The sequence below is a fragment of the Mercenaria mercenaria genome, chromosome 7 (genome assembly GCF_021730395.1).
Source record: "Mercenaria mercenaria strain notata chromosome 7, MADL_Memer_1, whole genome shotgun sequence".
Classification (NCBI taxonomy): domain Eukaryota; kingdom Metazoa; phylum Mollusca; class Bivalvia; order Venerida; family Veneridae; genus Mercenaria; species Mercenaria mercenaria.
Genome location: NC_069367.1, coordinates 28,055,227 through 28,127,315, shown reverse-complemented (window position 1 = coordinate 28,127,315; position 72,089 = coordinate 28,055,227). Strand labels below are relative to the sequence as shown.

Sequence of the window (72,089 nt, the reverse complement as noted above, 5' to 3'; positions counted from 1 at the left end):
AGTTATGAAAATTGCTTTTAATTTAATATAATGAATAAAATTAGTTAGAACAGTTGGGACCTTTAATAAGGATTAATAAGAGGTAATCGCGATGAGACTATATAAAAAATTAACTTCTTTGGAGAAAGCATCATTCGTTCAAAATGTCAGAAATGCTATCAATTCTTCGGAGAGAAAATACAAAATGTACTTTAGATTATAATCATTTTGTGTTGCGTTTTAAAAGACTTATTGCAAGATATACTATATTTATAGTGTGTCCAATAGCTGGATATTAAAAAAAAGTGATGGAACTAACTTTTTTCATCATTTGTCAATATACGTCCCTTCTCATAACTCGAATTTCGGTTATCTCGAAATAAAAAGCATGGTCCCTTGAAATACGAGATACCGAGTTTCGACTGTACATATCCGCGTTAAATACTCAACTTATTTCAGTTTCCTTTCGAAAACACCATTGTACTTGCAAAATGTTTAGAAAAATCATCTTGTTTAAAGTAATATCTATACTGTAGTCTTACTTGTACCTGTATTTTTTATTTCAGATGAGAAGAAATACAGTCATTTCATTCCAGAATTACCTTGGAATTCCGTCTAGATCAATATCAACGGCCATTATAATCTGTGACAATATAAAAATCTGTGAATAGATCCTTTGGATGCATAGAACGCATCTAAGCAACAAAACAGCAGACTCGGTTCTTGACAGTTCATGAAATGTGCAACACCTCTTATGCCTCCTAGCACCACCGGCTTAAGCGGAAATCTATTACAGTAAAATTAAATGTTCACAATGATCCAAAAGTTTTATTGTAACTGTTGCCTGAAGATATATTGCAGTTCATTATATATTTGCCTCATACCAAAAATATCTACTATGTCTGTCTTTATCATGCTTCGCATTTTATTGCCAAAATTTATGAACTCTGTCTTCAACGTGCTAAAGGTTTACAGTACTAAAACAGAAATTGTAGATATTTTAGGATAACCTAGACTCATTCCAGTCTAGAAAACAAATTAACGGATGCCTTAAGAGGTTTCACTGAGAAAGTTTTGTGCTTTTATCTAATGAAATAAAAGAACAATATATTACGTAGAAAACCAATTTTAGAGGAGCTTGCGTAATAATTCTTGTATTGCAGCCAATTTAACACATTTATTCCAAGTTTCAATATCTGGTCAGAGATTAGCTAAACATTTATCTGGGCAATTTATTGCGTTTTGTTTGTTTGTTACACCACCAATAAACAAGATAGTAGATAAAACACTTAAGGTTTAGCAGTATATATATCACCAAATCAAAGAAATGCTTGGTAAAGGAACAACATTATTACCAACAATCTACCTGTCTAATACATGTTTTTCCTTACTGTTCTGTATCATTGGATACTTAAAATATTAGTAGCTTCCTCGCTTGTCGCTCAGCATTAAGAGGGTAGTGCTAGGACTGGTCAGCCCGGTGTCAGTATAATGTGACTGGGTGGGGTATCATGTCACGTGTCAACGGCGTGATATTCCAGTGAGTTGGGCATTGTGTTTACTGCTACAAATAGACACCGTCGTTTATATGACTGAAAAATTGTTGAAAAAGACGTTAAACCCGAACACACACACACACACACACACACACACACACACACACACACTTAAAATATTCTCAAAAGTTGTCCCCTTTTATAAAAGAATGCCATTTGTAAAGAAATAAAAGTAAACAGTTGTTCAAATCGATGTTTAACCTAGTTATGTGAAGTTTAAGTACTGGGACATTATTGCATTTGCATCTAAACAAAGACGTGTGACAGTTCTTTAAAAATGGTGAATGTTTACTGTCCAGAAGTATGGCTCCTTCATGCAGTCCCTTTCCAGAATTCAATATATACGTGAGCAAATTGATGACGCTTTTGTAGACTTATATATATGTTTTATATGCTATTTAATTTTCCTGTAAAACAACTCTTTTTTTCTATGATTTGGTGATGTTCGATTGTTTTTTCCAAAACCTGGGCATAACTCTTAAATATTTGCCAAGTCCCACACTTACTCTAAATGTATCTCATAAGACTGACATTATTTACCACCCCTGAGTTAAGATCAACTTAACTGACTTACAAAGCATTATAAAAATAAATAAAATAGCGTGAATATTAACTTGCTTTGTGATAATTCCACAGCAATTTGATAACAGTGACGTCTATCATACCTGGAAAATCTGCACCAAAGATTATCGCGGAATTTCAGAGCTTCGATGCCGAAATCAGATAACGGTCAATACTGTTCATCGATATCAACAGCAAGTGTCTGTGTGAGTTTTTGGCAAATACTAAAAATTTGTTCTTTTCTGGTCCTTTGGAACCACGGGGGAGGAACTGTTACACGAGACTCGGTTGTGGAGGATATCATGTTACAGATTTAGAATGCTTCTGTTACAGTATTCCTGGATAACGTTACAGCATTCGGAGGATAATAATAGCTGTCGGTATTTTGTTTGCCAAAGATGTGGTAAAGATTTATCTCTTTTTTCCAAAAATAAAAATTGTGTTTCTAGATCAGTGATATGCACGTCTGTTGAGACATGGCTTAACCTGCGAAACGCAGTATATTGATGTCAATCAAGCGTTTTATGAAAAAAATGAAATTTTGATAGAAAAATATCTAAAAGAAATTGATTAAAAGATATTCCAACCGTATTTCATGCTAATTTGCATTGATTAAACCCCTCTTCAGGCATGGACTCATAAAACGAGGTAGAAAAATTATGGTTGATCTAATATTTCGTGGTTTTATAGAATGTTGCAGTTTAGCCGGATATGTTACAGTTGTGGGGTGCTGCTTTTGAATGTGTTACAGATTTAGGATGATACATTTTCCTTCTTCAGGATTCTGTTGTTAGATGTAAATACTGCTAAACAACATTTATTTTGTCATTTGAGGCAGTCAGATATGTATCAGAGTGGCGTTGCTGTAACGACGTTTAAAAACACAGGAAAGTCCACCTAACGGGAGAAGATGTCGGTTGTGATATGTCAAGAATCACATATGATGAAAAGTTGATGATACAAGTTATGCAGAGCAAATCTCCCATCCCTTTTCCATGCAAATTGACCGATCGTTTGAACAATCTCTAAATACATCGGCTGTTAAATGTTTTTCCATAACCTCTAAATAAATCACCAAAGATATCGCGGAGCGAAATCGAAAGATGTTTTAAGTGTGTATTTATTTATATTCACATAGATTAATTACTTTCGTTCAAATCTAAAAAGAGAGTGAGTTACTATGTTTATAAGGTAACTCCTAATCTTTGAACAACCCGAATTTAATGTGCTCGTGCTCGCGTTTACGCAATGCCTACAGTCCTGAGACCTGCCTTCTAATGGCGCACAGTCCTGAAAAGCCCTTGCCACCGTCATACACACAAAGACAAAGACGCATATACCTTTAGATGAAAATCCTGAAACAATATCCATTTTAGCTATGAATTGCGTATAAAATCCTCTGTTAAATGATTCAATGCTTCAGATTAGCCTATTTGATTGTGCATGCTTGCCAAATCTTCATTGCGCAGATGCATATCTGCTTGCAGGCAGCTACGCGCCTGCAAGCAGACTATGATTCGATGGTTGTTCCAACAGTAAACACGTATACATATTTAACAAAAAAGAATCTGTTATTTGAAATGAAGTTTTATTGCACATGTGCGAGTTGTCGTGAGAAAAGCCAATTAATTTCTTAAGTTCACTATTACCGATTCCGAGAGAATATTTTCTTTCAAGCTTATTAGTAATTGAAATCGTTGATAAAGACACGCATTGCCAAACTCTTCTGAAGCTAGGACACATCGTTTGCTAGCTTAATACATGTAGCATAAACAGGTACTATTTATGAAAGCTTATTAAAGTGCAAACGACGATTCAATGCGAATTGGTGATTATGGTATCATATACATTAGACATAGAACACTAGCTTTCCATTGAAAATGTTTATATATCATTTTATTACATATAGCTGTTGAATCAGATTTAGAATTTCGAAATTAGAAAAAATGCACTTGGTATAATATATTTGTTACATCTTACAAAAAAGTCCCGCATAATTCATGATATCTAAATTTTATTTGCTATCCTGGTATTGTATATTGTCAAAATGTAACCCAAAAAGTACCATCCTAAAGCTGTAACACATCCAGAAGAAGCACCCCACAACTGTAACATTCTATAAAACCAAATAATAATAACATACATATATAATTTAGCAACGTTTGACATGCCATAATACATACACATTTTGAGTTTCTTTTCTGGGAGCTGCGCTATATATAGAGAGTGAAACAAAAGTACAAGTAACATTAAGTCCATTTAAGTGTTACGTACAGACGTAAAGGAATGACACTTTCAAGGCAAATCGGGCGGGTTAAAGATACATGTTAGCCAGTAACTTCAGTCTGTTACGTTCCAGAGGAGTGTCGATTATGACAGCCAGGGATAACAAGGTGAAATATTCTGTCTAAAATTAGTCCTCAACACCAATCAAAAGAAAAAGCACAACAAAATAGGCCATCTATCGCAGCTGTCAGAATCAGAGGCAAGTGTTGCCGCCACCTATCATTTCCAAATAAAAAGAGACACCCAGAATGCCGCCGGTTTATAATCAATACCAAGCTTCTTTGATAACTGAAGGACATATATAATAATATCTGTAACATTATTTGTAAAGTTCATATGCTTTTAGACGGTCCAGATGTTATAAAGCGGCATCTTGATGAAAGGTATAGAAGGTTATATATCACAAAGACCCAGAGACAGTTTTGTCTAATGTGAAAATATAGCTATACATACTCTTGTACCATCACGCAAATATTGTTTTACCTAATAATCTCGGACAAATTGTCAAAATATAGCACACTTGAAGGGTTTCAACATTGATATCTGCTGCAAAGTAAAACATAAACGTCGACAGACGGTTACCGTCTTATTGAACCTTCCATACTCTCAAAAGCTAGTTGATTGGGTAGGTTTTTTCTTTTTACAAACTTAATTGATTCAACAAGTTAAGTTAAATATCACCGAAGAGCAGTAGTTCTAAGCATGATCATGGCAGATAAAAAACATCATATACGATCATAGTGTATTCTACCTTTTTCATTGTAATAACTATTGTACCGATATTTCATATAACGAACTCATTTGTAAATAGATAAAGGGCGGATCCGGGGAGGGGGCGCAGCAGGCGCCCCTAAAATGTGTCAGGCATAGGAATGCTTAAAACAGTCAGTATAGTAAACCTTTGGGGAACCTGGGTGCACCTCTAGTTCTGATCTTCTACTTATTGAACAACATGATGTCATCAGACTTAAGAGCATCATTTTCTCGCAAAGCAGATCCTTATTTTGACAGACATATTGTTTGTTTTTACTACTTTCGATGTTTTCAGCATGCTACTTTCTATACATTTTTCCACTTTCGGCTATTCTGTTTACGTAAACAAAGATGGCGGCAGCAAGTTGCAAACGCGCAAGATTTGATAGCCAGCGAATATTGGATTGCATTTTAAATTTCAAACAATGTCATGTTGAGCAACAACGTCGAAGGTCAGTTAACTTATTGTATTTTTTATTGAAGATTTTGTCCTTAATGAGAAAAAGTAGCCTATACAGGAATCAATGAATTTATATTCTAGTGGATAATTTTTTAAAAAGTCATCATTATCGATTCATAGATCTTATTTATGGCTAACGGGAGTGGTTTGCAAATTGATCTGGATTGCTATCTCGCATTTGGTAAAATCCATGCAAACTGGAGCCACTAGATTGAAAGAATTATAATAAAGATATTGATATTGATATCGATCAAATAATAGACATGTTTTCCAGAAAGCATCCCAGAAAATTGCTTTTGATTAATCCGCTGGCTTAACAAGTTTAATAAAACGGATGCAGTGTGCAATTCTATGTCGTTTTATTCTTAACGTACATTTTAATGTATACCACGGTCACTTACTCTTAATCTGTGCCCCCCTTCCCCTCCCCAACTTCAATTCCTGGTTGGCGATATATGACCATTTTGTGTCGATTCGCCGTAAAACCCAACTCACTCACTCACTTAATTCCTGGATCCGCCCTTGTAGATTCAACAAATACAGAATTTATTTCATATAATGTTCTGTTTTGACAAATGTAAAAGATCAACTTCGCAGTTCTGTAGCATGTCTTTTTGTTCTGTACAACGAAGTACGAAACACAAAACAAAACCTGCATATGTGAAAGCTGCCTTTGTCTAGCGCGCCGCTATACCGTTTGACGCTAAGACCTATTGAGACGAAAAAAAATGAATGTTACATAATTACATACGATTTTCAGCTTTCTTATTTTAATAGGAAAAAAATCTGGTCGTTTAGCAATAGAAATATTAGCTTTTCATCGATATAACACTAACTTACACGTAGAGGCCAGCAATCATTTCGTTAAACAGTATGAAAATGTACGTGGATATATTTCATTACAATAAAAAACAAAGAGTGGAGAAATAAAAGCTTTAGATCTAGTCAAGTGACAAATTATGTATAGTGTCATTACAAATGTTGAACATAGTAAATGATATGTCAACACGTTAGGAGAAAATAATAATTCATAGAAAGATGATTTTGCCATTTATGCAAAAGTTACAATTTCGGTTTGTATTTATTCCGCTCCTAAAAACTTTTTGGTTCTTAAGCACGGTGCACAATCACGTGACTTGTGACGTTTCAACTGGGGTATCACGCCAAGCAGAATTCTTAAACAAAACAGTGTTTTTGAAGGTAAAGTTTTTAAAGATATATTTTTGTAAAATGATACCTAACTGGTGCAAGTCCTTATACCAATGCGTACCTCCGGTGATATATGTCCGTGTCTGCTTTAGTTTTGCTGGTAACCTGGACAAACTGCAATGCTTCAACAGCAAGCGTATTTTCAAATGGTTTGAAAACAAAACCCATGCGACTGTTTCTTGTTAAACAACCAACTAGTTGTCACCGCTCCGTTCTCTTTGATATCTAAGATCATTTTGGTAGGATTTTCGCCAAAGAATTTCCGATCTGTCAAAGGGAGGAAATGTCTCCATTGACTTTCGAAATTATGTAACTTAAAAGTTTTAACTGCATTGTATTTATTTACTTTAAATAAGTATTTAATACACTTTTTCAGTCTTTCTAGGTTTGGCAAAGCATTTTTCATTTTACACGAATAAATATATGATTTACATGAAATAAGGACAGTGTTAAGTACATCTTGAAACAGTCTGTTACCAAATAAAATATCAGTATTTGTCCAGTTTGCACCTAATGTAATTGATGAACACTTACTTTGAATCCAATTTCTAACATTTAACCAGAATGTGGTTATAAATGGACATTCATAAAAGAGCTGTAAAGTAGTTTATGTAGCTCTATGACAAAAGGAGCATTGGTTATCATGTACAATACCCATTTTGAAACAAAGATGGTTAGTTCCTAAGATTGATTCTGTACTGTAACCACTGTAGTTTTGGATCTGTGGTAACCCCTCACGTGAAATAATAAAGGAAATAGAAAAAATGTTCTTTAAGTTTTTGTGGAATAATAGCCCAGATAAGGTAAAACGAGATACAGTAAAACAAGACTTTAAAGGGGGAGGCTTAAGCGTGTTTGATGTTAAAAGTTCATAATGGCCATGCAATGTTCATGGTTTAGAAGGTATTTGACCAGTAACTCCTCTTATTATGATCTAGTCAGTAGCATGTACCCATAGATTCATTCTATTGAAAAATATGGAACACATTTTTTACTAAAGAAATTTTCAGAAGTTAAAAATCCATTTTGGAAAGATGTTTTCTCAGAAATACACCAATTACTTTTTGTAAAGACCCCAGAAAATTGGGAAGATTTTATTTCAGAACCCATTTTTAATAGTCATAAATTTCATACAGGCAGAAGCCTTTCTGTTTTAGAAATTTTATTTGTAAAGGTGTTTTTCAGTAAATGACTTTATGGGCAATAAAGACGGAAATCTGCTATCATTTGATTTGTTTCAAGAAATATTTGAAATAGAAGGAAACAATTTCTTGTTATATAATATTGTAGTGGCATTCCGAGCTTATTTACAAACCTTGCATGTTTCACATAAGGCAAAGAAAGAAAACATTCCATTACAACCACTTTTGTCTAAAATTACTTTTAAACAAAAACAGGGATGTAGGTTTATGTACGATTCACTTGTGGTAACCAAACACAAACCGATATCTCAGCAAAAATGGATAAATGAGATAAATATTGTTAACTTTGATTGGCAAAAGATGTACAGTCTGCCTTTTAAAGTTACCTCTTCTTTTTTATCTTAATTTATTAGAATTTATCAGCAACAAGTCCAGGTTGCTTTTTTCCAGTGTAACCCTTACAACAGTCAAATCTATGCTCGAAATTAAGTAACGTTTATGTTTATTACACATTAGGTAGATAGATTTGGATATTCACCGAAATCATCAGACTGTAGATCTATTTGTTTCATTATATGACAAGTAAAAACAAATGAAGTTCTATGCGTCAGTTAGGGATGAAACGTCTAAAGAACGCAACGTAAGCGTTGACGAGAAGGCAAGTATGTCTAACGTCATCATATTCAAAGAAAGGGAGCACTACAAGACAAACTCCATTTTTTTCAACGTTTCGACAATTTATTTTTTCTTCTTCACAGGAAGTCAACAAATGAAACATGACTTTACACACATTTAATGTATAACCGTTTGTTATATGATCACCAGCTGTTTTGCGCATATACACTCGACACCAACGCCTAATCAAAAGCAATGTTGACAGTTCACCGAACCCGAGTCACGCAGTAAGTGAATATCTCTGGATATCTATTCAGGGTCATGTGATCGAAAATGGCTATTACACTCCCTATACGGAAAGTATGTGACAAAGTACAATATTAACGCATTAAATACAGTCTGCCAAGTAATTTTGGATACCTATAGACGACCGTTACACAACTTTCAGACTAAGTTAAGCACCTTCTTCATGGGTTGTAAATTATATAACACTGAGAATAAAAATAAAGAAGAATAAGTTTATTTTCAATCAAGGGTAATATAACAGGACATGAAAAAATACAATTATAAAAGGCCAAACACATAAATAAAGATAGTAAAACAAATAAAACTCGATTCGTTTTGGCATTAACACTGATAACATCTAGGCTTAATAAATAACTGAAATTCTATCACCGGAGGCATCATGTTTCTAAATACGGACGTAATTGTATTTTGGACTGATATTTGATAATACGCGAACATTTAACCTAGCAAACCACTTCAGACTTCAAAATGTTTGAACATTAAGCTTCGCGAAAATATATGATCAACCAAGACATAAGAGAAACATGCTTCTTTCACACTTTCGCTCTCGCTACAAGCCAAACCAGCTACAACAATTTATAAGCTCTTTTTAAGACAATTAAGCAATTCTGACCGTTTCAAATCGTATTTTTGGAAAACATGGCGACGAAAACAAATATAGTTCACATGTCATTAACTTTAGGGTAATTGGTTTTCAATACGGCTTTACTGTACAATTTGACCGTTCTTCAGCAAAAATCTGAGCATGTATATCTAGTTTGTTTGTTCCACTTAACGCCCGTTTACAACATTATTTTCTGTTATATAATGCGGGCAGTTCACCTAACCATCGTTACTTGGAAAGACAAGTACTAGACTCCAAAGTCCTTAAGCAGCTAACTACTTCCTCACCAGAAGAGCAGTAGTCGGAAACAGGGCTCTAACCCATGACCCGCCATCAGTGAAAGTTGTAAGAGACAGCAAGTCTGCACAACGGACCAGGACAGAATACACCCAGAGAGTGCTGATCTACATACGGAGGGGTGAAAGCGAAAAGGTTCTAGCTGCTTCTTTATTTAATAACACTTTGAACATTTTTCGCTTTCACCTTTCGATATGCAGAAAGAATTTCTGTCGTCTGGTCCGTTTCGGCCGGCCCTTAAGGGTGTTTCTCTTAATGTTCTGTCTTCTGCAAAGGTATTCAATACATACGTTTTTGGTTATAAAGGTTTGCTTTTTATATAACTATACAGGAGTATTTTTGTGTTTTACGTTTCCATTGCGTGTGTTACAGCTTCACCTGGTGGGGATTAGTTTTATTAACACTGTCCCCTGTCCTTAAAACATGGGTAAAAAGTAAGGATGGGTGCGCAACATAAAGCTCCCCAGTGGTGTTTTTGCCTCTGACCGTTCCAAGACGGTGCCCCATTGTGTTCCTTTATTTGTTCGTTTTGTCCTCGTATGTTCGCTAGTGTCTGTGTGTTGGAAGTGTTGTGAGTTTCATTTTGGGGAGGCTGCTGTTTTGGAACTTGGCATTCCCTGTTTGATATTTTCCTTGGGTTTTTTTTTGTAATATTTTTTCTATATTACCTTGTCAAATATGTAACTGGCAAAACCAAAATTTATTTCTATATGAGGTATATTACTGAGTATTTACCTTTTAAGCAGGGCTCTCTTCAGAGATCTAGTCACTAGTTGTTGTAATACGTTATAATAAATAAATGCTGGAAACGGTACACATCTATATACAAGTGTATGAACGATCCTGTCATTTCTATGAAGAAGATATTAATAAGAAAACTCAGCAACTGTTATAGTATATTTTACTAATTCTTTCTTTGTAGTTGTATGCAAAAATAACTAAACTGATTTCAGGTAAGCAAGCAAATTTTGTCAGATATGCTTAAGTCAAAGTGACTGTCGTTTCAGTGAAAACTGAAATGAGAGCAAACAAAAGGCAACATGTTATCGCAGTGAAAACTGAAATGAAAGTAATGTAATCTTGAACAGTACAAATCAAACTTCTAACTGCAACCATGCAACTGAATGAAATCTAGAAATTCGGATGCTTTTTCATCCTTTGGCCAGTATTTAAGGTTAGAGATTTTAAGGACATTTCTGTCATCCAAACTAAATCGATATTTAACAGCATTAACCAGGGATTCTATAATGTTATCCTTGTAGCTCATGAAAGGTGTTTGTTTTCCATTTCGAGTGAGTAACTTTTTTCCGTGTGAAATTCTGTTTGTCTGTGACTGCGTTCTCTGAATGTGGCTGTTCCCGGTATTTTTTCATGTGTATACATTTTAATGTGGACTGTTCTCCGAAGAGTGAAATTCAACCATATGTTTTGTTTACCTCTGTTATGACTGATCAGCTCGGTGTCAGTATAATGGGTATGGATATCATTTCACGTGTCTATGGCGTGATATTCCAGTGTTGCAGCACTACAAATCTGGGAATTGGGCTCACTGCTACAAGTAGACACCGTCATTTATATGACTGAACAATTATTGAAAAGACGTTAAACCAAAACACATGTATCCCCATTGAAGTTAATTTGTTTTTTCTTGGTTTAACGCCGTGTTTCAACAGTATTTATGCAACGGCGGGCAGTTAAGCTTTTGAGTGTGCGTGTGTGTGTGTGTGTGTGTGTGGTGCACGCGTTTGCGTGCTGGGGGTTCGGTTTGAGGAGGCTGCGCTTTTGGTGCGTGGCATTCCCTGTTTGATATTTTTCTTTGTTTTTTAAAGATTCACCTTGAGGGGATTACTTTTATTTACACTGTCCCATGTCTTTGGAACATGGTGGGGGTAAGAGTGAGGTTGGGTGCGCACCATAAACCGGTTTAAGCTCCCCAGTGGTGTTTTTGCCACTGACCGTTCCAAGGCGGTGCCCCACTGTGTTCCTTTGTTTGTTCGTTTTGTCCTTGTGTGTTGACTTTGTGTGCGCGCGTGTGTGTATGCTTATTGTTCGTCTTGTCCTTATGTGTTGGCTTTGAGTGTGTGTGTGTGTGTTTTGTTCGTTTCGTCCTGATGTGTAAGCTTTGAGTGTGTGTGTGGTGCACGCGTTTGCGTGCTGGGGGGGGGGGGGTTCGTTTTGAGGAGGCTGCGCTTTTGGTGCGTGGCATTCCCTGTTTGATATTTTTCTTTGTTTTTTTAGCAGTATATCATAAAACAACAGATTTTTTTAGTAAATGAACAGCATTTTGACAAACAACTTATCTGTCCAATACATGTTTTACTGTTCTGTCCCACAGAGTTGGATACTTAAAATATTCTTAATGAGTTGTCCCCCTTTAAATAAGACTGCCATTTGTAACGAAATAAATGTTAACAATTATCAAAAACGATGTTTTACCTAGTTATGTAAACACTCGCACGATGTTGCAAATGCATCAAAACGAAGACATGTAACAGCTTTTAGAAAATGGTGAGTTTTTAAAGCCGCTGAACTGTCCAGAAATGTGGCCCCTTCATGCAGTCCCTTTCCGGAATTCAATACATATATCAGTAAATTGACAATGGTTTTGTAGAATAATATAAATGTTTTATAAGCTGTTAAATTTTCATGTAAAACAATGCTTTCTTTCTATGATTTGATGACGTTCGAACTTTTTTCTCCGAAACATGGACCTATACCTTAACCTGTGTTCCTGGATTCTGTACCAGTACAAACCTGTTCTCCGCAAGTAACTGTCAGCTTCCCCACATGAATCAGAGGAGGACGAATGATTTCAGACACAATGCATTTTATCAAAGTAAATGCAATATTTTAAGCGCTGACCATGTTTAGTTTAAATGTTTGTTTGTTTGTTTTGGGTTTAACGCCATTTTTCAACAGTAAACTTGGTAGTGTAAACCATATTAAAGTCATCGACTGCCTCGTTGAATCTGTTGATATGTCCTTCCAGTACACTATCATCCTCCTTACTGTCACTGGAATCAAATCCCACCTACGTATTCCAGGTGCTTATATCATATACAGGGCACTGAGGATCATCACTTGACAAAATGCATTACACCGTTGAATTTCCTCATTTCCAGGACCGAAAATAAAAATTCTGGATATACATCTCCCATAGACAATTTCGACCACGGTCCTTTCTTTGTAAACTCACAAGTCCCCAGCCACAGCAAAACTAGTGACTTCGCAGTCCGTGCAGCTTTGACTTTAAACGTGCCAATAGCTCCTCATTGCCAGCCTGAGCACCACTCTTCCAGATGATATTCAGGTAGTTCCGTCTCTCAAGGTGGCGCGACACGTTTGTACCTTTGCTGTCTGTTACAAGAAAGACACGTTTGTTTGGGCCACAGAAATCCTCATTAGATTCCCCTACTTTATGGAGTTGTTTCTCGATCCTTTCTGTGTTATGATCCGTGAGGGTGTGGTGGGGGAGGGGGAAGCGACTGGTACCTGGTTGTAGCTAAAGACTGATTCCCTTCAAGATGCGGACGGAAAATACACTAAATGTATATTTCCCGTCGTTGAGATAGTGGATTGAAAAAAAAATTGTTTTCCCTCGGTCATAGACAATACTTCATACAATACTGTAAAACAATAAAAATGCTGCATTTTTCGTCATTATTTCATTACTCACGTTCTGTTATGTCTTTACTCCGTGTAATTCCATCAAATGTGAACGATAACAATATTTGCAACGTTTCTCTTAGAGACAATCAAACTAGTAATTGTAACACAGTTTAAAAAAATGTAACGTGTACGTCAAAATATAAATGGTAACCTGCACGTCTTAAAAAACGGCAATAACCATTTTGAAAATAAAGTGGAACAGGGTTCAATTTATCCGAAGAAACAACTATATTTTGCGATGAAATTTGCACTACATAGCGAAATGAAAGGAAATACTATGCATGAATATATTAAAATACACCACATGGAAAATTTCTCGCGTTAATTCTTGTGAAAAAGGGAATAACAAAGAAGAAAAAAAAAACATTTGGAAAGCCATATCTAAAGCACGCAGCACTCTACCTATCAATGCGATGGACAGCGAGGCAAAAAAACAAAGACAAATATCAAACAGGGAATGCCACGCACCAAAAACGCAGCCTCCCCAAAACGAAACCCACAGCACGCAAACATGCACACCATAAACACACACACACGCACGCGCGCACACACAAAGCCAACACATGAGGACAAAACGAACAAACAAAGGAACACAGTGGGGCACCGCCTTGGAACGGTCAGTGGCAAAAACACCACTTGGGAGCTTAAACCGGTTTATTGTGCGCACCAAACCTCACTCTTACCTCCACCATGTTCCAAAAACACGGGACAGTGTAAATAAATTCCCCTCCAGGTGTATCTCTAACACACGTAATGGAAACAAAAAGGCATGGCATGTAAAACACAAAAGTGCTCGTGTATAAATATATATATATAAAAAAAATCCTCTCTCCAAATAAAGCATAACAATTAATCACTGATAGTTATTCGGTGTCTTTTGTCTAGACGTTTTGGTAAGTGCTTAATTTTTGCAGCATGGCGGCGGCATGGAAGATGACTGCCAGAAAACTTGAAAGCAAGAAAGGCAGAATGTTTTCGGCCGGCATGGAATTCAAACATACTTTCTTCCTTCAGTAGATCAATTAGGCTTGAAACATTTGCGTCTCTGTTTTGAGCTGTACGTCGGTGGCGGTATATTTCGTTTTCAACAATATTGATGTCAAAAACAGTATCTAAAGCCTCCACAAAGGAACCAATTATTTGGCTACACCTTTGTATAGTAGGTGTCAGTGTCAGTGTATTGTTCCTATGGCAGACTCCAGAAGATACAATCTGTTCAAGATTTTGTTCATAAAGTCTAGAGGCAAGTTAGGTCCTATATCACCGCTGCAGTAAACCGTCCTGTAGTAAATTAAGTCAAATTTAACTTTGTCTGGCATCGAACCGGAAACTATTGCAATAAGTCTGTGTACCAGTATTGTATATTTTGGGTGTTCGTTTCCAAAGAAATGTACTAAATCAACACGCTAAATGCGATCATAGCCGCACCTACATAGCTTCATGAACTGCATCACGACAACACAAGATTTAATCCCGTCCAGGTAAGTGCCATTGAGTAGTTTCTAAAATGATCTTCATTTGATCTTGATTGTTTCATTTTCGGTTTCTTCTTTTTCGATTTAGTGTGCTGTCGACATTCATTACAACAGAACCATTTGACCTTTGGTGAGGTTTCCGGGTTGACACCAACACAAACCATGTGATACCATTCTTGTGTTGTACAAAATGAATGACGATTGCACCAAATCATAGGTACACTACGACCTAAATCCTAGCCGCAGACACAGAACATGTATAGGTAAACATGTGAACAGTTGTCGCTTATGTCGGATTAACTTGTCTGAAATTAATAACACTTAATTTGGCAAAGAGTTCCCCTGTTAGAAGCATTTGCTCCCTATAAATTGTCTAAAAATCCAGAAGCAGCAACAGTTCTTTGTGAATTTCTTGGGCGGCAAGTTCCAGTCCCTCCAGTCTTTCAGTAGGGGTCAATCCGTTACTTCTTGCACGTTGTGCATAATTTCCTCGCTCGCAGCTTAGACCGTCATCGAATACTATTTTTGACAGGTTTGTCATCAGTAACGTTACGTGTGTAATTTATCATATATACCAATAGCACCTTGGGTTGAACAAGGGCCTTCATTAAAGACGCCAAGATTGATAAGAATGCTTTTTCATGTAGATTCGGATGAATGCGAGCTGTAAAGAACTGAGAGAAGATATTTTGAAACCATGGTATATGTTCTGAAATGATTCTGTCGACAATCGCATTCATTCTGTATCGCAACTGGTCATGGTATAAAACATTCTGGTGAAATGTCAAAAGTTAGAGTTAAATTGTCTTCCTTCCATTCCATTCCTCGAATTATGTGTCTACGACGTGATATTCCAGTGAGGCACCATTATAAAGTTGGGCACTGTGCTCATTGATCCAAGTAGAGGGGCCTCCCTGACCGAGTGGTTAGGGTCGCTGACTTTGTATCACTTGCCCCTCACCGACTTGGGTTCGAGCCTCATTCGGGGCGTTGGATTCTTCTGTGAGGAAGCCATGCAGCCGGCTTACGGATGGTCGGTGGTTCTACCCAGGTGCCCGCTGGTAATGAAATAATGCACGGATGGGCACCTGGGGGTCTTCCTCCACTGTGAAAGCTGGAAAGTCGCCATATGCCCTATTGTGTCGGTGCGACGTTAAACCAAACAAGTAGATAATGTCGTTTAAATACGATTGAAAAAATATTGAAAAAAAGACGTTAAACCCGAACACACACACTCCATTCAAAATTCAGTGAATGTACTCTGTTAATAGCCATGTAACTCAATACCATATTCAAGTAACGGGGTTTAGCTTATCTGATTTTTTTGGAAAAATATTGCCTTATTGTCATCACTTGATCTTCGTTGGCTTTGGCGTTGCCTGGTTAAGTTTTATGTTTAGGTCAGCTTTTCTTCTAAACTATCAAAGCTATTGCTTTAAAAATTGCAACTCTAGTTCACCATCAATAGCTGACTCTGTACAGCAAGAAACATAACTCCATCCTGCTTTTTGCAAGAATTATGACCCCATTTGGGCTTAGAAAATCAGATTTCTTGGTGTATAGGTCAGTTTTTCTCCTAAACTATCAAAGCTATTGCTTTAAATCTTGCAACACTTGTCCACCATCAAAAGGCTGATTCTGTACAGCAAGAAAAATAACTCTATCCTGCCTTTTGCAAGAATTATGGCCCCTTATGGACTTAGAAAATCAGATTTCTTGGTTAAGTTTTGTGTTTAGGTCGGCTTTTCTCCTAAACTATCAAAGCTATTGCCTAAAAATTTGCAACACTTGTTCACCGTCAAAAGCTGACTCTGTACAGAAAGAAACTTAACTCCATCCTGCTTTTTGCAAGAATTATGTCTCCTTTTTGATTAAAACATATCAGATTTCTTGGTTAAAATTTGCGTTTAGGTAAATTTTTCTCCTTAACGGTCAAAGCTATTGCTTTAAATCTTGGAGCAGTTATTTGTCATTTAAAGCCGACTCTGCACATCAAGTACCGTAACTCTACATTGCTTTTTGCAAGAATTATTGCCTCTTTTGGACTTGGAGAATCATGGGAAAGACAATATTGCTATTATACAGAGAAATTAAATCAGATGAGCGTCTGCATCCGCAAGGCGGTGCTCTTGTTGACCGTTTTTGTTGGCTGATGTGATATAATCTTACCAACGTTATCCCAGCATATTGTAAAACAAGCGGGCTCTAACCGGTCTGTTATTGACGACTCCATAGTACCAGCATCTTCCTGTCCATCACCACCTAACTCTTCTTGCATACTTAATTTCATACTTTCCTGTTGTTCAAGAACATCTGTTGTGTTCGAATCCTCTTCTTCATCAGTCAAACTTTCGAGCTTTCTTCGTCAATTGCTACAGTGCCTTACTGAAAATCGTCGTCCGTGTCATGTTTATCCGAATCTGAGTTGTCGTCTTTCTCGACATATGTTGGGTCGTCATTCAATGTCCACATCTGAATACAGAATTGTTTCTTCCATCTCTGGATACTCTATGATTTCATCGTCTATATTTGGTACAGGTACAGGCATCTTGCTCATCAGCGACTGGGCTTGCTTGTCAAGATCTCATCGCCGTTTTTATGTCATTCTTACATTTCAAAGCGGCCGCGTTAAAATCTGCACGTATCTTTTCAGTGGCTGATAAGGTGGCTTTGTAGCCAAAAAAAATTCCTAAAGATGAAATTTATTTGAGTGTTTCACGTTCGAGACGTTCTCTCCAGAATTTGACATATATTAATGTCGATAAGAAGTTTTATTTGTATGACGCCTTAGAATACAATAGTAATGCAAGGGTTGCTGAAATTAGAGGTTTAAGATGTACTTGTATTTTTGAACCTTTTAACAAGGTAGATTCATTTCTTGAAGTTGTAATGCCCCCCTCCCCAAAGACATCTTACAAGAGGCGCAAAAACAGCAGCTTCTGAAATTGTTTCATCCCAAGAAAAATCAGCGATGGTGGATATATTTATATTTCTACACAGTGGGAAATCAGTTTAGTTTAAATTTCCTTCTGTAATATGCGGGCAACAATATCAGAAAAACGACGTTGAATAGCGCCGTTATATAGACCTGATATTGCACGACCATACTGACGGCCTCTGATGACTGTAATTATTGTATCTCAAAGACATTACAAACATGTGATCAAGCCATTTGATTAGTTAAATAAGACGGCCAGTACGAAGATGTGATACTATATTCTTTGATATAAGGTAACTCGAACTCGACTTCTACATACATTATATTTTGTTAAGGAGTTCATCACTACAAAAGAACATTAATCTTGAAATAACAAATATACTGCAATAATTGCGACAGTACTAGTAGTAAGATTAATTGTAATGTCAAACTGGAACAATGAAAGATAATACTGATAATTTTGATGGTTTGTTTCAGTCACTACTAGTTTATTCCAGCACTGCGGCCATAAAAACTTTCCTGATAGCTTAACTGGAGTAAGTGCTAATCTGGTTAGTTGTGACAAGTGCTCCCTAGCCAGCAAACCACTATTTTCGATAGTTCTTTCCAATGAATATCTGTAATGCCGGTGTAATGCACCGGCTCGACTCGGCGAGACAGTATTACGATAGGATTTTACTATTAACACTACCTAAACGCGAACATCTTCGATTCCTGGCTCCAGCTTTTTTCCCTCAATTACTTCAGTTACAAAGAGCAAGCCATACCCGCCCGCTTAGCTCAGTAGGTAGAGCGTCGGTCTACGGGTCGCGGGGTCGTGAGTTCAGTCCTCGAGCGGGGCGTATGTTCTCCATGACTATTTGATAAACGACATTGTGTCTGAAATCATTAGTCCTCCGCCTCTGATTCATGTGGGGAAGTTGGCAGTTACTTGCGGGGAACAGGTTTGTACTGGTACAGAATCCAGGAACACTGGTTAGGTTAACTGCCTGCCGTTACATGACTAAAATACTGTTGAAAAACGGCGTTAAACCCAAAACAAACAAACAATACAAAGAGCAGGCCAGCAACCTAAAACAAAATGTCGGTTCGTTTATGAAAAATGACCAATCAAAGGCTAGCTTACAAAACCATATTGCCTTACTAGGCCGCGGCCATCTTTAATGGACAAAAAGAGCTACATGACACGCAAAGGACCAATCTGTCGCAAGAAGAATATTTCATCAGTTGCTTTTTTTCCTAATTGCAGAAACGAGCTTAACAGTTACGGAAACGTTGAGTAGCTACCCAGTTGAGCACTTAGAAGCTTACGTATTTGAAACTAATTCCATTAGGCTATCTTAACACTGGAAATATTTCAGGGACTGGATACATTTATATTCATTTTAATGATTCAGATTGCTTCTTTGGGGGCAATGATGAGTGATAACAAAATTTGCATCGGGACTATGTGGATACTTCTCTTATATTGAAATAGTGCTAAAAACATTCATATATCCTTTGTCAATGGTTAATAACTTTGGGCTCCATCCCCTGCCCTCTCACAACAAGAGTTAAGCGAGCCACCTTTTAGCTTTTTTAAAAGCTATACTTTCAATTCGCCTTCACAATTAATACACGTCTCCATTATGGTTTTGTACAGCATTTAATGGTATTGCGTCTATTTAATCCACTGTGTCAAGTGGTGGGGATTATAGGAATGGTCCGTCCGGACGTAACAATTGTGTCTGTTCCATATAACTTTACCCCTTTTAACCCTTAGCCTGCTACATTTCTATAATGGACTGGTCATCATTCAATTTTGGCAATACCATTTGTTATTCGAAGGGGTGTTCATCTTAATAGCAAACAGTGCAGACCATGATCAGCCTGCACGGACGTACAGGCTGATCTTGGTCTGCACTGGTCGCAAAGGCAGAATCATTTGCCGCCAGCAGGCTTAATGGTAAGAATTTCAAGAAAATTGGGTCAAATGATCACCTCATCAAGACGATATGCAAAACTTATGAGTCAGCTATGTCGGATCAAGGTCAAGGTCACAACGCGATTGTCAAAGGTTTGAGCCTTCCATTTTGTATCCGCTCTGCATCTCATAAACCCCTTGAAGGATGTTCATGGGACTTAAGCTAAATGATCACCTCATCAAGTCAAGGTGCAATACTTACGAGTCAGCCAGGTCAGCTCAACTCAAGGTCAAAGGTTTGAGCCTTCCATTTTGCCCCTATGTGCAACCAAGCGGAACCATTTGAACAACTTTGATAGAGGACCATCCAAGGAAAATCCACGCCAAGTTTCATCAAAACCTATTTAGTGGTTTTGGAGATGTCGTTTAAACACAATTTTTGAGGACGGACGGACGACGGACACAGCGTGATCAGGACAGCTCAACATGAGCTCAGGTGAGCTAATAACCTTCCTTTCGGATGACATTCTGTGTCATACACATTGTTGTAGTCATTTTCTCTTCAATAGTGTTTATTTCAACTGGAGATTTTCTACATGTTACGCGTTTATTTGGTTTGTATAACTATATACTTTTAATGGATTTTAAGAAGGGAGTAGGTTCAATTAATCTTACTAAATCAAAAAGAAATGCTGTTTAGAAACGCATATGTAATGAAGCAAGCAGGGAAATTGATATGAAAAATATCGAGTTCAACGTTTTATATTGATTGCGTATGAAGCCGTAGGTAGCGAAACAAGGTATAATCAGTAAACTGATTTACACACGACTTTGTTCTAAGTTCACCAGAATAAATATTTAATTTTATCTGAAATCAGATATAATAAAAACTATCAGGCTTACAGTTGGCGTTTGCAATATGGCTTCTTCTCGGCGATATATAACCATTTTGTGTCGATTCGCCGTAAAACCCAACTCACTCACTCACTCAACTCCTTTATGCATTGGCACAACTGTTTTCTGATTTTACACACGACTTTGTTTTAAGTTCACCAGAATTGATATTTTATTTTATCTGAAATCAGATATAATAAAAACTTTCGGAATGTCTGATAACCGTTCAACTCCTTTCTGCATTGGCACAACTGTTTTCTGTGTTTCAACTTATTAACGGCATCTTGCATAGAAATGATTTATTCTAAAATATATTCCTAAACTTGAATATTTTGACACACAACGAGGAAAGACTGAAATAAAATTGCAGCTTTGATTTATGGGAACTTCACCACAGTACTGGTCAGCTAAATGTCCAGTTTTAATTAATAATACATTAAGCGAAGCGATAGTTTCCAGTTTACAAGTACGAGGCGTCGGCGGAGATATGCCAGATATATAACCTGCTTAAGATACAACTTTGACGTGTAATTGGCAATAACAAAAATGATGACTCTAGGTCCCTAGGTCAAATAGGCACTAGGCGCGATGTAATCAGTTTCATGTTGATTTATTGCCTAAATAAAGCACGGAAGGGCACCTGGGTTCTTCCTCCACCATTAAAGCTGGAAAGTCGCCATATGACCTATCATGTGTCGGTGCGACGTTAAATCCAACAACATTAATTTTGACAATGTTTAGTATCTAAATATGCCTCTTTGTCTCGAAACACAGTTTAAAGCGAATAGGTCTAGCTTGACATTTTAAGTCTAAAAGGATGATATAATCATTCAAGCTGAACATAAATGAGAAAAGTTATTTTGAAATTTCACATCATGACTCTAATAGTAATTTGTTTTCGATATGCGCAGTTTGCATCGTAGATTTTATTGTTATATGAGCCGTGCTAGGAGAAAACCAACATAGTGGGTTTGCGACCAGCATGGATCCAGACCAGCCTGCGCAGCCGCGCAGTCTGATCAGGATCCATGCTGTTCGCTAACAGTTTCTCTACTTCCAATAGACTTTGAAAGCGAACAGCATGGATCCTGACCAGACTGCGCGGATGCGCAGGCTGGTCTGGATCCATGCTGGTCGCAAAGCCACTATGTTGGTTTTCTCATGGCACGGCTCATATAATTATTATGTCACTATGTGCATATACACACTTCTAAAATAGGTTGCTTCATATTTAATGGTATGCTTAAAAAAAATCAAGATATAAATGCAAACGCATTTGACTTTGTAACATGAGAAAACCAACTTCTCCTTAAAAGTTAAAGTAGTGGACACGTATTGACATTCATTAATTTCCATACAATTACGTGTTTTTTTTTCGTAGGCAGTTTCGGCATTCTCCGTCAGGTTGCTCGTTTGAACTACATTACAGCGGAAGAATGCCGAAATAACATACGGGGAACGAAATAATATTGCTTTCATTGCATAGTACGAGATATTTTCAGTATTACAGACTTAAGTAGCCAGCCACATGTAAAGCAAAAAAGTCTCAATATGTCATTTTGAATAAGCAAATTTTGTTATATATTTATGACATTCATATGCAACACGTGTGTGTAACCCAGCCAAATGAAAGAATACATTCTATAATCAACACTTTGGGGAACCATATGATCAAAATAATCTCTAAGGCAAAGTAAACTTATGAATAATATGGGATAATACTGAAGCAAGTTTTGCTGTAAATCTAAAATATAGCCTATCTTATGGCAACATACAGCTGTATTGTAAAACTACAAAGATTTCAATCACAATTTGAAACAGTTCTCTTATTTGTGTAAGTGTTCGCAATCACCAGAAACCAATAATCACTGTAAACGACATAATAATTGAACTGAAATGTTTAAACTTCATATCTTATCATGATAGGAAATTTATTCATGTTCTTCCAAATATTGATTTAGTTTCGGGATGGTTTTAATCATGTGATCATGTGATTCCCGTCACTGATCAAAACTGTTTCAAATGCAACGTCCAACATACTCGGATACTTAAAAAATGAATTACTAATCAACCGGAATTTCCACAGTCATAATGATTATATGAGCCGTGCCATGGGAAAACCAACATAGTGGCTTTGCGACCAGCATGAATCCAGACCAGCCTACGCATCCGCGCAGTACAGTTTCTCTAATTCCAATAGGCTTTGAAAGCGAACAGCATGGATCCTGACCAGACTGCGCGGATGCGCAGGCTGGTCTGGATCTATGCTGGTTGCAAAGCCACTATGTTGGTACAAAGTCAGAATTATCAAGATTCGAATGAGTCTACATTTTAAATGCGAGTCCAAATACATACATACGGTCTTCCAAATAAGATACTAGTACTTAAATCAGGCATAATTATAAGCACTGTATGCAGATTGACTTGTAAAACATACATACCTATTTCAGTTGGCAACAAGGGAGTTAGGTGTGAGCTTTCATTAATGAGATCAGGCAAAGAGTGATGAAAACATTGCAAAGAAGTCCGACATTTAGTTTCAAGACTACGATTTCAGGCAGTTTAACTTGCAGCTATTGGGCACAATTTCTAATGATTAGATTGTAGACTTGGCAGTTAAACAGGCATTTTTACAGGTCCAACTTAATATGTTTCGGTTAGGTTTTATGTTTGTTCGTTATGGAGCTTTTCAATAAATACGCGTTTTTCTTGCCCTGAAAGTTAATTTTACATTCAGTCAATTTAAAGTAATTGATGTGGAACATGTTCTTGCTATGCAGCTGCCAAACACATTAACCCTGTCAGCATAAATATCAAAGTTTACTTTGTTTATTTGAAACATTTATAAAAAAAATCTTCTTGATATGAAAACACCAGCTTCCTACAAATAGATATCATAGAAACAGATGCCTAAATGTTTTTCTCCTTTGATAAAGCACGTCTGAAACGTAAAGAATTTGTAGCGAGATATATAAGGGTTAAATGTTTCGCCCCTCTTGCACAATTGTTGAAACTTGCCACTTAAATGTGAATTTCTTAAAACTTGGAAGGAAGAAGTGTCTTACTCTTCAAACTCGGCAACAATGTTTCCTTCCTTTTGGATTATAAGAGCTGGAATTGTTCTGTTGATGCTGCCGTCTGTTGTAAAAACTGGCATGACACCGGAAGAGGTTTATGACGCTTTGTCAAGTCGACTTGACACTATATCCTTTGATATCAGGTAACTCGACTTCATTATGCTCAGTATACCATACTTTGTTTAGGAGTCCGTCACTGCAACAGAAAAGTAATCTTGATATAACAAACATACTGAAAAAAATGCTGATTATAATGATGGCAGTTTAAGTAGTAAGATTAATAATAATAATAGTAATAACAGTTATGATAATAATGTAATACTACTACTTCTACTACTACAAATACTAATGTTATTATTACATGTATTATTATTATTAATAATGTTATTAATATTATTTGTTTTATTTATGTTATTTCGAGTCATGCAGATCATCCTTCTTTCTGTCTCTAGGCTATTCCGAAAAAGTTTTGCAAGATCTGATACGCGTATGAATGGATTTGAAAATAAACTAGAGGACATTAACCGACAGATACAAACATTCACAGGAACGAAATCAACAAATCAGAATAAAAGTAATGGAATAATCAGCTTAGAAGTAAAACGGCAGGCGAAATTGGTGCAGAAAGCGTTTGCAGTCGAGAAGAAATTGTTGAGAGAAATGGGAGAACAGTTTGAGAATAGATGGAAAGACGTTAATGGTGTTGGTCAGCGATTAAACTCTTTAAACAAAGCATGGGAGGAATTACGAACCAATACTCGTAACATAGAGGCATCTTCGCTGAATAGAATTAAAAACCTAGAGAAGAAAATAGGTACGCTAATTTATCATGTTTGAAAATTTGATTTATATTCTGTTATAAACTTATAAAGTTTGTTTGTTAAAACTTCAGATATTTTTACTTAAAAATAATGATGTTATTTTGCGAAAAATATCATGTTTTGTCCCTTAATAAAGAATCAATATATAATACCCGGGACAAACAAACCAAGTAAACATGAATTGTATATTTGATTTCCTTAAAGCGACTAACCCACACATTTAAGAAATGGAACGATTTTTTTCTGTGTTCATGCAAAATGAACGACAGAATAGGATCGGCAAATCAATGAATCGCATGTTTAATTTGCCGATCCTATTCTGTCGTTCATTTCTTATATTTACGTTATATTTTCTTTTCATTTGTAAACTATATAACATTATGAATTGCATATAATTTGTAGCATTTAACATTAAGGTATTAGGCCCATAATAGAGTACCTCCTTTTTGAAGAGTATTCAATTCCTACAATAAACCTACTTTGACAGCAATTTTCATGGGGGCGTAGGTTCAAGCCCTACTGGGACCAAATTTTTTTCCCCTTGTTTTTCTTTTTTTCTAGTAAGTTTTTACTTCTTTCAAGACTTGTTATTGATTTATTGTACAAAAATGGAAAAAAAAATCATTTGATATGCGATTTCTTGCTGTTAAAAGTGAATTTACCTCTAAAACAGAAAGGGTAGAGTTAGACATCTTTAAAAATACTGAGTTACATGCGGTAAAAGTTCTCTATTTTGCCTTCATTCTTTAGATTACATATTGTGGAAGAAATGTAGGTAGGTTTTACTTTTGCCCCAAGGTTATTTTTGAATGAAGTGAGCAAAATTCAAAACAGACCCGCAGGATTCGATCATAATTTTTCAGTATTGGGGTTGGAATTCTGTCTGATTAAATCCGTTTACTCGAGGCACCCTAGAAAAAATTATATTGACAGTTTTTATTTTAAGTTTTATGATTGTTTACCAATAGTTTGATGTTTCTTTCATAAAAAATAATGGAATAATAAATTCTCTGAAAACGTTTTGGATAAAGGCCACCACTGAAATTTGTCTCTTCTTGAGCTTTAGGAAATACCATTAATTACACAAAATTTATAAAAAACGGCACGGTAAAAGTTTTTAAAAATTTGCATGTAAGTGCGAAGCACGGTCAACTGTAAGAATATACCAAGCAAATGCCGTTTTTTAAACATTACTATTAGGGGCCTAATACCTTAAAATCAGCTTCCAGGCCATTCTGTTCACCAGACGGAACACGTCATCTAAGGAACGTTCTCCCTGACTATACGCGGACGTCGTCAAAACAGCGGTCGGTTATCACTAAGCAGCGATGACGTAACTTTCGCGCCTTTCCTTTTGCTGTTCATGCGAAATGAACATCAAAAGTTTCAATGGAAAAGAATAGGGCGAATGTAAATATTGTGAATTGTAATTTTTAAAATAATTTATCACCAAAAGGCAAAATACCGCCACTGTTTCATATAGTTACATGAAAAATAATGATTGGCTAGTTTATAGTTTCCAGAATTACCGGAACATTCGAATTTTTGCAGTTTTTTTTCGTGTATTTTTATAAACCGTTACAACACTTTATTTTGTAAACATTGATATAGAATATAGAACGAGACGCGACAGTAATTTTAGACGCTATCATCACGTGGGCAGCAAATCAAAAGTGCTCATGAAGTTTGATGGGTCAATTTATATACTTGTCTACCGATTAGGGAAGTCAGCATCATTTACTTTGCCTTATTTAGGTAAGAACCAATGAATCGTACCGAATAACACTACCTAAATAACGGACCGTTCCATTATCAAAAGTACATGTAAAAACATCGCTTGCCACAAAACCAAACTATAGGTAGCGCACAATATTATGGCGTTTAGAAGCGAAAACAAAACAATAATATAAAATTAAGTCAAAACACCAAGTTAACGATTTAGCCAGTGATTCCTCGTTGGCCGAGCGGTTACGGTATTTCTATTACTAGTATACCTTTTCGTCGGGAGTTTAATCCTCATTTTTTTCAGTTTGCATGACACACTTTGTATAAGTTTGTTTTTCTCTGATTTCTAATTTATTGTTTTGTTTCTTATTTAAGAAATGAAATGATTTTTTTTCGGTGTTCATGCGAAATGAATGACAAAATAGGATCGGCAAATCCATGGATCGCGCTAGCTATGCATGTTTAATTTGCCGATCCTATTCTGTCGTTCATTTCGCATGAACACCGAAAAAAAATAGTTTCATTTCTTATATTTACAATATATTTCCTTACCATATGTAAACTATATAACATTATGAATTGCATATTATTTGTAGCATTTAACATTAAAATCAGCTTCCTGGCCATTCTGTTCACCAGACGGAACACTGACTGCGACGTCATCTGAGGAACGTTCTTCTTGACTATACGCGGGCGTCGTCAAAACAGCGGTCGGTTATCACTAAGCAGCGATGACATTACTTTTGCGCCTTTCCTTTTGCTGTTCATACGAAATAAACTTCAAAAGTTTCAAGGGAAAAGAATAGGGTGAATGTAAATATGTTCGTATAAAATTGGAAGTATCTATAAATCAATCAATCCTAAAATTATGTCCGGGCAATGCTTGTATTAATGTGAAGACTAAGATTGTTATAAAACTTACCCGTACAGGTTTAAAAATATCACAGGAAAGATTAAAACACTAGATCATATTAAATGTGGAGTATATTTAGACATAAGTACGTGTCAGTTGTGACATAATATTTTAGTGAACATGTTGGAACTAGATTTACTAACTTGTTTTGTCCTCATTGAATTGTACTGAAGAAAAAATTAAAGGCAAAGTTTAACGGGTCTAGGAATCGAACTCACTACGAACAAGTATAATACGAATACCGTAACCGCACTAAGCCAACGAGAAATCACTGACTGCATTGTTAACGTACTAAGTGTACTGACTTCATTTTATGTTATTGTTTTCTTTGTTTTTATTTAAAAACGTCTCAAAAGTGTGTGATACCTATACGTGTGCGCTGTTTTGAAAACACGTGATGTTTGCTGACAGGAATTCCGTTTTTTTTATAAACCGGTAAACACTTATAAGAAAATGTAGACGAATGTTTTTATTTTAAATGTATTAGGAAAACAACGATTTTCAACAAAATTTGATGAAAAATACATAGTAAGATCATCGAATATGCAGCATATAGGTGAATAAAGCAAAAGTTTGATTTTCTAAAATCTGACACCACGATGTGTGGGTTAGTCGCTTTAAATGTTTTGCGCTTGTCATCAGTAAATGTACAACAAAATAAGTCCAAGTCAGCAGGTATAGTATGAACATGTGTTGACTCTGCTAGCTTATAGGAAAATGGTGGTTTATAATAAGTTTATCCATAACTTGATTTTGTACTGCTGTTTATTGTTTTTCTTCATTCTTTTTATTTATTTTTCATAACACATTTAGGAGAACGTATAGTGGTTCTCACTGATATTTTTATATCTTTTTAAAATGTCTTTTCAATACAGCTTTACGAATATCAATATTTCATATATTCCGTCGTAGTTTTCGTTTTATAAACAATAGTAGGACTTACATTTTTTGTTTTAACTGTTTGTCAATGGAGTGCATGCAAAGTGTCTTTACAGCTAGACATATTTTCATTAGTTAAATAAATGAGGCTATGATTGACAATTTAACCTTCACCCTGCGAAATTCCTAAAATGAACTGCGCTTATCATTCAATTTTGCAGTACCATTTATTATTTTAAGGGGTTTTAACCGAAAATTTACAGACTGAATAGCGAACAGTGCAAACCATGCAAGTCCGTGCAGGCTGATTGTGGACTGCACTGCTCGCAAAGGCAAAATCATTTGCCACCAGCAAGTTAAAGGTTAAAATTTGAACACAACCGGAACTATGAAATGCTGTTTTAGTATATTTATCATTGTTTATACCTATTTATACTATGATATACCGTGATGGATAAGGCACCTGCCCCGCAATCGGGAGGTCGATGGTTCGAGCCCTGTCAGTGGTAGATCTTGTTACTGAAAACAGACCGGGTGGTGAGCCGCCAGTTTGTTAAACAATGGTTACCGATTGCCTACCTGCCTGGTGCCTAGCATAAAAAATAGGAATTGGGAAGTAATGCTGTTCAATGTATGTAGGTGTTTCATAAGCCAACTTGGCTGGCCCTTTCAGTAGGAGTGACACTATAATGAACACTTTTACTTTACTTTTTATGCAAATAAATAGTGGATTTCATAACTATGCAAACTATGCATTTTACCTTTTGTGACGAGGTGGGGTTTATTATAGGACTGTACGTATACCTTTAAAGATAATTTGATTTCAGGATCCGTCCAGACATCTGTCATTAAAGGTCAAAAAGGAGAACAAGGTCAGAAAGGTTCTTCAGGAAATCGCGGAGAACCCGGAATACCAGTAGGTCAATCACAGAAATTGTCATTGTATTTGTGAATTGAAATGTTTATTTTTGTCTTCCGGGTAAAATATAATGATTTGATCTATACGGAAGTTAGTATTGACCCTTGTAAGAAAGATAACTCTAATCATGGTTAAGATTTCAATACTAGATCAAGATGGTAAAATAACATCGTTTCATCCGATTTTAATCACATCAGTAATACGTTTTGAATAGTAAAACTTCTTCTAACGTTTGGATCCATAATATTTTATTTTTGCAAAGTCTTTGTGTTCTATTATATAAACATGACCTCCGGTTAATAAATCGTACGGAAATATCCTAAACACCTTAAGTCTAATTGTTACCTTAAACTATCTACAACAGGAAATATTCTGCGTTGGTGCTGTACAGTCTTTACATTGTTTCAGGGGATACCAGGCCTTCCTGGCCAAACCGGTCCCCGTGGGTTTGATGGACTACCTGGAATGAAAGGTAAAAAGGGAGACCCAGGTAAAATCATTTAATTTCGTGGGCATGAAATGTCGTGGTTTTGGTCAAAACGGCAATTTCGTGGGCATATGAATTCGTGGATTTCAACTTTTGAATATAAAATGAATGGGAAATATACTTGTTCGTTGGGATTAAATTTCGTGGATTGACTCAACCACGAAATCCACGAAAATAAGTCCCCCACAAATATTAACGATTTCACAGTATACCTTTTCGTCGGGAGCTTGATCCTCATTTTTTTTCAGTTTGCATGACATACTTTGTGTAAGTTTGTTTTTCTCTGGTTTTTAATTTATTGTTTTGTTTCTTATTTAAGAAATGAAAGTATTTTTTTCGGTGTTCATGGGAAATGAATGACAAAATAGGATCGGCAAATCCATGAATCGCGCTAGCGATGCATGTTTAATTTGCCGATCCTATTCTGTCGTTCATTTCGCATGAACACCGAAAAAAATAGTTTTATTTCTTATATTTACATTATATTTCCTTTCCATTTGTAAACTATATAACATTATGAATTGCATATAATTTGTAGCATTTAACATTAAAATCGGCTTCCTGGCCATTCTGTTCACCAGACGGAACACTGACTGCGACGTCATCTGAGGAACGTTCTCCCTGACTATACGCGGACGTCGTCAAAACAGCGGTCGGTTATCACCAAGCAGCGATGACGTAACTTTTGCGCCTTTCCTTTTGCTGTTCATACGAAATAAACCTCAAAAGTTTCAATGGAAAAGAATAGGGCGAATGTAAATATGTTCGTATAAAATTGGAAGTATCTATAAATCAGTCAATCCTAAGATTATGGCCGGGCAATGCTTGTATTAATGTGAAGAGTAAGATTGTTATAAAAGTAACACGTACAGGTTTAAAAATATCACAGGAAAGATTAAAAACACTAGATCATATTAAAGGTGGAGTGTATTTAGACATAATTACGTGTCAGTTGTGACATAATATTTTAGTGAACATGTTAGAACTAGATTTACTAACTTGTTTTGTCCTCATTGAATTGTAGTGAAGAAAATATTAAAGGCAAAGTTTAACGGGTCTAGGAATCGAACTCACTACGGACAAGTATTATAAGAATACCGTAACCGCACTAAGCCAACGAGAAATCACTGACTGCATTGTTAACGTACTAAGTGTACTGACTTCATTTTATGTATTGTTTTCTTTGTTTTATTTAAAAACGTCTCAAAAGTGTGTGATACCTATACAGTCCATAAAATAAACAAACGTGTTTGTAAACATGGACGGATCCAAATGAAAGGGGAAAAGCATTATATAGAAATATTCCGATGGCAAAATACAATACATATCCGTAGCCCTGACCAACATATAAACCGGGCAAGTCTATTTTATAAGTACATCAACACGGCTGACCCATTTAAACAAGCTGTTTTGAAAACACGTGATGTGGAAAACAACGGTTTTCAACGAAATTTGATGAAAAATACATAGTAAGATCATCGAATATGCAGCATATAGGTGAATAAAGCAAAAGTTTGATTTTCTAAAATCTGACATCACGATGTGTGGGTTAGTCGCTTTAAATGTTTTGCGCTTGTCATCAGTAAATGTACAACAAAAAGTCCAAGTCAACAGGTATAGTATGAACATGTATTGACTCTGCTAGCTTATAGGAAATTGGTTGTTTATAATAAGTTTATCCATAACTTGATTTTGTACTGCTGTTTATTGTTTTTCTTTCATTCTTTTTATTTATTTTATCATAACACATTTAGTAGAACGTATAGTTGTTCTCACTGATATTTTGATATCATTTTAAAATGTCTTTTCTATACAGTTTAACGAATATCAATATTTCGTATATTCCGTCGTAGTTTTCGTTTTATAAACAACAGTAGGGCTTACATTTTTTGTTTTAACTGTTTGTCAATGGAGTGCATGCATACAGCTAGACATACTTTCATTAGTTAAATAAATGAGGCTATGATTGAAAATTTAACCTTCACTCTGCGAAACTCCTAAAACGAACTGCTCTATCGTTCAATTTTGCAGTATCATTTATTATTTTAAGCGGTTTAAACCGAAAATTTACAGACAGAATAGCGAACAGTGCAAACCATGCAAGTCCTTGATTGTGGACTGCATTGCTAGCAAAGGCAAAATCATTTTCCACCTGCAAGTTAAAGGTTAAAATTTGAACACAACCGGAACTACGAAATGCTGTTTTAGTATACTTATCATTGTTTATACCAAATTATACTATGATATAGGGTGATGAATAAGGCACCTGCCCCGCAATCGAGAGATCGATGGTCCGAGCCCTGTCAGTGGTGGATGTTGGTACTGAAAACAGATGGGGTTGTGAGCCACCAGTTTGTTAAACAATGGTTACCGATTGTCTACCTGCCTGGTGCCTAGCATAAAAATTGGAATTGGGAAGTAATGTTGTTCAATGTATGTAGGTGTTTCATAAGCCAACTTGGCTGGGCCTTTCAGTAGGAGTGACACTATAATGAACAAACACTTTACTTTTTATGCAAATAAATAGTGGATTTCATAACTATGCAAACTATGCATTGTACCTTTTGTGGCGAGGTGGGCTTTATTATAGGACTGTACGTATACATTTAAAGATAATTTGATTTCAGGATCCGTCCAGACATCTGTCATTAAAGGTCAAAAAGGAGAACAAGGTCAGAAAGGTTCTTCAGGAAGTCACAGAAAAGACGGAACACCAGTAAGTCAGTCACAGAAATTGTCATTGTATTTGTGAATTGAAATGTTTATTTTTGTCTTCCGGGTATAATATAATGTTTTGATCTATACGGAAGTTAGTATTGACCCTTGTAAGAAAGATAACTCTAAACATGGTTAAGATTTCAATACCAGATGAAGATGGTAAAATAACACCGTTTCATCCGATTTTAATCACATCAGTAATACGTTTTGAATAGTAAAACTTCTTCTAACCTTTGGATCCATAATATTTTATTTCTGCAAAGTCTTTGTGTTCTGTTATATAAATATTCCATGACCTCCGGTTAATAAATCGTACGGAAATATCCTAAACACTTTAAGTCTAATTATTACCTTAAACTTTCTACAAAGGAAATATTCTGCGTTGGTGCTGTACAGTCTTTACATTGTTTCAGGGGAGACAAGGCCCTCCTGGCTTACCCGGTCGCCCTGGGGTTGATGGACTACCTGGAATTAAAGGTGAAAAGGGAGACCCAGGTAAAATCATTTAATTTCGTGGGCATGAAATTTCGTGGTTTTGGCCAAAACGGCAATTTCATGGGGATATAAATTAGTGGATTTCAACTTTTGAATATAAAATGAATGGGAAATATACTTGATCGTTGGGATTAAATTTCGTGCATTGACTGAACCACGAAATCCACGAAATTAAGTTCCCCACAAATATTAACGATTTCACATACCTTTTCGTGGGGAGTTTGATACTCATTAAATTTCGTGCATTGACTCAACCACGAAATCCACGAAAATAAGTCCCCCACCAATATTAACGATTTCGATACCTTTTCGTCGGGAGTTTGATCCTCATTTTTTGTTTCAGTTTGCATGACATACTTTGTGTAAGTTTCTCTGGTTTTTAATTTATTGTTTTGTTTCTTATTTAAGAATTGAAAGTATTTTTTTCGGTGTTCATGGGAAATTAATGACGAAATAGGATCGACAAATCCACCAATCGCGCTAGCGATGCATATTTAATTTGCCGATCCTATTCTGTCGTTCATTTCGCAAGAACACCGAAAAATTTTTTTATTTCTTATATTTACATTACATTTCCTTTCCATTTGTAAACTATATAATATTATGAATTGCATATAATTTGTAGCATTTAACATTAAAATGATCTTCCTGGCCATTCTGTTCACCAGACGGGACACGGAATGCGACGTCTTCTGAGGAACGTTCTCCCTGACTATACGCGGACGTCGTCAAAACAGCGGTCGGTTATCACCAAGCAACGATGACGTAACTTTTGCGCCTTTCCGTTTGCTGTTCATACGAAATAAACCTCAAAAGTTTCAATAAAAAAGAATAGGGCGAATGTAAATATGTTCGTATAAAATTTGAAGTATCTATTAATCAATCAATCCTAAAATTATGGCCGGGCAATGCTTATATTAATGTAAAGAGTAAGATTGTTGTAAATGTAACCAGTACACGTTTAAAAATATCACAGGAAAGATTAAAAACACTAGATCATATTAAAGGTGGAGTGTATTTAGACATAATTACGTGTCAGTTGTGACATAATATTTAAGCGAACATGTTAGAACTAGATTTACTAACTTGTTTTGTCTTCATTGAATTGTAGTGAAGAAAAAATTAAAGGCAAAGTTTAACGGGTCAAGGAATCGAACTCACTACGGACAAGTATAATAAGAATACCGTAACCGCACTAAGCCAACGAGAAATCACTGCATTGTTAACGTACTGTACAAGTGTACGGACTTCATTTGATGTTATTGAAATTGTTTTCTTTGTTTTAATTTAAAAACGTCTCAAATGTGTGGGATACCTATACGTGTGCGCTGTTTTGAAAACACGTAATGTTTGCTTACAGGAATTCCGTTTTTTTATAAACCGGTAAACACTTGTAAGAAAATGTAGACGAAGGTTTATATTTTAAATATATTAGGAAAACAACGATATTCAACAAAATTTGATGAGTACCATTTGCAGTACCATGTATTATTTTAATAATAATTTAACCGAAAATTTACAGACAGAATAGCGAACAGTGCAAACCATGCAAGTCCGTGCAGGCTGATTGTGGACTGCACTGCTCGCAAAGGCAAAATCATTTGCCACCAGCAAGTTAAAGGTTACAATTCAAACACAACCGGAACTATGAAATGCTGTTTTAGTATATTTTACATTGTTTATACCGATTTATACTATGATATACCATGATGGATAAGGCACCTGCCCCGCAATCGGGAGATCGATGGTTCGAGCCCTGTCAGTGGTGGATGATGTTACTGAAAACAGATTGGGTTGTGAGTCGCCATTTTGTTAAACAATGGTTTCCGATTCCCTACCTGCCTGGTGCCTAGTATAAAAATAGGAATTGGGAAGTAACGTTGTTCAATGTATGTATGTGTTTATAAGCCATCTTGGCTCGCCCTTTCAGTAGGAGTGACACTATAATGAACAAACACTACTTTTTATGCAAATAAATAGTGGCTTTCATAACTATGCAAATTATGCAAACTATGCATTGTACGTTTTGTGGCGAGGTAGGCTTAATTATAGGACTGTACGTATACCTTTAAAGATAATTTGATTTCAGGATCCGTCCAGACATCTGTCATTAAAGGTCAAAAAGGAGAACAAGGTCAGAAAGGTTCTTCAGGAACTCAAGGAAAAGACGGAATACCAGTAGGTCAATCCAAAATTGTCGTTGTATTTGTGAATTGAAATGTTAATTTTTGTCTTTCGGGTATAATATTATGCTTTGATCTATACGGAAGTTAGTACTGGCCATTGAAAGATAACTCTAAACATGGTTAAGATTTCAATACTAGATCAAAATGGTAAAATAACATCGTTTCATCCGATTTTAATCACATCAATAATACGTTTTGAATAGTAAAACTTCTTCTAACCTTTGGATCCATAATATTTTATTTCTGCAAAGTCTTTGTGTTCTATTATATAAATATTCCATGATCTCCGGTTAATAAATCGTACGGAAATATCCTAAACACCTTAAGTCTAATTATTACCTTAAACTATCTACAACAGGAAATATTCTGCGTTGGTGCTATAAGTCTTTATATTGTTTTAGGGGAGAGAAGGCCGTCCTGGCATACCCGGTCGCGATGGGACTCCTGGAGTACCTGGACTACCTGGAAGGAAAGGTGAACAGGGATACCAAGGTAAAATCATTTATTTTCATGGACAAGGAATTTCGTGGTTTTGGTCAAAACGGCAATTTCGTGGGGATATGAATTAGTGGATTTCAATTTTTGAATATAAAATGAATAGGAAATATACTTGTTCGTTGGGATTAAATTTCGTGGATTGACTCAACCACGAAAATTAGTCCCCCACAAATATTAATGATTTCACAGTATACCTTTTCGTGGGGAGTTTGATCCTCATTTTTTCAGTTTTCATGACGTACTTTGTGTAAGTTTGTTTTTCTCTGGCTTTTAATTTATTGTTTTGTTTCTTATTTAAAGTTATAATACTGGCCAGCTAAGATTACGTAGCGAAAGTTATAGGAAGGTCATTTTTCTACAGCAACGCATAAAACAAGCGTTCACGAAGAAATTGTCTGGATAATTTTACTTGATAGATTCCACCGATGGAGACGGATATAAAAATGTTACTTTCGGTTTCAGTGACACAACCGCCATCATTCGGATACGTTCGTGACTACGCTAAGGAAGTGGCTAATCGTACGGTCCCGTATGAATAGTGAAATAAACCGCAGGTGGTTATTCGTACGGCAGTTTTGTATTACATTGTACTGAAGTCATTCAACTGATATGTTTTCAACCGATTTCTTTATTTCGAATATAGAAAAAGGCTAATTTTATGTCTGCATGTAATATTGTTGTCATCGTATGACACATATGCAATAAGTGTGAAAAATAAAAATGTCATGTATAGAAGTTCACATCATGGTTTGAATATCATGTAATTTGCTTACTTTTTCTTTCATATTTCGGTTGATAAGACTGGAACTAATTATTGACAATAATAAGTCCCCTCTCTCTTCCCCCACCCCCTCTCTCTCTCTCTCCCACTGAAAACTAGAGACGCTGCTAAATATCTGAGCGTCACACTAAGTAAATACATGTATCTCATTTGGTCAGAATATGTTGATAACATCACATCAAAAGCAAAGAATTCACTTAGATTCATCAGAAGGGGAATCAAAAAAAAAAAAAAAAAAAAAAAGCTTACAACACAATGTCCGCCCACAGCTTAAACACTGCTCCTCTATAAAAATGAGACTAACATTTACATGTCTTCACTTGGTACCAGCAGTGTTCCACAAGATTGGAGGATGGCTATTGTCCCTGTATACATAAAGGGCCCACGAAGCAAAGCCAGCAATCACAAACCTATTCTCTTACTTGCAATTGCTTTCAACTGATGGGACATGTTTTAGTATCAAATATTATTAATCATCTAGATAATAAAAATTGCTTAATTCCTTCCAACATGGCTTCCGCTCAAAGCACAGTTGTGAATCTCAATTTTTATTAAATTTTAGTCAAGAATTTTTGATTACCTTGATGCTAGTAAATAGACAGACCTAATAGTAATGGACCTTTCAAATCGTTTGACAGAGTCGATCACAATCCTCTGGTCTACAAGCTATTTTAGTTAGGTTTATATAGAAAAACATCCATGTGGGTTAAATATTTCATTTAAATACAATACGAACACAATAGGTCTTCAATCAGATATGCCACATTTGGTATCAAGGGTACCGCAAGGGTATGTCCTTAGGCCTTGCCTTTTCTTAACATGTCCGTCACCTGCCAGGCTCACTTAAAAGCACCGTAAGACTCGTTGTTGATGATACAGTAGTTTATCTCACTATAAATATCATGCATTATTGTGAGACTCTCTAGCAGTACCTCCATAAATTAGAGCTTTGGAAAAAAGACCCGGTCAAAGGAGTTGAATTCCGATAATGCGAAGTGATTAGGGTATATAAAAGAAATAAAAAAACATTGCTTTCCGCTATAAGCTACATATCCATGAATTTTAAAACTATAAAAATGCTTAATATTTAGGCGAACCAGCAGTGTTAGATCACAAAAAAGACAAACAAGACCCTAAAATACATGAAAAGAAATGATCAAACAAATGATAAATGTACAAATTTAAGAAACTCCGTATAAAACATGTTCAACTATAATTGGAATATTGCTCAACTGTTTGGCATTCAACAATCTCTAACATATGGAATTGAAAGAGCACGAAAGGCTGCCGCCAGATATGTTCAAATCAAGTATGTCTGTAGATGAAGCATCACAGAAATGTTAACTGTACTGGCAAACGTTATAAACAAGGAGAAATTTCACATCCTTACATCCCCGATTCTTTTATATAAAAATCCGCCATTCCATTGTTTTTTTTTGTAGATCACCAGTACCGCCTAGACTCTCAGGACCTTCACTTTTATATTCCCTCCTCTCGCATCCATTATCACAAAAACTCAATTTTTCCCCAAGAACCATTAGACTCTGAACCTACCCATCATGTTAAATCTAGTGCTACCCTTAATGAGTTCAGGAGTGGCTTAGATTGTTTAAACACGAAATATCTGTTTTATCATCTTTTAACCTGTAACTTGTAATATAATAGTGCTGATTTTAATATTGCACACTAATTTGTGTTTTCAATGAAGGCTTAATCTTCAGTGTCGACCAGACAGTCGCCTCCCAGTCACAGTCAGTCATTGACAATGGGGACTATCTAGTTCTGGCTAACATAACTTAACTGACACTGTTTTTATTTTCTGGTGGTCGCATTCATTTAGTTATGGCGAAACCCCATTTGTTTAACTAACCAGTATCAAACCGCAACATCTCACACAGTCTCTCGTGAGAAACTCATGATGTCATGCAGCAGTTCAGAGCACGTGGTTATTCTTGAAAATCAGTATCAAAATTTTACCTATTTATGAATTTAATATAATCACATAAAATCTATAAACAACATACAATTTCTCAGAAAATGTCAATAAATAACGATTCTCTACAGCCTATTGGTTTTTCAAAATGAAGAGTACCCTGATCAGGCGACAACTGCAATGACGGACAAAATATTGCAGACAGGGGTACCAATTTGAAACTTGTATTTAAATTATGTTGCATGGATTATTTATGCCAGATCAAAAGGAAAATTGATTAGAAATATTGTATAGTAAAAGGTGAGACTTCTGGAACGATTCCTGGTTAGGTGTCAGTACGGGATTCATTTTATCTCAGAGATCCATAACAGCATATTATTAAACATCTTTGAGCTGAACTTTTAGCTAGGGACTACTGTGCAGATGTAGACAAATTGATTGTGAAACGTACGGGACCGTAATACGAGCCACGCTAAATGATTGTTCGTACGGGACCGTACAAAGAGCCATGCTAATCTATTTTAAGAAACAAAACAACAACATGTCTAGCACATTCGTATCTCATTTTCTGGTAAACTGCCTTTCCTTTTATTTAACAACAGGCTTAATTTTATAACATTAATGCATTGTTTGTAGAAATGGCATCGGAAAGCAAAATATTTGTAAATTTCTGCATTTATCCGCCGTCTTTACACAAAATCCTACCACGGCCGATCAGCCATTGTTGGTTTCAACGTATTTAAATTTTTGTCACGTGACACTGTCTTCGTTCGTTTGCGGAAATCGGCGAAGCCTGGCGAGTGAATTAGTTACCAGCTGGTCATTAAATATTTCATGGTTTTATATCCATTCGTATCTCAACAATATTTGGCCATCCAAGTCTAACTAACGGGCGAATTTGTTCATTTGACTGTCTTCTACAAATCTATTGTACTATTTAATTGACCTGTCAAAATATGTTCACGGCTTTCATGTTAATCTTATATAGGCTCGAACAGAATATAATGAAAGTCGGGTCTATTTTTTGACAGGTCAAATAAGTTGGACAATACAAAGCTATTTACTTTATTTTAACGTTTATTTTTAACAGTGTTATAACTTTAAGAAATGAAATGATTTTTATTTCGGTGTTCATGGGAAATGAATGACAAAATAGGATCGGCAAATCCACGAATCGCGCTAGCGATGCATGTTTAATTTGCCGATCCTATTCTGTCGTTCATTTCGCATGAACACCGAAAAAAATATTTTATTTCTTATATTTACATTATATTTCCTTTCCATTTGTAAACTATATAACATTATGAATTGCATATAATTTGTAGCATTTAACATTAAAATCAGCTTCCTGGCCATTCTGTTCACCAGACGGAACACTGAATGCGACGTCATCTGAGGAACGTTCTCCCTGACTATACGCGGACGTCGTCAAAACAGCGGTCGGTTATCACCAAGCAGCGATGACGTAACTTTTGCGCCTTTCCTTTTGCTGTTCACTAAGCCAACGAGAAATCACTGACTGCATTGTTAACGTACTGTACAAGTGTACGGACTTCATTTTATGTTATTGAAATTGTTTTCTTTGTTTTAATTTAAAAACGTCTCAAAAGTGTGGGATACCTATACGTGTGCGCTGTTTTGAAAACACGTGATGTTTGCTTACAGGAATTCCGTTTTTTCATAAACCGGTAAACACTTGTAAGAAAATGTAGACGAAGGTTTATATTTTAAATGTATTAGGAAAACAACCATTTTCAACAAAATTTGATGAGTTTGCAGTACCATTTATTATTTTAATAATAATAAAAATTTAACCGAAAATTTACAGACAGAATAGCGAACAGTGCAAACCATGCAAGTCCTTGCAGGCTGATTGTGGACTGCACAGCTCGCAAAGGCAAAATCATTTGCCACCAGCAAGTTAAGGTTACAATTTAAACACAACCGGAACTATGAAATGCTGTTTTAGTATATTTATCATTGTTTATACCGATTTATACTATGATATACCGTGATGGATAAGGCACCTGCCTCGCAATCGGGAGATCGATGGTCCGAGCCCTGTCAGTGGTGGATGTTGTTACTGAAAACAGATCGGGTGGTGAGCCGCCATTTTGTTAAACAATGGTTTCCGATTCCCTACCTGCCTGGTGCCTAGTATAAAAAATAGAAATTGGGAAGTAATGCTGTTCAATGTATGTAGGTGTGTCATAAGCCATCTTGGCTGGCCCTTTCAGTAGGAGTGACCACTGGCACCAGATCGCAAAGAAAATGCCTCCGTACGTGTTATACCCTACCCCTAGGTATTCTATAAGAACCATGGTGACCGTCGTGAACGGCAAAATATACTAACCCATTTCAATCGCGTATTTCATACCTAAAGCACGCAGTTCAGTAAATGTGTACTATTGATATTAAACAAGCGGTAATTTATCTTCCGTTATGTACCGGTCACATTTCTTCAATACTTCTTATCTTAGAAAAACAACGTGTAGTTTACAGTTTTTTCAAAGGTACACAAAAAACTTGCTTGAACTTCCCTGGTGAAGTTCCGTTCTAGATTACAGACACACTCTGATTGGCTGATGTGGAAATGAATGCCAGTCGTCATTTTACTGCACGTGTACGCTAAAATGTTTACATGCAGCATAAATGTGCAAAATGAATTAAATAAACAGAAAAGATGTATACCAATGTATGATTTCAAATTCAAAATCATATACAAGATGAATTTCATTCATCATTTCGAGTCTTATCGTAAAACTGTGAATATCTTGCATTCTGTTTTTGTTTGTTTACATTTCGTTTAACATGTGCACACTGCTGTGACCTTTAGACCGGATTTTCATTAGGGGAGTTCACGCAAGTTTTTTCTGTAAAGTTGACTAATGCCTAAAATATATGGAGCATCTCTGCAATATAGAGTATTGAGACTGGTGCACGATGGAAGATAAATTATCGCTTGTTTAATATCAATAGTACACATTTACTGAACTGCGTGTTTTAGGTATGAAATACGCGATTGAAATGGGTTAGTATATTTTCCCGTTCACGACCATGGTTCTTATAGAATACCTAGGGGTAGGGTATAACACGTACGGAGGCATTTTCTTTCTGATCTGGTGCCAGTGGGAGTGACACTATAATGAACAAACACTTTACTTTTTATGCAAATAAATAGTGGATTTCATAACTATGCAGACTATGCATTGTACCTTTTGTGGCGAGGAAGGCATGTATTATTATAGAACTGTACGTATACCTTTAAAGATAATTTGATTTCAGGATCCGTCCAGACATCTGTCATTAAAGGTCAAAAAGGAGAACAAGGTCAGAAAGGTTCTTCAGGAACTCAAGGAAAAGACGGAACACCAGTAAGTCAATCACAGAAATTGTCATTGTATTTGTGAATTGAAATGTTAATTTATGTCTTCCGGGTATAATATAATGTTTTGATCTATACGGAAGTTAGTATTGACCATTGTAAGAAAGATAACTCTAAACATGGTTAAGATTTCAATACTAGATCAAGATGGTAAAATAACATCGTTTCATCCGATTTTAATCACATCAGTAATATGTTTTGAGTAGTAAAAGTTGTTCTAACGTTTGGATCCATAATATTTTATTTCTGCAAAGTCTTTGTGTTCTATTATATAAATATTCCATGACCTTCAGTTAATAAATCGTACGGAAATATCCTAAACACCTTAAGTCTCATTATTCTGCGTTGGTGCTGTACAGTCTTTACATTGTTTCAGGGGACAGAAGGCCCTCGTGGCTCCTTTGGTCCCGCTGGACCTCCTGGACGACCTGGAATGAAAGGTGAAAAGGGAGACCAAGGTCTACCAGGACAAATTGATGGACGACGTGCATATCCTCCCCTTGCCTCTTCCTGGACTGAAAATCGTGATCGTTATAGAGAACCAGACTGGCAGTTTGGATAAGCTCCTCAAAATCGGATTTGATAAAACGAACATAATGATTGAAATGAAATGTGGAAATCAGGGTTTGAGGTTTAAGGCATTTCAACGACAACAGTCATTTCAGCGACAAGCAGTTTATCTTGTATTGTGTTTCAGAGGCCGTATTGTTTATGCTTTCGGAGGTCTTATTTAAAATCGTTACAAAAAACTTCAATTGCAGCCTGTTACATTTAGTTTATATATATTCTCGGTTAATGAAAGCTAAAAATGAAAGGAATAAATTATACTTCTGTCCATGATTTTCTTTGCCTGCAATAGTGTCAGATACTCATTCATTAGGTTTTAGGTTGCAAATCACAGTGCATATCCTGTTGCAGACGAAAGCTGATTTAAATGCGAATTCTATTTACTAATATTTATCCTAACGTTAAAATCTTGCGGGCAAGGTTAAGTTTGAAAACTGTTCTAAGAAAAGATATTTACTATATATTTACATGTAATGTCGCAACAAAGTTGCACATGTATTCTACAGTGTAATGTGAAAAATTCCCAGACGTATTTAACTTCAAATACAATTAAATACCACTTTGATGTCTCGCCTTTTTCCTCTATCATAGTAATTTATAAGATGTAGAGGTTTTGTTGTATACTAGTACTATAGTTCATATAACTTTGTCAGTTTACTGATTCTGTACCAGATTTGTTTCCGTATCAGCGCATGCATCAGCACGACAGACGTATTAATTCAAAAATATTTTCTTTGGAACTGTACGAATCAAAATCAGTGATTAGGTAGAGCTCTAAACTTTCTTTGCTAAAAGAAAACAACCTGTTTATAGAACGTTATTCCTCGAGTGATCACCGTTTGTCAATCCTGACCCAGAATGGCATCGAAAAGTAATTAAGACTACTTGCGACACAGAATATCACAGTCATGCATCTAACAGTACTCAAATTGTGTTTGATTTTATCACATTTCTAGATATGTGTAGCATATTTTGACCATATATACAAGCAGCAGCGAGTGTTCTTTATCAAAATACAGTTGGAACTCGGTATCTTGAATTCCAAGTGATCGAGATAACTTCGACTTATTTTTTTTTTTGTGCAAGTGTTTTCGGGGCGGATCTTGAAAAATGTTTTGTAGATAGCCGGAATATTTTATATAAGCGAGTTCGAGATAATGTGTTTCAACTATATTTTACAGTGTTAAATTTTGTACGTTTTAACTTTGAAAAACCGTTTATTTTTCGAAAGATTATACGATTTTTCACGTTATAATTTCCAAAGAGCATTTCTTGATTCGATGTTTATACATATTCTTTAACACTTGCCAATTCAATACTCTGTTCAAATCAGTCTGTGGTAATTATGCATGCATTTTTCATGCCTAGAGGAAAAAAGGCAAAATGTAGAAACACGTGATCCCTTTTGTATATCTGTATATTATGCAAAAAGACATATTCCTCGTTACTATCAGTTTTACTAAGGATTAATTTCAGAGAAGAAATAAAATATTGTGATTTTATAGAATAATAATCAAAAGAGTCCCAACAGACGACAAAATCCCCAGTTCTCCATCCACATGACTTAAATGGGATATAAAACACGATGACATTACTTACAATTTAATTCTATGATAAATATAAAACCAAAGAAATGTACCATTAAGCAGTATAAATGATATCCGAACTGACAGAAGTTACTTTGCTTTGGTAATCCGGAGTCTTATAGGAGATAAAGTTTCAAGATGAAATATTCTTCTTAAAATGTCTACTGCTAAATATAATAGTTGGGACTAGTGCTATCAGAGCATTTCTATCAGAAGTCTGTACGTAAGTTTCGTTGGTTTTTTGAATGATGGACACTTTCTATATAAATTAACAGTGTATTATCTACGCCCAGTATTATAAATAATTACCACCCAAAATATTGCCACGGTTAAATTTCCATAAGGCTTTAAATTTTATGTTGAAAACAGACGAAACAGCATTTCAAATAGATGTTATGTATAATTATATGGTCCTAAAAGTACTGCGTTTAATACTAAACATGAACATTTACAGTACGAACCATAAAGGGAGGTAATAAAAAGAATAGGTTCAATAAAACATTCTTGCATTTCTATTCAGACCTTTGGCAAATATCGGAGAAAACAATTACCAGAAATAGGATTTAACAAGAACTTAATATAGTTTGTGTTCATAACATTTTAAAGAAAGACATTATGGGTCTTTAACGTATTAGAAAAATTGTTCTGTATGATATGTCTGAATAGAGGACAGAGGTAACATTGATTCCAGTGTTATAAATAAAATATTTTGTTTAAACATACACACTTATATTCTTACATGCAAAACATGTCTTGACACGGAACGGCGAGGCCGTAATGCAAAAGGAAAGTCTATGCTGACTTAAGTTTTTTAACGATGAAATGTATAAATATAATCATTTTGATAAAAAATCAATTCAATAGATTAAGCATATTATGGATTGTAATATAGTTAGGAATAAATCTTTGAAGAGATCCTTTGGAACAAGAAAAATAATAGTATATTCGGCTTGATTGTGTCTGTTTACGTAGGGTAATGAAATGTGCACATCCCTCATAATCACTAACTGAAACTAAGTTTTAGATGTAAGTGTATGTCGACAGGATATAAACATCTGAGGTTGGGAAAAAGCTAAGGTCTTCAACACTTAACGTGTGTTTTTTTTTTAATAAGAAGCATGGAATTGACCTCTTATTTAAAGTACTTCTTAACAATGAACGCGGCGTTTGTTTGATAGACAATTTGTGTGGGAAGAAATGGAAATCTTAGCTCCAATCCTCTTCTGATTTTGTCAAAACAATTACTTCTAATGGAGATTTATTGAAACTTTCATCCGGTATGGTGTCCTGTTTGAATTACGCGTCTTACTCTTTAATTGTATAGAGAAAGGATTAAGTTAACTTTGTGTTGTATGTAAATGTATATTGTTAGGCCACATCAACAGAGCAGAGAGTCTTAACAAGACGGATTTGCTTAAAATCATGTAACGATGTCAATATTGTTTTTAATTCGTCCATATTAAATATAATACTAGTACTCGGTTTGTTTAACTTGATTTTATTAAAGTAGTCGTCATATATGAGTTAGCCTGTAACCTGCAACCCCCACCCCGCGTCTTGGAAGCTCTAAACTGGATATAAATTAATGTTGTATTTATGAATTATTGGTATAATTATTAAGGTAATTATTTTAATCACTTTGATAATATAATATGATATAAAATGATATAATGCTCGTTTCCAAGCTTTTGATTATGTTGGAATTTAAAGCATATGCAAATTTTACGGTAAATCCATGTTTATTTAAAATAATCGACAAAACACCAATATAATTGAATTGGTACTATCATTTTTGTGTATATCTCAAGCTTAGCCTATACGGCAAGATAATGATGTTACAAAAGAGGGTCATAATTGCCCAACTTAGCCTCAGAGCTTACAACCATGGAAGAGGACGGTGTCGAAAGTTCTAGAGGCAGTAGAAGTCGATTACATAAAGTAATGTGATACATGCCATACACTGATACAAAATATACTACATAGATCTTTCAAATCGGGTGGGAAACCACTCACAGACAATTTTAGCAGGTTGTGTGTATTTCGGAAGATCATTTTAAAATGGTTCGTTCTATTTTTGCCTCTACTGGACCCGAAAAAGGGGCAACGTTGCCCTCATTTGTATAAAATTTTGAAAGGACCTTCTAATAATGCTGCAGACAACGTTGAGGACCCCATAATGATGCTATAGATCAAGTGTGATCCATGAAGCAGTTTATGGGATGTGGTTTTTTATTTTTAGCTATAGTTGTTCCTTAAAGGGACCAGGCGCCGCCATTTGATCGACCTTGGAAGCGGACACTTGAATGATGCTGTAGGCCAACTGTGATGAAGATCCATTAAGCGGTTTTTAGAATAAGTCATTAAACGTGTTTTTGACTTTTAGCTCTGGCGGCCCCAATAAGGCACAAAGCTGTAATATCAATTTTGATAAAAGACCATGTCAGGATGCCACTGACCATATTTAGCAGTTCTGACCAGTAGATTTAGAGAATATGTCATATGAAGAAAAGCGTGGACGGATGGATAACGTACGGACGACCACAATTGCTCAACCCGAGCTTGTGTTAGGGTGAGCTAAAAAAAAAAAAAACGTTGGTCGCATTTGTAAATTAGAAAAGCTAAAATATGGCGTGAGCAAAGCCAGAATTGATTGCTACAGATGTCAGTATTATACAGGTATTATACACAGTGTCTTTTGAATTGTATTTTTTTTTCTTATTTACCCACCTTGTATGGAGTAATATTTATATTACACTGATGAGCCATTATGTTTCGTAAGAACATACACTAGGACTTTCCTTCTTACCTAAATAAAGACTGGTTTTATATTTATCATCAATATTTTTGCATAAAACTAGGAAAAAATGTAATTATGGTTCCATGTGTGACCGGATCGTAGTAAAACAGATCAAGAGCTCCACCAAATGGGTTAATATACGCCCAAAGGTCTAGATCAGCGGAAGAGAAAGTAAACAACAATTGTATTGAATCCCTACTACTTTTAAGCAAAATAAATGCACGCTATAATATCCTAGACTATTCATACTTTATAGTCAGAAACATGACTGTACGCGGAAATGTATTGAGCATCAAAATGTTGACATGCTTAATTCTTTCTACCTTATGCCGAAACACTCAAGAATATCTTGTAAAATTCTTTTCATAATGATTTTTTTGTTTGTTAAATCTTAATCTTTTGTGTGGATTCGACACTGTCATCCTGTTAGTTTGGTTCAAAACCGAAATACTCACTTTATGAAGAAATCAATGCGCGCTTTTTTGTACAATGTTTTTTATTATCATTATCATTAAAATATCATTACTTGAAATGAAACATATACTTTAAGTTATTAGAAAAGGGAGGTATCACATAAAACATTAAGCTTTCAATCAGTTAAAAAACAATTTATTAATAGATGTATGTAAATCTTAATGTTCTGGCATTTATTGTCCATGGCTTTTTACACCTTGAAAGAATTGTAAAATAGTTTGTCATTCCGGACAATCGGAATTAATGACATGTAAGAATTCCGAAAAAATCGGAAATAATATAGAAAACGTTTGTAGTTTGTATTAATTCCGGAAAATCGGAAATATTATGCAATATGAATATTTATTCCGGAATTATCGGAAATAATGTATCAATGTTTGCTCCGGAAATTCGGAAACATGTTGAAAAGAAACAAAAATTACACTCCGGATATCGGAAGTACATGTTATTCACATATACTATGAATTAAAAAAACAGACAACGTGCTGGCAAATGCTCACGATAATATTATTATGTGTTAATATCCATGCTTCAATTTAGCACTGTAGCAAAATTATATAAAAAAAATTCCAGTCCGTAACAACACGGAATGTCTTTCGAAGTGTCCAATGTGAACCAGGATCAGCACAGGTTGTCCAAATAGCCATGACATTTAGAGTAAGGTTTTTTCCTCATGTACATTTGGTCAGTATGAAGCTGAAATTAGATATAAAACAGCAGCAGAAAGAAGTATATGCAAGGCGAGGGTGGGTGGGTTTACAAATAAACTTTTCCTTTCCTATGAATTTTGATGAATGATGTACCACAATTAAGAATCGAAAATGTACCTGAATTCACAATGTCCCAACGGTGACGGGGAAGGATATATAATCGTTAATTGGTAAATTAAGGACGAAGGACTTGGCTCCCTTTCGAATAATATGCACCATAGAAATACTGAAGATTTCTATAATGCTACTTATATCAATTTACAATAATTCAAACGTTAACTCGTACTTTATTCATCGCCTTTAAGATAGCAAATCACTGCTTATCTCTAGCTGCGGAAGAAAACTGATTTGAGCGCAAAATTCGTTTACGACGTAAATTCTTCTGGGCTCAGATATTGCAATTGTTACGCAATATCTTACATATGTTCTGAAAAAAATGCACTAGAATAGTGTAATTAACTGAACCGGGAAGTTTATTTTCTATCTCCATTTACATCTGGTACTGTACCAATAGTGGACACATTTTCAATGCTGTACTCTAAGAAAATCCCAGACGCATCACGTCTTTGATACAAATTAATGCCACTACTAAAAGGCGTTTCATCTGGTAAATGTTCGCAAATAAATGTAAAATTGTTTATAAAAGCTTTCGGTATATATTTAGGACATTGATTCATGTGACTTAAACCTAAAACTAATTTTGTTTTAGTTTTATGTGTTCCTGTGTGTTAAAGCATCAACTTGGCAGACGAATAAACTTTTTTCTACCTTAATATATCAGAATCAATGTCTGATACAGCGTATATAGGTTTATTACTTCATTGAATATTCTCAAATTTATTGTATATAGTATAAGTGTTTTACTTAATTCTTTAAACGATTCACATTAAGCAGTCACTCGACCAAGCACGTACAATTATGAAAAAATATTGTTGCTAGTAAAATACATGTGCGGCTTACAAATTTTTGATTGCTGGTATAAATCATACCGATATAAATTAGGTCACTCAGCTTTTTCCTTGTTCCATCACTGATCTATGTGGATAAATTGACAGTTACTTGCGGGGAACAAGTTTGTACTGGTAAAGGATTTGGAACACTGGTTATATTAACTGCCCGCCGTTATATAACTGAAATTCTGTTGAAAAACGGCGTTAAACCCAAAACAAATAAAACTTAGATATTTACAAAAAGTTGTAAGATATTAGATTTTCATCATTACCTAACCATTATACATTGCATCTCATTTAATAATTACAAAAATGTTTTAGCAGCATCTCAACATATGTGCGTTGTTCATGCCTTTTAGTGCATTGGCACCAAACTCTTCAGTCTTAATCGTTATGTTCATACTGTCTTCACATGCAGCTACAGCTCTGATATCTAGAATACCAATTATTTTAGGATACTTATGTTGAAGAATCAGTCATGATTATTAGAAAAAAATATACGTTCGCCACATAATATAAGACGGATGATTTGAGCATTTCATTTTTTTCTTTAGATTATAAATATGTAGACATGAAGCATCCAGTTTAGTTGGAGGTTTGGTCAGTCAACAGAAATGTAAAGACTTATTCGAAAATGTTTTTTGCTGCATGATCGCATGATTCACACTGCAGTCAAAAGAAACCAGAAATATTTTGAAACATTTTAAAGAAAGTTTGCTAACAAAATTTACAGACATTGCAACACATTGTCAAAATGTGAATATTACCATACAGGTAATGAGGTACAGTGAGAGTGCAGCAGAGATTGTGATCACTTTACAGATAACAAACGGAGATACAATGAGGAGAGCACTGGACATAGCAAGCTCCTCACAGCGGTTATCTTCCCTTGCGTTCATTATACGCACCTGCTGTAAGGGGAGGTAATCACTGCGGGGAGTTTGTGGACATAGATGTACACTGCTTGTTGGTAGTGTTATACAAGTGAGTAATGTGAGATTCCATTCATGATCATGAATTTGCTTTTATTGTCAAAACAACTCAATACAGCTGTAAAATGAAACTGACTGCTTCAAGAATACATCTTTGAACTTTGACCCTACTTACAAGAAAAAGTTCTTTAATTCCTGAATATGTCCTTAGCGGTTTCTTTCATTTTGTACCTTTTTAGATATAACAGATGTTTACAAATAGTGATAAGAACTTGACTAATTTGAATGTATTTGCAAAAATGCATTCATATAAGTTCTAAGCTAGTTTTACACAGAATTGTATTCAAGTTTCAGATTAGAATTAACCTTCGTGTGGTCCTATGCAACAGGAATCCGAGTGAAGTCCCGCCAGACAATTTGAATGAAAAAAAAAAAAAGATATCTTTTTAGTAAATACTATCTATAAGACGATCCACTGAAAGTATTGCAAACAAAATACATGAAACCAACAAATGATGCATTAATTAAGGTATATATATGCAATCTGAAATGGTATCTCAGGTCAGTTTCGTAAAATGGGAGATGCTGAATGTTGGTAGATGTTCTATATTACTTTGTAGATACACTAATGAAATTGAATTAGAAACTGAATCTTTTGGACTAATGCTGTGACTGTCATAATGCTATCGTATAGTTTCGTATATTGCATTAAGATTACTTCCACGATAGACTGCATAAAGTGCATTCATCATAATATTTATACATTATATAATAACCTTAATCTTGTTCCTTTGCCTTACTGATACTTGTTAATCATGCTTTTTGGGTTTCAAATTAATTAAACAAAAACTTAACAATACCAAGAAATGAAAAGCTTTGATTCAATCTCTTTCTGTTTTTTCAATAGTATTTAATTCAAATGAAGTTTTATTGGAAACCTCATCCGGAATAATTTCCTGTTTGAAGAAAGTGGGTTAACATTAATTGAGCCGCGCCATGAGAAAACCAACATAGTGCGTTTGCGATCAGCATGGATCCAGACCAGCCTGCGCATCCGCGCAGTCTGGTCAGGATCCATGCTGTTCGGTAATGGTTTCTCTCATAGCAAAAGGCTTGCAAAGCGAACAGCATGGATCCTTGCCAGACTGTGCGGAACGCACTATGTTGGTTTTCTCATGGCGCGGCTCAATTGCTTATTTTCGAGAAGGCTTCTGTAAACTGTGAAGTTTCTTATTGATATTCAAGAGGGCATGTTGCCAGTTGTATTAAAAGAAATCTGGTGGGTCGTTTGGATTTTAAAGTTTAGAAAATACATTCTGCTAAAAGTTTTCAGGTTTTGATAACGTTTTCCCTTTTCGTGAAAGACATATTTTTCTTGCTTTCACTGGCTGTCTGTCCGTCCACATTTAAGTTGTTTGCGCTTAAAACGCTCCGCCGGATTTCAATAAAACCTCAATGAAGAGATAAGTGTCAAGCCTAGTTTTGTATATCATTCATACATCCTGATTTTTGAGGAGGCATTGTCCCTTAAAAGTTATTTTTGAATAAAATTTGTCGACCACGTCCGTCTTCTATACTAGGGATTCAACTGAAATGCCAATTGGCTGATTTATTACACAGTCAAAAGTTGTATATCGTTTGCGAAGTTATGTTCCCTTAAAAGCAATTTTCGAATAAAAAGTTTCCGGGCTACTTTGTTTATAATAGAAGAGGAAAATATTTGACTGAACCGTCATACGCGAGATCAATAACATACGTAATTACGAACATACTGCGCGATGTTTGGTTGAATGATTTTTCACTCAACACTTTGAATAATAATTATTATATATGAAATATAGGATTCTTGACCACTCTCTATCATCACGCAGCGATATTTGAATTCAATTTACTCACACATCTTCGATAATAATAAAAAAAACCAACATATTTTAACATGTATAATAATGTTTGATAAATATGAGTTCATGCTAATGGCTGGTTGTATTTCAATTCGTGTGATAAAATTCCGCTTAAGCCAGTGCCAGGGGTCTAGAGGGGTGTTGCACTATTCATTACCTCTCAGATTTAGCCAAACAATATCATCTATTATGTTGCTTGTTTGCATTCATTGCTTCCAAAGGATCCTTTTAACACGAAATGAACATGCGCTAACGCTAATTTGAAATTGTCTAAGTAACATTAATATAACTTTAAGGTTCCAATCATTTACTTCTTATGCAATCATTTTTTTACCATAAATTCATCTATTTATCCATTTTAATGTAAAGTTTAATGGTTATCATCATGGCCTTATCATAATAAACTTGGAAAAATTTTCTTCGCCGGATTTTTTTCTACAATTCACTTGAAACAGTAGTGCTCTGATCCCAAGATATACTTTCTGAATATTTTGTTCATAATTTCGCTTTCAGTTCAATCGTTAGTACAAGTGATTCGTATGGTTCATGGTTCGATGTAAAATTATATAAATTTACAGTTCTTGAATATGCGAGTTTGTATTGATTTCGTAATACGACTGTCCGAAGCATTGTAATGAAAACGCTGATTGCATCTACGAAATAGATGAGTTCAAATACTGCGTGAAATTGTCTTTTAGGCAAAACCAGAATTTATGTCTATTGATGTCAAAGTAATATAGGTACAATGTGTACCCAGTGTCTCAATGAATAAATTGCCTCCTCCTTTTTTACATTTTGTACGATCTTATATTTATATTCATTTTTTTTTTGGATTTAACGTCGCACCGGAACACCCCAGGTAACCCTCCGTGCATTATTTCATCACGAGCGGGCACCTGGGTAGAACCACCGACCTTCCGTAAGCCAGCTGGATGGTATATTTATATTCTAATTGATCCTAATTTCAAAGGTAACCAGATGAATTCTTTCCTAGTTTTGAATAATGTTAATCCCACTTAATAAATTGTGTCTGTCAAGATACTAGTCTTTCCAGATATGCGACGTACAAATAACATGATGAAGATACCCTTGGGATTGTTGTCAGTTTAAAATTCTGAATAATTTATATTTGCACGAGAGACACTTCAATCTGCTTTCTTATGAAAGTTATCACACATTTATTCTAAACCAGCAAACGTTACAGTTTTTCTTGTTGATTATGTATCTCTATATGTTGAAAACACAACTTTATCTGTATATCAATAAGAAAACAAAATTGTTGCTACCTACGTCATATGTATCATATAGATTAATGCACTGAAAAAAGTTATAGTACATGTAATATTTATATAGATTTATTAAACTGTTTACTTCAGTTGTTTTATTCAGAATATGTTGTATTCTGCAGGACAAAAGATCAATGCAAACATGCAATATCATCAACTTATTATAACAGCGCCTTGATCTGGAATGTTGTACTCGGCTCGATCATGTAATAAGCTCATAAAATATATAAAGTGATACTGGCGTTTATTTTCCTTTAACACACTTAACCGTAAAAGTATTTACCAAGATTTGTTTGCCTTTTCTGTTGAATTTTTAGAAAAGAAAGAATTGCCACAGATATTATGCAATTTTCAGGTAACTGAGGAAATGCAGAGAAGAAGTTGTTCAGGGCCCGTTCCACAAACGTTCACAAGTATGTTCCTAGGGTCTCTCCTAAGTATGGATTTTTAAAACACTTTTATTTTCCAGAATATAACTTGAATCCTTTTAACAAAGTGCCGTTACTTCTTTTTTATGACAAATCTATTTTTCATTTTTGTTCGGCGCAGATTCTAAAATAAGCCAATTATCCGATCGAATCTTTTTAAAATAGTGTTCGCAAAAGACCTTACTCCTAAGTTTTAACTTTGTTATAATTATAGAAAAGCTTTATGAAACGATTATAAACTCACCTTAAAAAAGTCTGAGCATCGAGAACTATTTTGTGCCATCATTTGTTTGAGTCAGTATCAGTTATTATTATTAGCAAAAATGTTTACTAGCATTCACAATAAGCATCGTTACACAAAATTTAGTATCGGCATAGAAGATGAGAATTTTGTGTCGCCATTATATATAAAGTTTATAAATGAATTCTAACTTTATCAACCAACAGGACTGGAAAATCCAAGCATTGTCGGCATGACAAAGGCACCTAATAGGTATTATACCTTTCAACAAGATGCGTTCTGCTACAATTAACAAGGCGCAAAATTATATTCATCGCAATACACTAATAATATGATTCACAAAAGGACTGAAAGAAATCTTGAGATAAACTTGTGGCATAAAAAAACACATTTTGGAATATTGCAGACGCAGACGCAGACGCATTACAGTTTTAAGTACAATTTAATGTAAGTTTTCGAAATTTGAGTATACCCTCAGTCTTTATATTATTACAGTATAAATCTAGAATTCTGGTGCCCTACCCTTCAATTTGGCATTTCCGTTATTCCGACAGACGCATTCATTTAAAGCCTTTTTTGGCTTGTCTATAGCTATCACATTCTTAATCACACCCCTTATGCACAGCGACGTAATAAAATGAAATGCACTACAAGACATAATAATAAAATGATGAAACAAGTATGAAATGGTCGATATTTAGGAATAAGGCTTAACTAATTTAGAAGTTTTAAGAAACAAATTGAAAAGCGATCTTTAGCGAGCCTTCTCCGCCTACTAGCCTAGTTGTTTTATGACGCATTTCAGATATTCATATACGAATTTTCTGTCAGTTTACATCAAATCTGAACAAAAAGTTTCTAACAAAATTGTAAAAACACACTGACACGATTTGCACTTTGTTATATGTACTATATATATGTGTAAAGGTATTTCTATGTAGTCGCTTTGGGGCCTCCGTGGCCGAGTGGTTAAGGTCGCTGGCTTCAAATCACTTGACCCTCACCGATGTGGGTTCGAGCCTCACTCGGGGCGTTGAATTCTTCATGTGAGGAAGCCATCCTGTGGAAGTCGCCATATGACCTATAATTGTGTCGGTGCTGGGTTACACACCAACAAAAACATAGGCGCTTGGTATATTGTTAGCGGTCAAAATTCCCAGCTAATAAGCACTGTCTGATTTTATTTGTATAGAATAGGAATCGGTTCTGTCAGACAATTTACAGGTTCTAGGCATTTTTCCATTTATTTGACTTAGATGCGGATATCAAAGACGGTAACATTATTAATACAGTAAGGCGCTGTGTGTGATAGATGCAGTCAAAGAAGTGCACCATTAAGGAGTATAAATTGCATCTGGAATGGCAGAGGCTATTTTTGTTTTATAATACGGAACCTTACGAAAGATACAATTTCAAGAAGCAGACGGCATAAATATTCTACATCTAATGGAGATTACCAAAAATATATTTTGAAGATTGTTATTCCGCTATATAATCTTAATATAGTGTAATTTATGTTTAGTTGGTTGTAGATTTCCAGGCTGGGTCAACGGTATAACGGTATAATTATATTTCGTTATAAGTTGAATGCTTGTTATATTTCATTTTGACAATAAATTTACACATTAATCCATAAATCTTGAATTTAAATTATATACTCATTTCATTGTTATACATATAACTAAAAACGTATTATTCAATCATTACTATTACTCATATTTTTTCGTTCGAGTATGAAGTTTTGAGTATGATTTTCTACAAAGTACGAAAGATGAGGTATCGAACTATACATGCTCAACATTCAATACGTAGATCCGACCTGTTGATCAAAGTTATGATATTGCTAAAGATGTTAAAATGTTATATACGTCAAAATATTTCATTGATGTTAAACTTAATTGATTCTATATTTACGTAAATGCTGCCTCTCTTGTGCTGAAACCGGTATTATTGAACTTTTTATAGTGCATGAATATTGGCATCACAGTTGCAAAATTGTAATAGTTTTCCATGGGACAGCTAAGATGGTAAATTAGATGAATGTGTCAAATACAGGTATGCATTGATAAACTCGTACAGGTACTGACCAGGATGAATTTGTGACTTTTATCTGACATTTTTCATCATCTATCAATTCTTTCTTTGAGGTGCATTTCATTAATGTGAGATGCTGTTTCAGATTTACTCTGCAGCAACACACTGAAGTGATGTTTTAAGTTATTGTTACGTTGGTGAATATTCCTTCCGTTAACTTGTTGCCACATCTTTGTTATCTTAATCACATACTTGCGCTTCCTTTTTAAATATAGATGGTAAGACATTGTTCTGATCAAATTTTATTAAGAAAATACAATTTTGACATTCGCTGAAGATAACAGTACAGTTGCTATATATAGTATTAAACGTATTCTTCACTTTCTGCGATTCCTCCGACTTTCGCTCCATCGACTTTAAACATCTATAATCTGCACTCTGTCATATGTCTTAGTATATTTGATATGTACTTAACTAGTGTATTAATTAAAAGAGAACGCTTTTGAGATTTATATACCAAAACATTATGTTAGGGATAGCGCCCTTTGAGAAGAACAGGAACTATGTATGTTCGGCTTAAGCAATATGAATGCATAAAATATGCACATGATGATCCAAGTTTGTCATAAAACAGAAACAAGAGCACCGCAATGCGGAGCAATGTACGCCCGAAGGTATGAGTCTGACCCCTAAGTGTGACCTTGACCTTGTACCGTACCCAGCCATCCACAACATGAGCTCTGCAGATCGTCTCGATGTGGTGAAAAATTCTGTTAAATCCTTCAAGGGGTAAAGAGTTATAGAATGATGACCTTTGACCCCTAAGTGTCACATTGACCTTGAAGGGAGATACCCAGAACATTTGTCTCGATGTGGTTAACATTTGTGCCAAGTTTCTTTGAAATCCTTCAAGGGGGCCAAGAGTTATACAGAGCGGACACGAAACACACTCATGACGTTTGACCTCTTAGTGTGACCCTGACCTTGAAACGAACCATCCAAAACACGTTCTCTGCACGTCGTCCCGATGTGATGAACATTTATGTCAAGTTTCTTTGAAATCTGTCAAGGGGTCCAAGAGTTACAGAGCGGACACGGAATTTCTAACGGACGGACGGACGCCCATACGATTTGGCAATTTGAAAACAATAGAATGACCACAAAAGACTAGTTGTTACGGAATGAATACAAAGCATTTCTATTGACCTAGACTATACCTCCTACCACCTAAGTTATCAATCGTTTGCTCGGACGGACAGACGGACGGACGGACGGACACCGGGGCATAACATAATACTCGGGCGTATAAAAAGTGGAAACTCCATTGGCAAAAACGAACAAATTGTAGGAACTGTTTGACTGAGCCTGTTCGTGGACAGTCGTTGAAATGCATGCTATCTTCCACGACCTCTAACACCGGGTTGAAAGTATAAGACAAGGTATTGAAATTACTAAAACTACTCAACATCTTTGATTTTACATAAATAGTTTACTATTGTCAGTATCTGACGCCCTTTCAACATTATGAGTCAGTGAAACATTCGTTTAATATATGAGTTTTATTTAATTGACGATTTGTGTAGGAAGAAAAGAATGTCTTCCCTCCCTTCGATCTTCATCGTTTTCGTCAATACAAATTAATTCAAACTGAGATTTATTGAAACTTTCATCCGGAATAATTTCCTGTTTGAATTACGCGGTTTAACCAATAATTGCCTATTTTCGGGAACGCTTAAGTAAACTAAGTGAAGTGTAAACGATGTTGAAAAAAAGACAGTGTGGGCGTTTTTTGAACTTTGCTCTTTTAAACATCCGTAAGCACGATTTTCTTAAATGTGTGTTATAATTTGTGCATTTGTATAATATACCTTTTCATTGTGTTAAACACTATAAAATGTATTAAATTAAAGAAAAGAAACACCAACCTTGCACTATAGTATAGTATAGTATAGATAGTTCAAATGGAAAATAGCACACTCCATTCAATACCACCTTCAAACTGGAAGAAGCTTATTTCAGTTGATGATGTTCAAACCGGAAGTAGCTCATTTCACTGGACTATCTTCAAACTGGAAGTATCTCATTTCAATTATCTATAAATGCCATACCTCTTAAAATGAGGCTAATTTCAAATATTCAAGAAAACATCTTTATACACTTCATTAGCTGACAGTTCGGTAAACTCTGTGACGTGCCACACTATTATGTCAGTAGTATATGAAAAAAAAACAACAACAATCAACAGACACAAAGAAAGCAAGTAAGGATAAATAACCCTCAGGACTCTAAGAAAAAGCAACGAGTTTTATTCCCATGTATTTTGGTGAATATTATTTTACGAGTTTTTAAAATCGTCAAGTTATTTCCCATAACAAACAGACTTAATAAAATTATATATTACAACTCTTAAAGTTTAGGTATGTTTTGACTACATTAATAATTAATTTTTAACAAGCGTGTCTAAGTAGAAACATCAGCTTAAAGTGTTTGTTTTAGAACTATAATGAGATATCCATAAGGGTAGTTACATATTTTGTCAGATAGAGTCTGACGTCTTGGAATACAGTCTGATTTTTAAATTTTCTATTCCTCCGAGTAACTGATATTTCAGAAATTAAAACGCTGCACATACATACTGATAAATGGTGATTGGCAAATCATTATTGATATCATTTTAAATTGATGCGCATGTCATGTTGATCAGTGTGTTCAGAGTATTGTTCTTCTGTACTTTAAGAAGAAACTTAACCGAAATGTCGAAAGGAAGTAGACTGACGTGGTTGTGAAGCTTACCCGGACGATTATCCAATTGTTGTCTATTATCAACCAATCACTGTTAATTGGCATCAGCTTTGTATTGACTGTTTTCCATGCTATGAAAGATAAATGAGTCCTTTTGGGGCCTTCGTTGTCGAGTGGTTAAAGTCGCTGAGTACAAACCACTTGCCCCTTGACCGATGTGGGTTCGAGTCTTTGCTTTGGGTGTTCCATTTGGAAGGTTTCTGTTTCGTTCTAGTTGCAAGCTCATGCCTGAAATAATATACAGAGGGGCACATTGGGTTTTCCTTGGTCATCCAAACCTGGAAAACCGCTATATATAAATTGTGTCGGTGTGACCCAACCTAAAAATATCACCCCATATCCCCATGAAAACATTTACTATACTACAAAATTATTTATTTTCTATATTTCAAATTCCTAAACAAATATGTGTATTTCTAATTTCGTCCAGTGTACGCTACATACGCCTAATAAAAAGTAAATCAAATTGTAATTTATTTGTTAATGTTACTTTGTAATGACTTCGTGCTTATGTCTGACCATTCGCGACAGCATTGTAATGAAAACGCTGATCGCATCTTAGAACAACATGAGTTTAAATATGGCGTGAAATTGTCTCGTAATCAAAACTAGTGATGTTCTCTTTGATTTACATTTTGAAGTTATTTAGGTACAACAGGGCAATTAATCTGTTTCTTAACGCTTAATTTGCCTAATATCCATTTTATAATACAGTTGACCTAGGTGTCAAACGCAACCGATCTAACAGTTCTTATAATATAACACGACACTGAAAGACTGTGGTGACAGTTTATGAACAATCTAAGAAGAATCTTTAAAAGAATAAAATACAGCTTACAGTTTAATCTTGTAGTGCAGTTTCGGATTATCAAACGTTAACCAGAATCTGTCAAGGAAGTTACAACGGAATACCGTACTGTTTATCTTATTCACTCGGGTGTTTCTTTTTAATTTCAAATCATACCTGAATGACGCAATTGTTTTGTCAGGCAGGTCAATACTGCATCATAAAATTCACAACGCTATCTCATATATAGCCAGGTATTTGTTTGCTCGCAAATGTTAAGGTAAGGTCAGATTGGAATCAGCTGAATATGTGGTAAGTGTGAGACTAACTTCCTACAAAGTTTTCTTTGTCAATGTTATTGACCGTTCTCAAGCGGTACACCTTTTCAACTCGTCTTTTGTCCGTACTATTATCTTTTATGCCATTTCTTTCAATATATTACTGGTGTTACCCCAATAAACTTACGTTATACATTGTATTAATTTCAATTCAACAACACATTTATAAATTAAAATGTAGCTTGTTGCTCTGTATATAAGAACTTTGTATGCTGTACCTTTACGCTACTGTGTCATTTAGAAATGAGGTCGGTGTGCGGTGTGTGGACATCAGTGTTGAATGTTCCAACTGCTTCCATATATTCACTTTTAAGATTTTATTTTCAATAACAATTGTTTAAACGGTAACTCTACTGCAATGTTCTCTGCTGAACTTTTAATCACTATTTGTCATGTATAATTCTGATGTTTATATTTATATCAGGTTTTAGAATGTGCTTTCGAATTCGAAATAAGGAGTTCGTAGAGGTTCAACTTTTATTTATATCGTGCCAGGAAAAGAATGGACCAGATCCATTTATTTTATTAATTTGATTGATTCTACTTTAATTGTTCCCAACTAAGATTAAGAGTGTGCCTAATTAGGAAGCACTCATTATCATGTAAAATTACAACTTCGAAATAGAAGTGAAAACAAAAGAGTTTCATTAAGAACAAAAGGTAAAAAATGTGATAGAAATGTTAGTTTGATTGGTATAATTGAACGTAATGAGAAGCTGTTAAGCCTATGGCGGCAATTGGTTAAAGGTCTGCAGTGGAAAAGTATTAAATTGTTATACTTTAACATTCCGAAACAAAAATTGCTTTTTGACGTGCCATTTATAATAAATAATATTCCATGTTTTATCATTCTAAAAATTACCTTCTGAACGTATCTTAAATAATGTAGAAATATTAAAGAGTCTAAAACACAAACATATAATTATATTAAAAATAATGGTGGTACTCGTCGATTCCATTATTATGGCTTCTAATTTTATAAGCATTCACGCTGCGTGAAAATGGTGTTAAATTCATATACTTGTAGATAAATTGTTGAACGGTAGTCTTGTTGTAAATACAGAAGTACAGTTTCCGTATACACTAAATGAAACTGAAGCATTGATAATCTGCGCCTTACTTTGGCATTATCTCATCTTTGAAGATTTTTTTCTCGGATATGTGTTCAGAAATAAAGCGTTGAACAAATGCAAGTCCTGTATCTGATGGTTACGTATTTCATTTAGGGAAATAAATATGTTTTTGCTCCTTTTATGTAAAGTGCACATCTTTCTTAATGAATTCAGTCCACACTTATATATTAATGTATATATTACTTATAACATGTGTAAATGTTGAGTTTTGCTCAACCCGGGGCTAGAGGTTGTGGACGGTAGGTTGCACTTCCACTACCGTCCATGAATAGGCTCAATCAAACCGAGCCTGCAACATTTTCGTTTTTGTCGTGTAGGGCGACCTGTGATTTTCCACTTTTTTTTATTTTGTACCACAGTTTAAATGATAAGTCTCTCATTAGTGTTTTGAATTAGATAAGAAAATAATGTTATGGCATTTATTCCAAATAAACTGATTAACTACAACAGACCAAACAAATCTGATATTGGCACTCCATTAAGTTACGGGAAATTTACAATATTTCTTCTCATGCGCGTTACGCGTTTGAAAATATACACTGAAGTTGTACTTATAGAGACCGCGTTTAGATATTTTTGATAACCTGTAAGAATTATTGGAAGTAATGAATTATATACAGAATTATATTATTGAAACTAAAAACGACTTGTGGTTTAGAGGCCTGAAACTCATGAATTTGACCTAAATCCATTTTGTTTCACATTAATTTTCTGTTTAGCGAGGAATGGAAACACCATCTTTCCGATAAATACCAGTATATATTAGATTGTTATATATATATTAACTGAAATTATTTGTTCCCTTAACTGCTATCACACGTTTAAATCTGGAGATGCAAATTTGAAGACTACAATTTTAGTCATAGGTACTTTTAGGAACAACTGTATAGTTACAGTAACAATGACAATATTTTAATTATGAAAACTTGAAAACAATTTACCGCCAGATCTATACATTAACAAAAATCTTCCATAATGACTAGACTTACCGGAAAAGATAACATTTGCGATAATATTGCAGTTGGTGTTCTTTCGTGAAAGATATTTCAATCTTACACTGAAACAAACAAATATCATCTTTATCATACTAAGCTGTTGGTATAACAATTATAAAAATATTACAATCAACATACTAGCCAGTTACGCATGAGAAAGGTTTGCCAATCATAAAGAATTTGCATGTTATATTAAACGCATATTTTTTTCAAGCAATCCAATTTTCATAATATAATAATCTATAAACTTGTTTACGGAAACATGTTTTTGTAAAAATTGTTATTATTATTCCATATATTTGATACAAAGTTGGCATTTTTGTTTAAATTAAACAGAAATATGTCATATTAATATGACGTATGCTATTGTAATATGAACCTAGATAATTACTATATTACGAAAAACGTTTGATTCTGCTGGATTTATTATTCTATAGGAATATTCAAGTTTCTTTAATAAATAGATCGAAAATAAAAAGCTTAAAGATTTGTGTAAAATTATTTCACGTGACTGAAAACAGAATTCGTATTTGAAGAGTAAAGTGCACTTAGTCCCATGTGCAAGACTGTGGACAGACATTAAGACACTAAATGTGAAAGCAACAGGCCATAGGCAACTCTGTTTGAATTAATGTGTCTGCTGAACTGATCTCTGAGAAGACACGGAAATATCAAAGTGGCAGAAAAGAGGTAAATCACAGTCATTTGTATATATACTGCAATTACCATAAGCTTTTCTAAGATTGGTTATCGAATACAAATACTATATATGGCCTACATAAAAGCCTGAGATTTAATGAGACTCTATGGACTTACCATTAACTGTAGCGGAGACTACATGCGTCTAGAGGTTCTTTCTTAAGCCCAAACATACCTCTCCAAGTTGTTTTGGCAGTCTTACGTATTGATATTTTAACATTACAGGTTATACATGATTAGAAACTTCTGAAACAATACGTTACAATGCATTATTTATGTATGAGTTATAGAATACCCCTGTTTGGTAGAAAATGATTATTCGTATACGAGAAGTACCTAACAAGATGGTCTTAGTCATTCTTTTCTTCGTAAATGCTTGTCCAAAGGAGCATGCTGTTGCAGAACTGTGGTAAATGACCAGTGATAAAATTACAGCAACTTATTAAAGAAAACATACTAGTTGTTGATGTATGACAATAACAACAATATTATAAATTCAGGACTCTGCAAGGTATTTTAAATGAATTTCTTTTGAAACTCAATGTCTACGATATAAAAACGTGTTTCAAATTTCACGGCATTTGTGCATTTATTTTCAATTTTAGAGTGATAATTTAGATCGAAAACGTGCTGTTTTACATTATAATTCTTGGGAAGTTCGACTAACTGAATTCAAAAAATGTTATGAACACGCACGGAGAACCAAAGACTGAAAGAGAACTTTTCAGTAATCGGAATAAGCCATGAAAGTTTGAGTTTTGGTCGTTTAATTCCATGGGGCCAGTTCATTTAACGCTACAAGTTGCTACGGAGTATGAAGGATATTTCACAGTAAATTACATTATCTCTCAATAACGTACATAAGACCAATTCTGCTATTACTTTATTGATTGTATGATATGCTTTCAAAGAAATCGTTTTGACCAATTTATTTGCAAATTTGCAATCCGAAAGAAACGAATTGGAAAGCAATTATACTTTAAGAATTATATTGACATAAAAATTGCCAGAAATGAAGCAAAATAAAATCCGAATACATGCTATTTTTCATGTATTTGAGTAACAGAAAATGCGAATCTAATCATCAGTTCTGTATTTGAACGTGTTTATGCTTCTTTTATCGCATTTCAGTAAATTAGAAATATCATAGTACATGTTGCATTTAGATATCGCCTAAAGGAATGGCAAAAGTGGCCGCTTAACACAAATGGTATTTCAATACAACGTATAACGTTCTTTCACAACACCAAAAGCGAAAACATACGTGGTCCTTAAATGCTAGTGGTCTTTCAATAATTAGTGTCTCTCGAGCATGTTTGACTGTCCATTCCTCTGAGATTGTCTAATACAAGACTAAATTAAAATCGCCTGTTACATTTTTATTAATGTACATTATGTCGTATTTTAAGGGCGACACAGAGCTAAGTAGCATATATTTTGTAAGTTTTTTACAAAACATCTTACTCATTCATCTGTTGGTAAAACACTCTATAAACTAATATTTACTTATATGAGAAGTTCTTAAAACTATTCTGCACTGAATGTTTCAGCAAATGTGAAGACTTGAAATCGTCTAATTTACATTAGTATTACTTTAAGGATCTAATCCTTTACTTCTTATACAATTATTTAGAGACTTACCCTAAGCTCTCTTTACACAAGGGAAACAATCTGTTTATAAAGATAAATTGTTACGTGAACACCAATTGTTAATCATAATCCTGTCCATGTTATATCAGTGCAATGGAAAAGTAAAATATCTATGTAACCTTCTATATGGGATAACACAGTCATTCAACCCAACAGTCCTGGAATTGTTTTCTTTGATTTTCTCAAATTTCTAGATATTTTCCCATACTTTGTATATATATATATATATATGGGTAGTAATATTTTTATCAACATATTTTACTTTGTGACATTCTGTGGGTTTTAACAGTTTTAAAAAAATCGTCTGTTTGTTGACAAATTTCACCACAAACAGGTCACATTTTCACCCAGGGCATCAAATATACATATTATCTTTACATACTATTCTTTTCAAAATGCTGATCATTACAGTAATTATGCATGATTTTTTTTCGTGCCTAGAGTTAAAAAGTGCATAGTTTTAGCGGAGTTGTCTACATTTTTTCCAAATATTTTACCCAGGATCATTTTTTTTCAGCAAAAATAACTCAATTTCAGAAAAAGATATCTTAAATATTTTTTCAGACGACTGTGTACTTTGATGCAGTTAGCTACACATATATCTAAAATAGATAGTGCTTACTTGCAGTACAATGCAATTAGAAAATGTTTCTAAAATGCACATGGAACAGTTTTGCTCGGACCCCAAGACATATTTTCAAGTTCAAAACACATATCTTTGAGATCATGAGATGCTTTCTATAGTTTGAATATTTTCCGTTTTTGATTCACTTAGAAATGATGATATTTTTGCATGTAATCAGATTGCTGAATATGTTGTGTAAACAGGCAGTACATAAGGACTTTAATGGCATCGTTGAAAATGGTCTATTCTACACTCTAACACTCAAAGAACGCAATATTTTTTGTTTACTATTTCGTTTTCATTTCAGTCGTTAGTATATATGATTCGTATATTTAACCCTTACCCTTCTAAATTTCTATAATGAACTTGTCCAATCTTTCAATTTGGATAATACCATTAACTGTTAAAGGGGGTGCTTACCAAAAAGATACTGACTTAATGGTGAACAGTGTAAATCTTTATCAGACTGCACAGATGTGCATTCTGATCAAGATCTACATTGGTCACAAAAGCAGAAATAATCGTGTTAAGTATGATAAGGGTTAATGGTTCAGAGCAAAATTATATAAAATTGCAATTTTTGAGTGTGCGAGGTTATATTGATTTCGTAATACGTCTGTCTGAAGCATTGTAATGAAAACGCTGATTACATCTGCGAAATAGATGAGTTCAAATACTGCGTGAAATTGTCTTTTAAGCAAAACCAGAATTGATGTATATTGATATCAAAGTAATATAGGTACAATGTGTACACAGTGTCTTAATGAATAAATTGCCTCCTCCTTTTTACATTTGTACGAATTTATATCTGTAATCAAACCGATCCTATATTTCAAAGGTAACATGATGATTTTTCCCTACATTTGAATAGTTTTAATTCCACTTAATAAATTGTGTCTGTAAAGATACTAATTTTCCAGATGTGCGACGTTCAAATATCGTGATGAAGTTACCCTTGGGATTTGTCGGTGGAAAATTCTGATTAATTTATATTTGCACCAGAAAGACTTCAGCCACTGCTTTTGTTTTTTGAAAGTCATCACGCATTTTTTCGGAGTGCCGTATGTCCATTTTTGGCAAAATTGAGATTTTAGTGCCATTAGGTACATCTCTATGACATCTGTTGGATGGTGAATTTGTGGCCTTGTAGAACAAACATAAACAGGCTACATTTTAGTTCAGCAAGTTTGCAAGTAGTATAAAGCCATTGATTCTCAAATCTTTAAACGTCGTTTACCAAAACGACCAAAAGCAAGTTACGGTATTATGGAAATAAGGCGATTTCCTGGCGTCAAGTTTTTCCCATTGAATATGTGCCTTTATTTGTTGAAAACAGAAATTAATGTGTATATCCATTATAAAAAGTGTGTAATTGCTCCGCACGTAAATTAAAAGAACAGTGCATGTAATATTTATCTAGAGTTATGGAACTTGTTACTTCAATACTTTTATTCAGAATATATTGTATTCTGCATGACAAAAGAGTAATGCAAAATTGTAATATCATTAGGTTATTATAACAGTACCTTGATCTAAAATGGTGCTCTCGGCTCGAGTTATTTATAATAAAGTTATAAGCTCATATAGATTCCACCAGGTTCTCAGTTTACAGATAGAAAACAACAACAAGAAATTGCCAGACTAGATTTCGAGGCCCATTATGCACAGCAAAATAATAAACTTGAAATGCACCGCAGGACATAAAAATAAAAATAATGATACAAGTAGGAATGAAATGATCGATATGTAAGAATAATATATACAAAAGCTGATTATATTAAGTTAGTAAAAAATTGAAAATACCAATTAATATCAAACCCCAAAGAAATTCAACAACAAAATTGTATAAACACACTGACAAGATTTATATTATGTAGCCGCTTGGTTTATTCCTTACAATCGAAATTCCCAACTAAATTGCACTGTCTAATACAGATCAGAAATCAGTTCTGCCAGACAATTTACAGGTTTCAGGCATTTTTCCATTTATTTGACTTACGGTAACATTATTAATGCAGTAAAGCTAGTTTTTGAATACGGAGCCTTACGAGAGATATAATTTCAAGATGCAGACTGCATAAATATTTTACATTTAATGGATAACTAATAAATTTGGACTAATGTTGTCACGCTATAATCTTAGTATAATGGACTTAATGTTCAGTTGGTAATTTGTTTTAAAAAGACTGTCAGCATAGTTTAAGGATATAATTATATTTCTAAATATATTAAATGCAGCTTATATTTGATTTTGACAATTAATTTAAACATTAATCCATAAATTTTGGATTTAAATTACATTGATTTCAATGTTATAACATTTTCAACAATTATTGATATTCTTTAGTATTATATATCAGAAATATGAAGTCTCTTGTTCGGACGTAATATTGAGCACCAACAGTTAATGGTCAGGATCTAAATGTGAGAAACGTTTCACATATAACCAAGTACAAATTTTGTTTCTGGATGCAAGATTACAAACGTCCACAACTCACAATGATAGAGAAGAATCAACAGTCTATCCTTAGCTGTTATTATGTGTAGCCCCGGATTGAGCAGAAATCAACATTTGCATATGTTAAATGTAAACAAAACAATCTAGAAACATCCACAGATGTGTTCATACGACAGTGTACATGGAATGATAATGATATAAATGCAATTCCACGAAAAGCGGCGTATGAAACCGAGTCTTGAAATTACTAAAACTACTCGGCCATTTGGTTTTTAAATCCATAGTTTAACTATTTTCAATGTCTGATTACCTTTTAATCAAAGTAAGAAAATAATGAGTCAGTGAAAATTCATTTAATATATGATTTTGTTTAATTGACAATTTGTGTAGGAAGAAATGAATGACCTCGCTCCATCCAATTTTCTTTTTTCGTCAATAGAAATTGATTCGAACAGAGATTTATTGAAACTGTCATCCGGAATAGTATCCTGTTTGAATTACGCGGTTTAACCAATAATTGCTCATTTCTAGGATCGCTTAAGTAAAAAGTGTAGTTTAAGAGATACTGAAAAAAAACACGATAACAACATGTGGCGTTTTTGAACTTTGATTTTTCAAACCTCCCTAAGTACGATTTGCTTAAAGTGGCGTTACGAATATCAAAGAGGTTATGATTTGTAATTCTGTATACAATACTATTAAATTATTAAAATAAACAAGTGAATGAAGTATTGCCATGCAATACAAAGTCCCCTACTGGAAGGCACCTAATTTTCTCTACTGCAGTATAACATAATGAACTGATATCTGTCAATGATGTATAAACAATATTGTACTACATATACAATATGTTATAACAACACACTTGGATTAAAATGTGCATATAAAAGCCCACAGTTGTTTTCATATTGAATTTTTTTTGGCTGATTATAAAAATGTTATCATGTAAGTTATTTATAGTAACAACAAAGGGAAATTAATCTTTAAAAAAAAAAAAAAAAAAAAAAATCTATATCATATAAGTCCACAAGAAACCCTTTACCAGGTAGAGATAGGTCAAAATACACCTAAAAATTGGATGTAACATGCATGCTGTACCACAGAAAAGTGGTCTCGATTTTTCTCTACCGCCAGTAATTAAAAAGTTACAATAAAATCTATTTATAGTAACAACAAAGGGACGTAATTCTAAAAACAAGGGTGCCTCATGGTGGTGAACATTTGTTCCAAGTTACATCAAAATCCCTCCATGCATGAAGAAGAAATGTTCCGTACAAAGTCATTCTTGAATTTGACCTTTGACCTCTAAATATGACCTTGACCTTAGACCTAGGGACCTGGTTCTTGCGCATGACATGTTGTCTCATCCAGGGGAATATTTGTGCCAACTGATATCTAAATCCTGCTTTGCATGACAAAGTTACAGACCGGACAGGAAAAAAATCCTCTTGACCTTTGATCTCAAAGTGTGACCTTGACCTTTAAGCTAGGGTACTGGGTGTTGCGCATGACACGTCGTCTCATCATGGGAAACATTTGTGCCAAGTAATATTAAAATCCCTTCATGGATGGCACAGTTATGGACGGGACAGGAAAAAAACTCTGTTGACCTTTGACCCCCAATTGTGACCTTGACCTTTGAGCTAGGGGTCCGGGATTTGCGCATGACACGTCGTCTCATCATGGGGAACACTTGTGCTAAGTGATATTAAAATCCCTTAATGAATGTCAGAGTTATGGACCAGACACGAAACAGACCCTGTTCATGCTATGTTAACATTTGACTGTTTAGTGTGACCTTGACCTTTGAGCTAGGGGTCTGAAAGTTGTGCATGACACATCGTCTTATTATGAGGTACATTTCTGCCAAGTAATATTAAAATCCCTTCATAGATGGGAGAGTTATGGACCGGACAGGAAAAAAGCCTTGTTGACCTTTGACCTCCAATTGTGACCTTGACCTTTAAGCTAGGGGTCCAGGTTTTGCGTATGACACGTCGTCTCCTCATGGGGAACATTTGTGCCAAGTAATATTAAAATCTCTTCATGGATGGGAGAGTTATGGACCGGACAGGAAAAAAGCCCTGTTGACCTTTGACCTCCAATTGTGACCTTGACCTTTGAGCTAGGGGTCCGGGATTTGCGCATGACACATCATCTCATCATGGGGAACATTTGTGCCAAGTAATACTAAAATCCCTTCAAGGATGGGAGAGTTGTGGACCGGACAGGAAAAAAGCCCTGTTGACCTTTGACCTCCAATTTTGACCTTGACCTTTGAGCTAGGGGTCCGGGTTTTGCGCATGACACGTCGTCTCATCATGGGGAACATTTGTGCCAAGTAATATTAAAATCCCTTCATGGATGACAGAGTTATGGACCGGACACGAAATTGCGGACGGACGGACGGACGGACAGACGGACGGACGGACGGAAAAGTGCATTCCTATAGTCCCCGAAACTGGTTTTCAACTAGTAGGGGACTAATAAATGGTACATCAACCTGTAGTTGCACTATAGATAGTTCACATTCCAATCGATAACTTCAAACTGGGACTAGCTCATTTCACTTAAATATCTTGAAACTGGAAGCTCTTTTCTATAAATGCCATACGTCTTTAAAAACATTAGGTTAAAATTTGACAGAAATTGTAGTTTGATTGGTATAATTAAAACAAATTAGAAGCTGTTGAGCCTACAGCGGCATTTGATAAAATGTCTGCTATAGAAAATGTGTTAAATGGTATACGTTAACATTTCTAAAACAAAAAGCTTTTTGGCTTGCCATTTAATCAGCATTCTAAAACTTTTTGTCTGAACGTATTTTAAATAACATGGAAATATGCAGAGAAACACTACTTTTCTGATAACAAATAGTATATTATGTTTTTATATAATTATATTCATTGAAATTATCTTACCGGAAAAGAAAATGTATATGACAAGATGTGGTATAAAAATACCTTTTCCTTTATAGCCATAGAAAGTTGCCTTCGGTACTTTTTAATTATATGTATCATTTATAAGGACTTCGACATGATTACTCTTTCTTTGTTCTCCCGAATTTGATTCTTGATTAATAGGTTCAACATTTATTTGATTCCTGTCGGGATTTCACACAAATGTTATTATTGGCGTACGTAAAACAAAGTTTAGGCACATTTTAGGGAAACACATTTCTACATTATGTCTTAACGATCAGGCTTAAACGTAGTAATTGAAGTGTTTAAATGTGTGCTCTGTAACAAAGTTAAGGGTTTTCTAGACTGATATCTTTTTTGTCTCAGACTATTAAAATTTCTTTTGAACCAAAGTACTTAGTATAGTCTTCAAGTAGTATCACACAAAAATACGTAAATGCTTCTATTATCATTTATTCTTTCTAAAAAAAAGACATTGATACAATAATTCAAATATCACGAACATAAACGGAAAATATAGATGACTCCTGCAAGGGTTACCTTTGTGACTTTTGTTGAATAATTTCGTGTTAAGATATTAGAGACGAAAAGGAGAGGCAACAAACTGTGTCATGAAGCCATGAACAACAAATAGAAACATAGCATTTCACTTGAAATATGTCTTGTGGAGTCCAAAATATAAGACGCCTTTAAGCAGATTTGAATTAAAGAAAAATGAAAATTGTTTGTAGTTATAACATCCATCACGGTTCTGACGCCAAATAGCATGTAGTTACACTAATGTTTGCTCTTCTGTATTTCGCGTTATTAATCCATGTCATGTTTACCTTGCCCATATGAGCAATATATCATCTTTTCAATAATTACTCATTTGATAAAAAAGTTATTAAAATAAAAGTATTTTAGATGAAAAAATGCATTAAATGTGAGTCTCCGATTGATTTATTGAAAAAGATGTTTTATTGTTTGCATTATAATTGATTTGTAGCGACTTACCGTATGCATGGCTCTTGTCTGAATTCATATGATTCTATGAATGAAATCATTTCAAATGACACGTAGATTTCCAAACTAAAATTTACAAGGATCATATTACTGTAAAAGCACACATTTTCGCGAAATTGTAAAAAAGTTAACCTGTTTGTTTCAGCTTTTAGATAAGTCTGGTGTACATCGTAAAGCGTTACCTTTAGAATGTCTGCAGATCGATCGCTATTAAATGTATGGATGCTTTAACACCTTTAAATACCTGGACACCTTGACGACTCTATACCTGTAATAAACACGGCTTTACATCTAACTTATATCCGGGGCAGAGATGTTAGTGATTGTTTTAACAAATTAATTAAACATACTGCTAACAAAAAATTATCATATCACTCTCAATTAAACAGTTATGTGGTTTGATCTGCTCGTCTTAAAATTATGCTAAAAATATACTATCATATAGCTATTATGGAAACATTAAACACGGCCAGTTTTTGTTAATATGGCCGTTTCCATTTGGTTTGTGTAATAAAGAGATTTGCTTGATTTGTATTAAACTAATGGAAGAATTTACGCGAGGATTAATTTTCCGAGGTGAGGGACTTCGCAAATGTAGAAAATATTAAACCCTCATGAAAATTTCTGCTTTTACAGTAGAACAACGTTTTATTTGCAAACATGATTTGTTTTATAGCATTGGCCATAATTTACATGTTTTTTTTCCTACACATAAGCCGTTCAAATACAGAGCTATAATACGTCTATCTTCCCTCATTTTAAAACAGGCAATCAGGGGCTTTCGTGGCCGAGTGGTTAAGGTCTCTGATTTTGAATCGCTTGTCCCTCAATGATGTGGGTTCGAGCCCAACTCCGGGCGTTGAATTCTTTATATGAAGAAGCTATCCAACTCTTTTATGGAAGATGGTGGTTCTATGCGATGAAATAATACACGGAGGGCTTATTATATAATTGTCTTCCTCCAACATCAAGGCTAGAAAGTCATCTGACTTAAATTATGTCATTGCGACACGCTTAACCTAACAAAAAAGAAAAAGAAATACAAAAAAGAACATAATACCAGGCAATTTTATACGAGCCATATTTTTACTATTTCATATAATTAAGTACTGTTAATTTCATACATCTTTCTTTCTAAATAACTGATATCGACTTGTACAAGGAATTTATTTCAATAAATATTGCGTATAGTTTCATAATGTTTTATGTTTAAGGCTTATAAAAAGAGAGAAGAAAGAATGATATATCGAGAAAATCTTGCTAAAGAAGCCCTTGGATGACAGTGTTTGATTTTTTCTATTACAGT

At 34.8% G+C, this 72,089-nt stretch overlaps 1 protein-coding gene across 2 annotated transcripts; it reads left to right on the top strand.

Moving 5' to 3' along the window:
* Positions 1 to 23,619: 23,619 nt before the first annotated feature.
* Positions 23,620 to 45,094, top strand: LOC123554485 (collagen alpha-1(XXV) chain-like). 2 transcript variants are annotated; one of them, XM_053547890.1, is made up of 10 exons: positions 23,620 to 23,867; positions 24,177 to 24,538; positions 28,890 to 28,978; positions 29,390 to 29,471; positions 32,096 to 32,184; positions 32,600 to 32,681; positions 34,771 to 34,859; positions 35,269 to 35,359; positions 41,365 to 41,453; positions 41,841 to 45,094. In XM_053547890.1, exons 1-10 carry the CDS (start codon positions 23,731 to 23,733, stop codon positions 42,024 to 42,026), a joined length of 1,296 nt encoding a protein of 431 aa, XP_053403865.1. In that variant the 5' UTR covers positions 23,620 to 23,730; the 3' UTR covers positions 42,027 to 45,094. The 2 variants fall into 2 exon arrangements, with proteins under 2 accessions (XP_053403865.1, XP_053403866.1); XM_053547891.1 differs by having other exon boundaries at positions 23,624 to 23,867; positions 29,390 to 29,453.
* The last annotated feature ends 26,995 nt before the right edge of the window (positions 45,095 to 72,089 follow it).

Excerpts from the sequence above, each read along its gene's own strand:
- LOC123554485 (XM_053547890.1), top strand. The coding sequence starts at position 23,731 with ATGTTTCCTTCCTTTTGGATTATAAGAGCTGGAATTGTTCTGTTGATG. Across the intron at positions 23,868-24,176 it reads ACTATATCCTTTGATATCAG|GCTATTCCGAAAAAGTTTTG; the intron begins GTAACTCGACTT and ends TTCTGTCTCTAG. Across the intron at positions 29,472-32,095 it reads AGGTAAAAAGGGAGACCCAG|GATCCGTCCAGACATCTGTC; the intron begins GTAAAATCATTT and ends ATTTGATTTCAG.